Here is a 71217-nt window from a genome sequence, read left to right as displayed (position 1 = left end):
AACAGGACAGATTTCTTTCCAAAGACCAGCACCCACCTTCCCCGGGGCTGCACAGAGTCATGCAGGCAGTGGTAAAGGTCCTCTGCCTTCAGTGAGAAGGTAGCTATTCTATATGGCCCCTCTCACAGTGACAGCAACCCCATGGCCATACGTCACAGTAGCCTCCAGAACACAGTTCATGGATTTTCATCTTGACTTCGGTACGAAAAATAATAAAGCAGGGAGGCAAGTTCCCGATGACTTCCCAGAGCACTTACAAAAGAAACATCCATGCCCCTTCCTTGCATGTGGCAGAAACCATCTCAGTGAGTCCTCAGGGGCCTAGCAAAATGCTGGGCAAGAAAGAATCCAACAGAGTCCCCAGCTCTTTCTAACAAAGATGTCCAAGACCTCAGGCGAGGGCTTCATTTACTGCAAGCAATATCACTGAACCAGTGTTCTCCAAAACCAAAGAGTTTAGAGCTTACTTTGGAGTTGCTCATTAAAGAAACTTGCCCTCCAAAATCTTGCTGAGTCTCTAAGCTCTTTTCTGTCCTGGGGTTCCCCTGGCTTCAGTGCTGCTAATTGGAGTTAAGGCTTGAATATCAGATGCTGCCCTGATAATGTAAGAGTCTGGGGTTCAGGACATATTTGCAGCTATTCAGGGACTTAAGGCACCCAGTCATGCTATAAGCAGATCCTTGTCATTGGCTCAGTAAACCCCCAGGCTCTTTTTGTTTGTTCTGCAATCTTGGGAGGAAAAGGCAATGGCAACCCACTGCAGTACTCTTGCCTGGAGAATCCATGGACGGAGGAGCCTGGAAGGCTACGGTCCATGGGGTCGCTAAGAGTCGGACACGAGTGACGCGACTTAGCAGCAGCAGCAGCAGCAGTCTCGGGAGGGGCAGCTTTGGGCCACTCTCTCATCCACTTCTCCAAGGCAGCTTGAATGCACCACCAATTTCACCAGTTCCCAATGATCCAACCTATGTGGGTGCCCAGATGCGGGAAACAGTGGACTTGTGACTGTAATACAGACACCAGAAACCACTCCTAGAAAGAGTAGCCATAGGGATTCACCTGGGAAAACTAGAAAACCGGGTTTTATCAAGGTTTAAACCACGCCCAACTTGAGTGACATCAATACGTGGTTTGGCTGACAGTAGATTCCTTCCAAAAGCTTGAGCAAGCTCCGGGAGATGAAGAACACAGAAGCCTGACATGCTGCAGTCCATGGGGTCGCAAAGAGTTGAACATGACTGAGAGACTGAACAACAACAGATTCCTTTTATTACTTGGTTTCAGGATCTGCAACTCCTTCACATCTCAAAATCAGAAAGTACACTAGAGTCAACATCCAGAGCCCTGGTGAAGCCGCAGATTTTGAAGTCTGTCTATGGTATCTCCTTTTTGCTATTTTCTAATTTATCCAAAATTTCTATTTTCTGGCTAAAACCCACGGCTTCCTTGGAGCATTTTGTATCCTTTTCATTTTCAAAATTCGTGTACTTAATGGTCTCTCTTTATGAACACTTTCCCACAACAGAACACTTTCTGTTACTAGCAACTCACAAGAGGTACTGAGCAGAGAAACAGCAAAACCTGATTGAAATGTGGACGCTAAGCCATAAGCAAAGCTCATTCACCAGCTACATGGCTCGCTCTCACGCCGTACTCTGCTCTCCTGCTAATTCCACTCTGGGCCTCTGCAGAACAAGTGATCATATGACAGGCTCTGGGGGTTGTTCACAAATAGTCAGACCAGGACGGTCCTAGCTTCAAATACCCGGCAGCCAACGTCCTGGCTCAGGTGCTGTTGCTGACACAGCCTGCAGACGGAAAAATGCTTCCTTCTCAAAGCTTCTAAGCTGTTTCAAGGACCCTGGGCTGTGTGCTCAGCAGGCAAGTTTCTGACTGGGATGTTGTCCTTGAGATCATCGAGGGGCTCCTTCCCCCAAACTTGGTGAGCTAGGACCTGCTGGCCTGCTGGCTCCTGTTTAAATGGATAGTGGAGGTGGGTTGGCTGGGATGACTTTTGCTTTTTTTTTTTTAATTGGAGGATAATCGCTTTACAATGTTGTGTTAGTTTCTGCTGTACAACAATGTAAATCAGCTATAGGAATACATATATCCCCTCCCACCAACCCCTTTCTGCATCCCACCCCTCTGTGTCATCACAGAGCAGCCAGCTGAGCTCTGTGTGCTATACAGCAACTTCCTGCTAGCTATTTATTTTACACATGGTAGTGTCTGTCGGAGAAGGCAATGGCACCCCACTCCAGTACTCTTGCCTGGAAAATCCCATGGGCGGAGGAGCCTGATGGGCTGCAGTCCATGGGGTCACTGAGTGTCAGACACGACTGAGTGACTTCACTTTCACTTTTCACTTTCATGCATTGGAGGAGGAAATGGCAACCCACTCCAGTGTTCTTGCCTGGAGAATCCCAGGGAAGGGGGAGCCTGGTGGGCTGCCGTCTACAGGGTTGCACAGAGTCGGACACAACTGAAGCGACTTAGCAGCAGCAGCAGCAGCAGCAGCAGCAGTGTCTGTATGCCAAAGCTACTCTCTCAATTTGGCTGGGATGGTTTTGACAACTGTAAACCCCTAGTATTCTTCATGGCCTGTGCCCATATGCCAGGAGCTACCATGCAAATACGTGTCTCCCTGCTGCTACAGTTCTACTTGCACCCCCCCAAGACACCACCCAGGAACTCAATCCCCTGGCCCACCCCACCTCCCATTCCCATTCTCCACTCTTCTTTCTTTCTCTAGAGGATCCCTATTATGTCATAGAAAACATATTTTTGGTTTTATGCCTAAAGTAGATTGACATTAAAGAATTTGAATAGAGTTTAAAATATAGTTATTGCCACCCCGAGGAAACTCAAACAGCTGATAAAGTCATCTTCTCCCATCTCCCCCTTTCCTAACTCCCACGCCCCTCCGAGAAAATCTGACGTCAGTCACCATGTGTTCCTGCTGCCAACTTTAACCACCCTCTCCACCCTGCTTCTGACAGGAACTTCTTTTACAGATAAATTTAAACCAAGAGTCCATTATGCCATTAGAATCTCATCCAGAATCACATCTATTTTTGAGGAGTTTTTTCTTAGCTCTGTTAAGCGATTTTTTAATTATGCCAAACGACTTGTCAGAAATCATGTTGCAGACAGAGCTTCTCACCAACAGACCCGTCAGTCGCAGTTAACTTGGGGTCTGAATGGGTTTATTTAGCCGTGAGGATAAGGACAGAGGCCTGGGCGCCTGTGGGCAGAAGATCAGGCCCGGAAGGAAAAGTCAGACCCGGAAGGAGAAGTCAGATCCAGGAGATTAGTGCACGCGCGGCAGGGAGAGGTGGTGAGGGGTTGGCTGTGAGACCAGTGCTCACCGTTTCCGAGGCTGGGTCTGCATCTGGCTGTCGTTTCTAATCTTGCCATGGGGTCGGTTCCCCTCCGCTCCCTCGACCCGATAAATCAATAACCTGTGAATTAGAGCAGAAGTCACCCAACGGTGAGCTGACAGGGCCCAGGCCACTGCCGTGTGACGGCAGCCCTGCCCAGAGGCCGAAATGTTCCACCATTCCTGAGCTGCCTCCACCTTGATTTTCAGTTTCTAGGTTCCTGCTGCTCCTGGTTTCCATACTGGGGAGCTTTGGCTGAGTATGGAAAGGGGTTTAGGAATAGGCAATGGAAAGATCTAGAAGGTTCACATTTTTCTCCTCTTTATCACCTCTTTTACTCATCCCCCCATCCCAACTCCCCACCGCTGTGACTACTTATCACCTGTGCAAATTTTTCTCTTAAACAGAGACTCAAGACATCAGCAAGGAAGTAGGTGGTATCTATGATGAGTCTGGGACCTTGATGTACTCAGAGGATCTTTAGTCAAATTAGCTCTGGATACAAAGAACTGTGTAGAACACCATTATCCCATGGCTGGGCTCTGCAGCTTTCTGGGTGATAACCCTGCATCAGCGGTCCCAACTTTTTTGTCACCAATGACTGGTTTTGTGGAAGATAATTTTTCCAGGGGTGGTTTCAGGATGATTCAAGTGCATTACAGTTATTGTGCACTTTATTTCTATTATTATTACATTAGCTTGACCTCAGATCACCAGGCATTAGATCCTAAAGGTTGGGGACCCCTGTCCTACATGAAAGATGCTAACAGATCAGCACCATTAGGTTGAGAAGGTGAGAGTAACCAGGTCATTGAAGTTCACTAGTGGGACATAAGGACCATTTTGGACTATTTTCATGACCATAATTGGGAACAAAACACATTTTGAACTCATTTTGGCACAATCACATTTTCATGAATTGCAAATAGCTTTTATACTTAGGGGCTTCCCTGGTGGCTCAGATGGTAAACAATCTGCCTGCAATGCAGGAGACCTGGGTTGGATTTTTCCTGTGTGGGGAAGATCCTCTAGAGAAGGGAATGGCTGCACACTCCAGTATTTTTGCCTGGAGAATTCCATGGACAGAGCAGCCTAGCAGGCTACAGCCCATGGGGTTGTAAGAGTCAGACATGACTGAGTGACTAACACTTTATACATACAGCAGAGTTGATGGGAGTGTGTGTGTGTGTGTGTGTGTGTGTGTGCACACTTTAAAAGCCTCAAAATACAATAAAGCCTTGCTGTTCACTAGACAGCTGACATCAGCTGTTCTCTTCCGAGTGATTAACTCCCCTACGTGATTCCTCACCACCCTGGATAAATCAGCGTCACTGGCTACAAAAATGGCGGTGGCCATCCCATATCCTAGGAAACAACTGTCCAGTGAGCACCAGGTCCAAAAGGGTCTCCCAACATTTCTGTCCCTAGAAAGCCATTAGCGACAAATAAAAAATCTGGAAGGCACATCCACGTTTCACAGCCCACATCCCCGATGTTCCTCGGAGATTCCCCAGATGGAGGCACAGCAGTCGTTTTGTGAGTGACTGCCAAATGGGGCAGGCAGACAGGCAGGGGAGCAAGAGATTCTGGGAGACAGATGCTGGTCTCTGAGCCTTGCTCACTCTCAGGTAGCCATGCTCCCATCGACACCTCCGCAGTTCAGTTCCTCCTCCGCCAGGCGGAGGCAGCTGGAGGCAGAAGTCCCGCCCTCACCAGCGATGGCTTCTCAAAATTTACCCCAAAGAGGGAAAATAAAAATCTCCATTTTGATTCATGAACATTACTGTTTGTACATCATCATCCTTCTTGGGATCGAGATCAATGGTCCATGTCATGTCTTTTCTTCCCACATCAAGGCTTGGAAACCAAATGGACTTCGTCCAGCTCCTGCTTTAGGGTCACTGTGTTCCTGACCCTTATTATTTTTAAAAGAGAAAGAAACTGAAATGCAATCAGGCCCTTTATCTTGCTATCGCCTCAACTCTTTGATTTAAAACCTGAACCCTGAGCTGGCAAACATCTCCCTTTGTTCTAAGTCAACACATAAATCTTGGAGTTGGGGCGGGGGGACTTCTTTGAGTTCCTCCAGCGTTGGCTGAGACCCCAGACTCAGAAAGGTCGTGTGTTCTGGAAGTCCTAAGGGTGACCATTCTCTCCTGAACGTGAACGTCCCACGAGGAGAAAGACTGCTGTTTGCTCTTAGAATGCTAATGATTTATCTTTGGGAGTTGGAAGTCACATCAAGTACTTCCAACCACCTGTGTATAATCTTCACGCTCAACCTGCTTGGTTTTTTTTCCTACCAGATCCACTCTCTCTACTTTCATTCATTTTAAGCCAAATTGACAACTCCAGCGGGGTTCCAGAGTCCATGCTAGGTCTTTTTGACTAGAGACAGAGAAACAACCTCCCCTACTAACCTTCCCCTCCCACACTGGGAACTGGTTAAGCCAGGCAATTGTATTACTGACAAAATGATGTTGGACAATGTTTCTCCCCAACTTGACAATCAGATACTAAGTTGGCTTCCTGCCTGGGGTAGAGAATGTGCAGTTGTGAGAGGCTGATAGGGGGAACAGGTCTGCCTCCACCACACAGCTATTCCTAACTCAGAAGAACCGGGACTCCCACCCTTGGCTCCAGCCCCCAATCTGGAGTTCATCTTCTATGTCTATCCTGCTATTCTTTTTTATTTTTTTTATTTTTTGCTGCCCTGGGTTTTCCTTGCTGCGAGCAGGCTTCCTCTAGTTGTGGTGAGCAGGGGCTACTCTCTAGTTACAGTACTCTGGCTTCTCATTGCGATGACTTCTCTTGTTGCAGAGCAAGGGCTCTAGGGTGAGCAGTCTCAGTAGTCGCGGTGTGCAGGCTTAGCTGCCTCATGGAATGTGGGATTTTCCCAGACCAGGTCTTGAACCCACCTCCTCTCCATTGACAGATGGATTCTTAACCACTGGACCACCAGGGAAGTCCTATTCTGCTGTTCTGACAGGTAACATTGGAACTTCTTTAGCAAGAGATAAAAATCTCCCAAAACTAAGATGTGCATTCCATACTTTCCAAATATGAGAGACATTTATCAGTGTACCCTTTAGAAAGACTACTTCTGACTTATCAGGAAGACCTAGCTTCTTTGTATATAAGAAGTAGGTGAACATATTCAGATCATATGCCTCAGATTGGCAAGAATTCATATCTGCTGGCTGGAAAAAGCTAGATGGACATTGCCCATCTCTTGATCCAGAGTATAAGCTGCGAGAAGGCCCAGGGTGACAAAAGTGAGGAGACCTTTGTCTGTTGGGACAAAACACTGAATGACTCTTTCCAATAGTGGAATTGGATTTCCACCCAACCTACATAGTATTAATGATCTAGATTTGCAACATGTCTCTCAGTATGAAGAATTCACTGTTGAAAGTTCAGCACTAAGACAATTGCTAAGGTTGAAATACAGACAGAACGTTCTACCTTGGGCCTACTGACACCATCCTGCAGGCAAAGAAAAACAAGTGAGCTCTTCATTGCGTTGTTGAAGGCAGCTCATTTCAAACTGGGGAGCAGACTCTGTTTTTTGCCCTGTCAGTAAAAAGCACAACAGACTTGTCTGCCAAAGGGACAAACCAGGCCTTTGTGGAGGGAAAAAGTTTAATATCCAAAAAGAAGCAGACAATAAGTAAGCTTTGTTTTCCTGGGCAGTTAATCTTTACTGTGCTTCGTACATGTTCATTTTTCCATGAGAAAAATCCCTTTTTATAAAATTTCATGTACAGTTTTATTTTTTTGGTGACAGTTTAATGCTAAAAATAATTCTAAATTGCCCATTTTTCAAGAGTTGGTAGAGATACAGAGTTTTGTCATTTTTGTCTATAAAATTTGTCATGTAATTTCAATTTTGAACATTTTACTGGAGTTCATTTAAACAAGTAGACTTTTCAGAGGAAGGACTAGATTGATGTTAGAATCTGGTTAAACAAAATTCTCTCTGATGCCATAGATTTCTGCTGTGCTGATGAGAAGGGCAGGCAGTTAGAACCCCATGGATTGGACATCACCCTGAGTCCATGGGACTCTTAAACAGAACAAGTAAACTGAGGCATGGATGATGCTAGAGATGAGTTCTTGGCACAGTTGCAAAACAACTGAAGAGCATCTTAGGGGTTAGCTCATCATTCCTCACTCACACACACACTTTCCAACACACCCCTGTGGTTCTTGAAACTGCTCACATCTTTGGCTTATAACTCCTATTGTCCATTACTTGGGAGCCCTTCCTTCTTCCTATCCTGTAAGTTATCTCATCTCCTTCAAGTACCCTTCTGTGAATGCATAGCTCTGACTGGCCTGCCTTCTCAGATTTTCCACAAAATCTGTGTTCCACATTGTAGTCCAGCACAGTTATTTCTTTTTTAATTATTAAACTTTTTATTTTATATTGGAGTAGAGCCAATTATCAATCTTGTGATAGTTTCAGGTGGACAGTGAAGGGACTCAGCCATAAGTATACATGTATCTGTACTCTCCCAAACTCCTTTCCCATACAGGCTGCCATTTAACATTGAGCAGAGTTCCCTGTGCTATATGGTAGGTCCTTATTGGTTATCCATTTTAAATACAGCGGTATACACATGTCAATCTCAAACTCCCTAACTATCACTTCTCACCTTTGGTCTAACTTGACATTAAATTTATTGAAAGCAAAATTATGACTTTGATTCATTACAGAATTCTTGAGCTAGAGGGAATCTTACAGTAAAGACTAAAGGACAAATATAGAGATAGTGAAAGTGAAAGCAAAGTCACTTAGTCGTGTCCGACTCTTTGTGACCCCATGGACTGTAGCCTATGAGGTTCCTCCATCCATGGAATTTTCCAGGCAAGAGTACTGGAGTGGGTTGCCATTTCCTTCTCCAGGGGATCTTCCCAACCCAGGGACTGAACCTGGGTCTCCAGCATTGCAAGCAGGCAATTTTACCATCTGAGCCACCAGGAAGCTCTGGAAAGTAAAGACCAATGCAAGGTCACATAAAAAGAGTGGCAAATAAGCACTATTCACAATAGCCAAGACATGGAAACTACCTAAATGTCCACAACAGACGAATGCATAAAGAATATGTGGTACATGTATACAATGGAGTAGTACTCTGTTATTGGAATGAAATAATGCCATTTGAAGCAACATGGGTGGGCCTAGAGATCATACAAAGTGAAGTCAAACAGAGAACTCATGTGTATTTGAAAACTCTGGAAATGTGCACTTTTAGTCTGGAATCAATGGCATCACTTTGATTTAGGTTTCACATCATTTGATCAAAGAAGCCTTTTTTTTCTTCCAGTTTGTGACCTTCATTAACAGTGAGCTGTCATGGTCTTCCCAAGGCAATTTTTTTACAAAAGAATTCACATCCTAAGGTATCAGAAAAAGTGAAAGCTTTTCTTAGCACTATCTGAGAACTGACTCTATTTTTCTTCCCATGGGAAGCTGAATTTGACAGCTAATGGGTCTGTTTTGTACTAAAACTACTATCTGTTCCAAGGCACTTTAAAAGGTTCCATCATCACCATTATGTGTGAGATATATAAATATATATTCAAAATTATTCATTTATAAGAAAGAGATAAAAACAGTTACACTTAGGCTTCAGAGTATATAACATTTATACAAATGCTGCTAAGTTTAAACTGCAGCAAATAAATGAAATTGATGTACCTGTAGACCTCCTACTTATATACACATTTGATTGATAGCCCTAAAAACGAACAGAACATCTTTTTGCACCAGAATTTCAGGCAGTGCTGGAGGTGATAGTATTATGGTGGTGGTGGTGGTGGTTTCGTCACTAAGTCATATCCGACTCTTTTGCAACCCCGTGGACTGTAGCCTGCCAGGCTCCTCTGTCCATGGGATTCCCCAGGCAAGAATACTGCAGTGGGTTGCCGTTTCCTTCTCAGGGGATCTTCCAGACCCAGGGATCGAACCTGCATCTCCTGCTTTGTCAGGCAGATTCTTTAGCACTGAGCCACCAGGGAAGCCCATGTAGAAATTAGAACCATCATTCGTTGTTAGTGGGATGTGAAATGGCACAGTTAGTGTAGGAAATTGTTTGAAAGTGCCTCAAAAAGTTAAACATAGAGTTACTGTATGAGCTGTAATTGCACTCCCAGGTACATACTCAAAAGAACTGAAAGCAGGGACTTCAACAGACATTTCTGCACCAAAGTTCCCGAAAGTATTATTCACAATAGGCAAAAGGTGTAAACAACACAAGCATCTATTGATCTATAGACAAATGGATAAACAAGATGTGACATATACAAACAATGGAATATTATTCAGCCATAAAAAGGAAGGCCATTCCAATTGATGCTACAACATGGATGAACCTTGAGGACATAAACCAGACAGAAAATGAGAAAACATAGAACAGGTAAATTTATAGGCAGAACATAAAATTGAGGTTACTAGGGGCTGAAGGGAGGAAGAATGAGGACTTACTATTTAAGGGGGAGAACTTCTATCAGGGATGATGAAAAATTTCTGGAAATGGATATAGTGATGGCAGATGTACAACATCATGAATGTACTTGGTGTCACTGAACTATACACTTAGAAATGGTTAAAAAAAAGGTACGGAAAAGTAAATTTTTTTTGTTCAATTCCTTGCCAATGGTGTAGACACCTCAGTTCCAAGTACCACCTTCTGCCCATACCTGTGTGTCACCTCACCACAGGGAATCCTGGGAGCTCTCCCTCTGGTGTAGGTGGCACTGGACTGTTCCTGGTGCCTTGCAGCAGCATCGTTAATATTCTTTGTGATTCCAAATGTTTTTTCCCATCTTCCCCAGCTCAATCACCTACATGTCCATTTTTTCTGCCTGCCATTCTAGGCAAGTGAATTCTGCTGGGGAATGTCCCTTCTCCTCTCCCTCAAGCAACTCTCCTCTGAATAAAACATGGACCCAGGCAATTCAGCCTTTGCAGCTGGTTCTTGCAGGCATATAGTGTGGCTTTTGTTTCCTTCCATCCTCAACAAGTATTATGGCTCATGCCGATTTCGATTTCTGAGAAGTTGAGGCTGGCAGGCGTCTTTCAGTCCCATCACACCAGAGTCCAATTAATTTGTTTATTTTTCAAAAGACTTATGCATTTATTTTTTTTTATTTTTGGCCGTGCTGGGTCTTTGTTGCTGCACTCTGGTGTTCTCTGGTTGCAGCAAGTGGGGGCTACTCTTTGTTACAACGCGCAAGCTTCTCATCACAATGGCTTCTCTTGTTGCGGAGCAGAAGCACAGGGGCTTCAGTAGTTGTGCCTTGAATTGTGGTGGCTCAGTAGTTGTGGTCCATGGGTTTAGCTGCCACATAGCGAGTGGGATCTTCCCGGAGCAGGGATTGAACTTGTATCCTCTACATTGGCAGGTGGATTCTTAACCACTGGACCACCAGGGAAGCCTGAGAGTCCAATTTAGATGGACTAGCAAGGCCATGCTCCCCAGGACTACACGTGTGTACTATTGTCCTCCCCCGCCAGAGATGGCCATTCACAATCCAACCCCACAACTAGAGAAGGGATAACCTGCACACTGGGATGTGGTCCCTTGGTGAATGGGGCAGCCCCACCTCTCTATCTGGTGGAGTGAGCCCCACAGTCTTGGAGCATCCCACTTTAAAATCCAGCCCCAGCTGTGGTTCTTGCCATCAAGGACCACCTGGGCAGTGTAACTATTTTGATAAAACACTGGTGTGCAAACTCAAGAAAGGAATCCCTCTGTCAGATTTCTGAGTGGGTACCAAACGCTCAAAAAGTCCCTGCATGAACCATATTTCTAAATGAGAAGTGAAAACACGCCTGCCCCAGGAAACATCAGGCTAACTCCATTTGTCATCTCAGTGGAGAAGATTCAGAACACATGACAGAGCTGGGAAGCGCATGTTATCACGAAGTGAGGATACAGGAGTGGCAGGCTGGGCAAGCAGAGGTGTGACAGCTCTTTGGTTTTTTACTCTAAGTCTTCCAAGATGCTTTTTCCCTTTAGCAGATATTACTGAAACAAAGACAAACTGCCCTCATTTTGAGTGCATTTTCCCCTCCCCGCTTGCTCTAGGTTCTTCCACTGTGCTGCTCCATAATCTGATGGCATGGTTCTGACAGGCTGGCATCTGCCAGTGTTTGGTGTTTGGCATTTCTGATGTGGCACTGGCTTCACTGGATGCAAGGCATTTTTCTCTGGAATCAATGTAAGTTTCTAGAATGGGTTAAGGGGAAAGCCTTGTCTTGAAATCCACCCAAGTCGGAGCCAACCTTGGGCACCCTTTCTGCTTAGCACACTTGTTATATAACAATTACCCAGTGTCATTGCTGCTGACAGGAAGATTAGATCAATGAGGGCATTCCCTGGAGTTGGGATAAAGCTGTGTGAAAGTCACTAGGCTAATGGGTTTAACGAGGAGAGGACTTTATTCCTAAGGACTCCTACTGAAAGCAGATTGAAAGCAGCATGTCACAGAGTCTGTGTCATGGGCTTTTTCTTGGACTCAGAGGGAACTGTGATTATGTTGGACCCTCCATCCTTAGAGCCTGTCTATTCCCTTCAGAGAGGAGGACTTCCCTGGCCCACTACCCTCTGGATTTGCCCCAGGGAAAAAGCTGTCTATAGAGATCTGCTTGTGTAATCTGGACTGAAATAAAATAACTGAAGCTTCTCAAAACTAGTTGGATGTAGGAAATGAAAAAAAAAAGGGGGGAGGGTCCTGCCTTCCAGGACTCAGCAGGTATTGAAAGCATCATGTGATGGGATGGGTGGATACAGGACAGGCACTGGGGGGTGTGACACAGCCAACATCTGCCCCATCACCTTCCATCACAGCCCTGCTCCCTTTGTGGGTTTCTGCCCGCTGTGGGCGTCACGGCAGCTTCAGATCCCCGGAAATCACGGCCGACATGTGTCCAGATGGATGCAGAGCTGTGGCCATGAGCGCTACACCTGCCGTGACACACCCACACATGAGGAACTGAGACATGAGCCACCTGGGGACATTTAGAAGCCAGGCCAGACAGCCAGGCCGGCTCTTCAGAACGTCTAGGTCAGAGAATCTGGCTCAGGACACAGAAAGAGACTTAAGCTTGAAATCACTCAAACTTTCAGTGAATTTTTGTTTGTTTGTTTTTGGTGGTGGGCATGCCATGTGGCTTGTGGGATCTTAGTTCCCCAACTGGGGATTGACCTCGGGTCCTCGGCAGTGAGAGCATGGAGGCCTAACCACCGGACTGCTAGGGAACTTCCTCAGTGGGCTTATAACATGGTCACACTCTGTTCCTTCGGCCAGTTGCCTGTTGGGTGCCCTCCCATTCAATCTGGAAGAAAAGGGTGCAAGTCAGTGCAGTAGTGTCCTGGCGGCAGGCACACTGTGTGTGTCATCCGGAGGAAGTCCCGCGGATTTACCCACTCAGGGATGCTTCAGAGCACACCTGAGTTAGTGTCAGGTGGTTAACTCAGTCCACAGCGTTTTTGTCAAGATTGCTAACACATTTCTGCATCCTCTCATCATTGGGCTAAAACTACTCTTCTAAATCCTGAAAGCTAGCCCTTCTACTGCCCTCTTGTCAGACACACACACATACAGAGACACACACCACACACACACCCCACAGACACACACACATACACAAAGCCATGCGCTCAGATTAAGCTCTGAGCTGTCACATCTCACATTAACTGAGTCCTCTCATTAAATGTTCTCTGGGGATCTTGTGATACCTGGGATTCCTGGCGGAATGTAGGGAGCCGGAATGTAGAATTAGCATCCTGCCTTACGCGGTCTCTTATCTGAATGCATTTGACGTTTAAGTAGCTTTCAGAAGCTCTGACCCTTTGTTATAACTTGAAAATGCACATGCTCTTTGTGGTACCATTCTGTCATCTGCAGAGAAGGAAGGAAGGAAGGAAGGAAGGAAGGAAGGAAACCAGCCTTGGTTTTCAATTAAGAGGCCAAGTGGAACAGTCCTTCTTACAATCTGTTAATCACCTAATATCTCTGTAACATTTTTCCTGCAAAAAGTGAATGAATCCAAGCAGGCCTCACAGATATTATGGGTTCAGCTCCAGACCACCTTGATAAAGTGAAGACAGACACAAAGCAAGTCACACAAATGTTTTTGTTTCCTAATGCGTATAAAAGTCATGCCCATACTATGCTGTAGTCTCTAATGTGTGTAATAGCATTATGTCTAAAAAACATTTTATTGGTAAAAATACTAACCATCACCTGAGGCTTTTTAGTGAGTTGTAGTAACAATGATCACAGATCACCATAATAAATATAATCATGAAAATATTTCAAATACTGTGAGGATTATCCAAATGTGATGCAGAGACTCACAGCAAGCAAATATTATTGGAAAAATGACGCCCATAGACCTACTCAGTGCAGGGTTGCCATGAACCTTCCATTTGTCAGAAACACACTATCTGGGAGGCACATTAAAGCAAAATACACTAAAACAAAGTCTGCCCGAAGAGAAATAATTTTCTCTCTTGGTTCTCAAATGAGGGGATGGCGCTCAGAAGTTACATGTTGTACCCAGAACATGAAGACACTGGGAGCTCTTACTGGGAGAACACGTGATGGCCAGGAGTTCACATCACTCTCACTCATTCTCGTGTGGACCCCTGGAAAGGCACAACCTTTAACATTTATAACGGCTAACATTTATGGAATGTCAACTCTATTCTGAATGCTTTCATAAAAGGTCTCATTTGATCCTCGTAACCACAGTGTGGTTTGTTATCCTATAAGCAAACTGAGGTTCAGAGAACAAAGTGATTTCCCTAAAGATACACGGTCAATGAATGACACCCTGGACACCCAACCCAGACCTATCTGACTGCAGAGTCTCAGTGCTTCTTCAGGTTATGTCACTGCCTGACAAGCAGTGGGATGGGGAGGTAGGTCACACGTGAATGTTTTATTCCCCACCCTGGGCAGTCGATGGCTTTGTAGTTAACAAGGTCTACAAGGCAAATGAGGAAGCCTCACAAGGAGGACCCGCCAGTAGTAAGTTAAGACCACGATCTGTCATAAACCATGGCCCTTGAACTTTGCTGCTCATTTGAACCAGGGAACTTGTTTAAAATGGAGATTTGCGAGCCCCATCTCTGAGTTCCTAGCCGCTGACAGCTACCCATATTTTTTTTTCTCAAATGGCCCCAAAATTTAATAAAATCAGCTGACATTTCCAGCCTTAATGGTTTCTGTTGTGAATGGTAGGTTGTCATTGGGTGTCTTGTCTTTAAAAAGCTTACAATCTGTGAGATGAAAGAGGACTTTGTATGTGTAGGTCCTGCAGGAAAATACACTCTTATTTTGAAATATTAGTAAAAATAGTGGCTTTCCTGGTGGCTCAGAGAGTAAAGAATCTGCCTGCAATGCAGGAGATCTTGATTCTATCCCTGGGTTGGAGAAGGGATTGGCTACCCATTCCACTATTCTTACCTACAGAATTCCATGGACAGAGGAGCCTGGAGGGCTACAGTCCATGGAGTTGCAAAGAGTCAGACACAATTGAGTGACTAACACTTTCACATAGCATGGGACATAAAACAGAGCACATAACCCAGAGAATGGGAGTGTTCAATAAATATACTTTACTGAGTAGCAATGGAGTTAACTGTGCACTAAAGATGTTTCATGGACTTTAATTTAAATGCCAGGTATGTTTATGTGATACTAACCTCTGGTCACCCCCTTTTATGAAAAAAAGGAGAGGATTTTCTTTTCCCAAAGCAATAATGTATTGGCGTCTGTAGGGTTCTTTCTTATTGTCCTTATATGAGTATTTCAAACCTGCAGCTAAGAAAACCTACCTCTCTTTTAACTTTAAAATATATTCCCTTAAACATAGGTATTACGCCTCTAAAATCAAGAGATGATCGTATTAAGTGAAGTAAGTCAGACAAATACCATGTGCTATTACTTATATGTGGACTCTAAAAGCAAACAATACAAATACACTTATTTACAAAACAGAAGTAGAAACACAGACATACAAAACAAAATTATAGTTACCAACGGGGAAGTGGGGAAGGGATAAATTAGGAGTTTCGGGTTAAAATATATACACTACTATATATGAAATCAACAAACAACAAGGACTTACTGTATAGCACAGGGAACTGTATTCAATATCTTGTAATAGCATATAATGGAAAAGAATCTAAAAAAGATTATTTATTTGAATATATATATATATATATATATATATACACACACACACACACACATAGGCTTCCCAGGTGGCTCAGGGGTAAAGAATCTGACTGCCAACGCAGGAGACGTAGGAGACACGGGTTCTATCCCTGGGTCAGGAAGATCCCCTGGAGTGGCAAATAGCAACCCAGTATTCTTGCCTGGAAAATTCCATGGGCAGAGGAGCCTTGCGGTCTACAACTCGTGGGGTTGCAAAGAGTAGGACACGACTGAGCAGCTGAACACACACGTGCATATGTATTTATATATGAATCACTGCTGTACACCTGAAACGAACACAACATTGTAAATCAACTATACTTCAATAAAAAAGACCTTATCATTTTATATCAAATGTCTGAAAGTCAGTTTTACCATCCTGCAATTGCTTCAATATCAGAATATTTTATCCTCATATCCTCCATCTCTGCTCCCATATGGTGTCCTGTTCACACTGCAGTTCATTAGCAAAGGTGGGGAAAGTAAAAATAAAAAATAAATAATAATAATGAAACAATTTATTATGAGTTAGCAGCAGAGAAGTAGTAACTAGGAAATTTTAAATTACCCCTTCAACATATAAAATCTATCATAACCTCATATACAGATTTGCTCACTGATAAGCAGGTGGGCCCTGACCACAAATCAGGCAGTGTTCTCTGGAAAAGATATTAGTTTTGTTTATGAATAGCATCTGTTCAAGAATGTATGATATTATGGCTCCAGTGTATACCGTGTAGAGAGGGAAAAAAAATAGGGATGAACTTAATACGACATCTGTGACTAGTTAGTTATGGTAACCTCCAGGTATTTGGTGGTTTCAGCAGAAGTTCTAATATACATTCCAGGCATGAAGAACTACAGGGAAGCCTGTACAAATACTGAGACAAAGATGAATACATTCACTAGTTTGAGAACACTAGGAAATACACATGGCTCCCTGCTGACTTGAGAGCTGCACTCAATTTCTCCTCTCCCATGGGAGGTGTGTGCAGGTTCCCACGTGGGGACAGAGGCTCTGGCCACCCCAGATGCTGAGATGGGGAGTCACTGGACCTTATTAGTGGTGACCCCCCACAAATGGACTAAGTTTCCATGTATCCAGGGGACAGTGGCTGACAAAAGGAACATGCCAGGAGTCACGGAGTTATCCATGCGCTTCCTAACCAAGTGTTCCAACCAAGTGAGACACTGGGATTGGACTTTTACTGTTATTTTGTAACCACTGCTGATGAAAAGCTGACATTCACCAATGATTTATTTTCTTTTCTCAGACTTATATTTCATGTCTGTTAGTTAGCTTCTGACAAACCGTTAATTCTTCTCCTTGGCTCTCTTGTTTGCATGTTTTATATTATTTGCTTTTAGAAAATGTAATTTTGTTTGATTTAGCCAAAAAGCAAGCAATCTGATACATAGGTATATATCAGATTGACCATATACATATATATATATATATATATATATATATACACCATATATATATATGGTCAATCAAACACCAGGAACTTAAGAGGCTAATAAAGTTTGAGAACACTAAGCTGGGTTTATGATAGAATACAGAAAAAGCAGAAGTAAAACTCAAAACAGATTTAAAACAAATAGACCAAAAATTCAAGAAAACTCAGGCCTTTTCTAAATGTGTTGGTCATTTTTCCTTTGGTGACCCTCAGCCCTCTGCTTACTGTTTTCACTGTGTGCATATTGTGAGGATTTATAACTCAGGATTTGCACAATGTCAGTTTAGATGGCCATTTTTCACTTCAGATACATTCAATAATTCAGTGGAACGAGCAGTTGTTTTATCTACCTGTTCAAAGGTGTGGTTCAAGGTTGCAGTGAACAGAGGGGTTGATTTCGGTCTTAATTTATAGAGGTGGGTGACAATTTGGGCTTCCCAGCTGGCACTAGTGGTAAAGAACCTGCCTGCCAATGGAGACATAAGAGATGTGGATTCAATCCCTGAGTTGGGAAGATCCCCTGGAGGGGAGCATGGCAACCCACTCCAGTATTCTTGCCTGGAGAATCCCATAATCAGAGGAGCCTGGCGGGCTGCAGTCCATAGAGCTGGACACGACTGAGCGACCCTAAGCACACACGCACGAGTGACAATTCAGAGAGGCCAATGGTTTTGATGGAAAAGTTTAGTGTCGCTCACAATTCCCCTAGAAAGGAGAGGCACGCAGTGCCGTGGGGGAAGCATCAGTGTCCACCAGGCGCCAGAGAAGAACAAGTGGACAGCACGGGCCACAGCCTTTACTGCGGTGCCTGTGGAAAAGGGCAAGGCAGGGCTAGGGAACCAGCTTGGAACCGGCTGGTTTGAGTGGCTCTGGGGGGCTCTGGGGCATCAGGGCTTTCCCTGGTTGCCTGAGGGGAGGATTTAGGGAAGGGACAATACCGGCTTTGGGTGTGAGGGTTAGATAAGGAGGTAGTTTCCAGCCTGGGCCCCCGATCACAGAAGACTTGTAAACAACCGGGCCACTGCTCTGGCTTTGTGATTAGTGGACGCCAAAGAGATAAACATGGAGCCTAAGAAAACACAAGACAGAGACGAACAATCCAGAACTCAAAATCCAGCAGCTGAACTAAACACGCAGGCTGATACAGCAAATCCAAGATATATCATGATAAATCCAATCCTAGAAGCTTAAACCAATTGCTGTGGGTGTTTTATGAACACAAACAAGCAAAGATGTAGAAAACTCTCTTTATATGGGAGATTCATAGCCTCTCCAGCACTCAACTCAAATCACTCCTTCAAAATCATCCAACCCTGGGCTTCCCTGGTGGTTCAGACAGTAAAGAATCCTCCTGCAATGCTGGAGACCTGGGTTTGATCCCTGGGTTGGGAAGATCCCCTGGAGAAGGGTATGGCAACCTACTCCAGTATTCCTGCCTGGAGAATTCCATGGACAGAGGAGCCTGGTGCGCTACAACTGAGTGAGTAACCCTGGTAACAAAACTGTGGGAGAATTTAAGTCAAGGCCTAGCCACATGCCTGGCACACAGCAAACATGAAAGGAAGTTCTTGCCTCTCCCCTGGCCTTGGTGTCATCTTTGTATCACTTGCTATCACAGACCCAATAAAACCCTGATAATGTTATTCTCTCCCCCAGTGGAAGGTTTCCCTGGTGGCTCAGATGGTAAAGAATGCACCTCCAATACAGGAGACCAGGCTCTTTTTTTTTTTTCTAATTAATGTTGATAACCAACTTGTTTCATAGTTGTTCACATATCTCCCATTAAAAAAAAAAAGTCACACAGGGTAAGAAAATACTCAATGTTTAGGACTTCACTGGTGGTCCAGTGTTTAAGGTTACACACTCCCAATGCAGGGGGCCCGAGTTCAATCCCTGGTAAGGGAACTAGATCCCACATGCTGCAACTAAGACCTGACCCAGCCAATAAATTTTTTTTTTTTAATGAAAGAAAAAAGAAAATACTCAGCTTAATTCTGGTAGATTCTCAATGAGCTGGTGTGAGATGGCAGGAGAGGAGGCCGGAAGTGCCTGTGTGTGGACACGCCAGTGCTGGTCCACTGTCCTCTGGAAGCCACATCTGTATCTCCTTTGTCCCAGGCAATTCTAGCCAGCCACTGTCATTCCCTGGAAAACAGGAGAATTGGGTTTTCCTTATGAATCTGGCAAAGCACCACAGTCTGCAGGCAGGGGGATGCTTGGAATGAACCTCAATTCTGCTCCAGTGGGTGGTGATGGCGCTTGGTGGTGGTGGGTGGCGGGGAGGCCATGAAGGTGTCGCCTGATGGAGGAGAAAGTGGAGAAAGAGACAGCAAGTGATTTTTCTCATGCAACAACCATGCAGATCCTGTCTCCTTAGAGTGAAGGTATAGTACTGAAATGTATTTGTCATCCTTTTTCTTAATCCCCATGGTTGTAAATTTTCTGTTTGGGTTGGTGCCAAATCTCTAAGGCAACAGTTAACACACCCCTAATGCAATTTATTTCCCTGGAGTGTCTTCCAGCCTCACGGAGAGACGTTGATGGCTACCGTTCTGGGAAGGTTTATCATGTGCCAATCATTCTGTTAGGCCCTCCACACACTAGTTCTTCCTCTTGTACTCTTTCTCTGCTTCTCAAACTTGCCCATGTGTACGAATTGTCTGGGCACGTACTTAAAATAGAGATTTCAGGCTCTCGACTGTAGGAATTAGAAATTCTGATGGTATCCAATGAGGTCCAGGAATCTGGCTTTTAGTCAGACCCCCCCAAGTTGATCCTGAAGCGAGTGATCCATGGAGCACACTTGGGAAAACATGCCTAATTCCTAGTTCATGGTCAAAAGTGATTATGAAGCATAGCCTCTAAATTAATAGAAATATCTATGTCTAAAAACAGGTTTTCTTAGCACTTGTGAACATAAAACCCTTTCTAGTTTTTGTATAACTACTATTGTCTGACTTTCCAGAACAAGCCAACAAGAGGGACTTTGAGATCTTATCAAGAACATTAATCTTTTCAGAGAATAAGAACTGGTAGTGTTTTTACAGACTGAGAAAAACATCAAAGAATAATGAAGTTAAAGGAGACCTTGTGGTAGGTCATCACTGAGGCCCTAAAGCAAGGAGGGTTGTTTTTTTTTCACTGAGTCCTTGAAAAAAAGCAGCAAATCAAAGAAACAAGGGTTTTGTCTTTTTTTTTTTTTTAATTTTTATTTTTCCTGAAGAAGACCGTTAAGCATTCTTGCTCTGGTCATCTCACATCTGTCCTGATGACTCAGTAATCCAGTTCCTTCCTGAGTCTGTGAAATCCCTTCTCCAGAACCCGCAGGGAGGCGGGGTCGTGGAAGCAGCCAGGGAGGCATCCTGGCTCAGGGTCCCGGGCAGCATCACACTCAGAGTAGCTTTAAACCACATTTTCTGTTTCCTCACAATTACATAAGCAGGCGATAGATATTTTTCCTGTGTTGAAGTCTCCCAAAATCAAGTAGGTGAGAGAGAGAGGGGTGAAGTTACCTTATAATTGGGCGATTTGGAGGCGAAGTGGTGAAGGAGGGGGATTCCTTTTATGGGCAAAATAAAACCTTTGCAGGTGCTTTCTGAGTTACAGAGACCTGCCTGATGAAGAAATGCCCTTTTTTTCTAAAAATATAATAGCAAGCGTACGTATACATGTATGCTCAGTTGTGTAAAACTTTTTGCAAACCCAAGGATATAGCCCACCAGGCTCCTCTGTCTGTGGAGTTTTCCAGGCAAGAATCCTGGAGTGGGTTGCTACTTCCTCCTCCAGGGGATTTTCCTTATGCAAGAATCAAACCTGTGTCTCTTGTGTCTCCTGCACTGGCAGGTGGGTTCTTTACCACTGAGGCATCTTGGAAGCCCCATATACCCGTGTGTATGTGTACAAAAGGCAGAAGACCACAGGCATATACATGTATACACAGTTGGTTCTCATCTCTCATGCCCACCACCCCAGGTCCAAGTGCTGTAAACCAGTGTGCAACGGGTTTTTTCCTCTTCAGCTTCCACCTTCATTTGGGGAAACACCACACCCCCTCTTTGTGCTCTTTAGACATTCACCCTCTCATACTCATTGCCTTTTTCTCTTGCCCCTCTTCCTTTTCACAATTGTAGCCCCAAATCTGCAGAAAAGGCTCCCATTTTTTTCCTTGCTTCCCACCCCCTGCCCCCACTTTGCCCCATCCTCATTTTTTTCATTCTCCTTGTTCATCTGAAATGATCTTAGTCATGGCTGGAAGGCATAAGAGCTGGGCCAGGGATGTATCTGTGCTGGAGAAAGCAGAAAGGCAAACATTTTGGAATGAGCTTATCATGTTAGAGAGCCGGTGTCAGTAAACCACAACAATCTAGGAAATCATGAAGTCATCTTCTCCGGAATCTGTGATAGTGCAATCTTGTCACCTTCCTCTAAAGAAAGCTGCCTTCACCCACCTTTCTGCCCCAACAGTTTCTTATTACAGAGGCTTTATGTGGGTTGGTTTAGCTTGTTTCTCCCTTTGCTTCAGTGTTGTCTTCTGTGTCAAATACACAGCAGTTCAGCTGCATTAGGACACTTCTGCGGGGTTGACCCAGAAACCCAACAATATAACTTTGTTCTGTGGGAAACCGTGTCCTGATCTCAACATGCTGGTTGATAAATGATCTCGTGGGAACATTTGGCTCCATGTGTGTGCATACTGCTGGGCACATAGATGCTCCACAGCAAAAAAAAAAAAAAAAATTATTTCATTGAGTTGACAAATTGAGGACAGATGGGAATGGTGTGTCACTGAAGCAGTCTATCCCTGATACATGCTTTCATAACAAGAAGTCATGTCACTGTTGTATATAACTGTGATTTTCCAGGAAAACTTCTGCATATAATTTTCTTTGCTTTTTTCTTATTTTCCCAGCCTTCCTCTGCCTAAGTGCAACCTAAGCCTTCCTGCCAACAGAGCACCATTAGAAAGGTGTTAGTGGTAGGAGCTGATACTTCTGCCTGCTTACCTTGTGCCAGCGCTATGCTGGTTGCTAAAGAGGCCTTATCTCACTTAATGCTCAGGGCTTCCCTACAAGGTGAACACTGTTGTTGTCCTCACAGTATTAGGCAAGAAACTGAGGCTCACAGAAGTCACACATCTAGAAAGCAGCATGTGCTCAGTTGTATCTGACTCTTTGTGATCCCATGGACTGTAGCCCACCAGGCTTCTCTGTCCATGGAATTATCCAGGCAAGAATACTGGAGTGGGTTGCCATTTCCTCCTCCAAGGTATCTTCTGGACCCAGGGATCGAACCTGCATCTCTTGCATCTTATGCACTAGCAGGTGGTTTCTTTCCTACTGTGACATCTGGGAAGCCCCTAGAAAGTGGCAGGAATACCCAAGATCAAGTACACAAGCCATCTGCCCCTTGAGCTCCAGAGCAAGCTGTCTGCTCCCATCTTCCCCTCCTGGTTTCCTGGGATACAAGAAAGATGATTTCACCACATGACCCTTGACCATATCGCCTTTCTTTTCCAGCACAAGTGTGTTTGGCTTTCTATGCTCTCTTAGACTGCACACGCCTTGTGGTTAGGGTTCAGAATGAGAGTCTTAGGCCAGATTCTGCAATTGCCTACCAGCAGGGCCTCTCAGAGCCCCAGTTCCCAGTGGCACCATCTCAGAGGACAATGGTGAGGACTGAAACAAAATCATGCACTTGAAGGGCTCATCCTGGGACTCCCTGCAGTACCAATGCAATGACTTTAGCGAGTGTTGGTGTGACGGCAAAGAGCACAGCCAGAAATCGGTAATGTGACTGAACGGTTTTCTTCTTCTTTTTTAAAATATTTGTTTATTTGGCATATCAGGTCTTAGTTGTGGCTCCCCAGATCTTCGCTGCAGCACATGGACTCTCTAGTTGTGGCACACAGGCTCCGTAGGGATAGCTTACAGTGAATGATGTCAGATTTGTGATCTCCAAAGAAGATTTTGCTTCAGGACCAGGGACCAGGCTTCAGATACTCAGAACTTCATGCGGCAGAAGTTCTATTACAGCGAAAAAGGACAGAGAAAGCTTCTGACATAGACATGAGAAGGGGGACAGAGACTGCCTCAGTCACTAGTCTTATCAAGGCCTTATATACTTTACCAGATCCACTGCCAGAACATACATCTTAAATTAACAAGATTAGAACTAGCAATAGAAAGGTCTTACCAGACCCACTCCCAAAACTTGATATAACAAGATTAGTCAGAAGGTTCTTGTTAAGAAGGAGAAACATGTCCTCAAGCAAGATACATTGTTGTTATATAATCATTCAGTTCAGTTCAGTTCATTCGCTCTTTGCCACTCCACGGACTGCAGCACGCCAGGCTTCCCTGTCCATTACCAACTCCTGGAGCTTGCTCAAACTCATGTCAATCGAGTCAGTGATGTCATACAACCATCTCATCCTCTGTCGTCCCCTTCTCCTCCTGCCTTCAATCTTTCCCAGGATCAGGGTCTTTTCCTGATCCTGAGTCAGTTCTTCACATCAGGTAGCCAAAGCATTGGAGTTTCAGCTTCAGCATCAATCCTTCCAATGAATATTCAGGGCTGATTTCCTTTAGGACTGACTGGTTGGATCTCTTTGCAGTCCAAGGGACTCTCAAGAGTCTTCTCCAACACCACAGTTCAAAAGCATCAATTCTTTGGCACTCAGCTTTCTTTATAGTCCAACTCTCACATTCACACATGACTACTGGGAAAACAATAGCTTTGACTAGATGGACCTTTGTTGGCAAAGTAATGTCTCTGCTTTTTAATTGCTATCTAGGTTAGTCGTAGCTTTTCTTCTAAGGAGCAAGCATTTTTTAATTTCATAGCTGCAGTCACCATCTACAGTGATTTGGAGCCCTCCAAAATAAAGTCTGTCACTGTTTCCATTGTTTCCCCATCTATTTGCCATGAAGTGATGGGACCAGATGCCATGATCTTCATTTTCTGAATGTTGACCTTTAAGCCAACTTTTTCACTCTCCTCTTTCACTTTCATCAAGAGGCTCTTTAGTTCTTCTTCGCTTTTTGCCATAAGGGTGGTGTCATCTGCATATCTGAGGTTATTGAGATTTCTCCGGGCAATCTTGATTCCAGCTTGTGTTCATCCAGCCCGGCATTTTGCATGGTGTACTCTGCATGTAAGTTAAATAGGCAGGGTGACAATATACAGCCTTGACGCACTCCTTTCCCAACTTGGAACCAGTCCATTGTCCCATGTCCAGTTCTAACTGTTGCTTCTTGACCTGCATACAGATTTCTCAGGAGGCAGGTAAGTGGTCTGGTATTCCCATCTCTTGAATTTTCCACAGTTTGTTGTGATCCACACAAAGGCTTTGGTGTAGTCAATCAAGCAGAAGTAGATGTTTTTCCGAAACTCTCTTTGCTTTTTCTATGATCCAACAGATATTGGCAATTTGATCTCTTGTTCCTTGGCCTTTTCTAAATCCAGCTTGAACATCTGAAAGTTCTTGGTTCATGTACTGTTATAGCCTGGCTTGGAGAATTTTGAGCATTACTTTGCTAGTGCGTGAGATGAGTGCAATTATGTGGTAGTCTGAACATTCTTTGGCATTGCCTTTCTTTGGATTGGAATGAAAACTGACCTTTTCCAGTCCTGTGGCCACTGCTGAGTTTTCCAAATTTGCTGGTCTATTGAGTGCAGCACTTTAACAGCATCATCTTTTAGGATTTGAAATAGCTCAACTGGAATTCCATCACTTCCACTAGCTTTGTTCATAGTGATGGGCCAAGGTCCTAAGGCCCACTTTACTTCACATTCTGGGATGTCTGGCTCTAGGTGAGAGATCACACCATCGTGTTTATCTGGATATATAATCATTAGTATAGAGCTTAAGGAAAAACATACCCTTGACCAAGATGAGTTGTTTTGTTGTGTAATCATTAGCTCTGGGCTTAAAGAAAGTTATTCTTAAAAATTGTTGCCACAATAACTCAGAGTTTAAGAAAAAACGTCTTATGTCACTAAGACAAAGTGATGTAGAAAAAATGTTTGTCCCTTTCTCCCCCTCGAGAGCCCCAGACCCCTTTCTCCTCCTTGGGGACTCCGGGTTTCTTATCAACCTACCTAAGAATTCACTCTCTCAGTAGTTACGAGGCATGTAGGGTCTTAGTTCCCCAAGGAGAACTCAAACCCAAATCCTCTGCCTTGCAAGGCAGATTTTTAACCGCTGGGCCGTCAGGGAAGTCCAACTGAAAGGTTATCCTTCTGCATTGACCGGGGGCTGACTTAGCCAATACCATCGCCCTCTCCATGACTCATCAGCAGTTGAACATTTTGTCTTTTCTCTGCCCTCCAAAGTGCAAGGACTTTTGCCCTTGAGCAGACCTGGCAGCAGTCTGATCGCGGCTGTGAGGGAGGTGGAGAGGCCGGGAGCAGTATGTGTTCAATCTGTCTGACCTCTGCCTTCTCCTGGCTTCCCGTTTCCTCATCTACCAAGAGACAGGATTGAGCAGCCTTTACAAGGCCCTCTAGCTAAGATACTCAGCCGTCTGCTTTTAAAGGAGATTCCAAGCACTAAGCTGTTGTCACTGTCTTCTGCTCTTTACACCTTCCCTGCGTGTATGTTTTTGTGAAAGTGTGTGTGTGTGTGTGTGTGTGTGTGGCTGTATGCATCTCTGTGTGGCAGTGTACGTATGCATACGTGTGTGTGGACATTCGTACAGCGTTGAAGCTGCCCAAACCCAAGTGACTGGAAAGAGGAAAAGATGACCAATTCACCTGTGCCGTAGGCGGGGCCGGAGTAGGCCTGTGCCTTTGGCTACCGGTCCGCCCCCTCCCCGGGTGCCGCCCTCCGGCCAGAGTGCAGAGCCTGGAGGCCGCTCGTCGGTCGGGGCGGGGCGGAGTGCGCGGGGTGGAGCGATGGGCGGGGCCGGGGATCGCGAGGCCGCGGGGGCGGGGCTATGGGCGGGATGCTGGGTCGCGGTGGGCGGGGTGATGGGCGGGGCCACGGAGAGCGGGGCGGTGGCGGCGGCGGCTCCGGGCATGCTCGGCCGCAGAGGCTGCGAGCGGGGCGGGTCGCGCTGTTCCCCGGCCGGCCGGAGCGGCGGCGGCAGCGCAGGGCAGCATGAGGGAGCCGCTCGGTAAGTCCCGGCGTCTGTCGCCCCTCCTGACTCCCGTCGTCCATCTGGTCCGCTCCCTCGGCGCCCCGTGGGCCTCGCCCCAGCCTCTCGCGTTCGCCCCCCAACTTCTCCAGCCCGGACGTGGGTCGGGTCGGCGCCCTCCCCAGCTTTGGTGGGGATGTCCGCACCCTGTCCGGAGCCCCCGGCGTGGCGCCCAGCCCCGCAGCCTCGGGCGGGGGGCGCCCCTCTGCTGGGGTGGGGGGATGAGTCCCTGCCCTCAGGTACCCGGCCCCGGGCTCGCGTTAACCTGTCGGCGCCGAGGGCCGCGGCGGGCGTTGGCGCTCGCCTTGCCCTTCCACGCTGGGTCGGGGCGGCGGGGGGTCGGGAGGCGGGGGTCGCTGCCCAGCTCCCGGAGTCCGGGCCACCCCCTGGGTCCAGCCCACCCGCTTCTTCGCCTGCGCCCTCCGACTTCGCGGGCATCTCCACCGCGGGGAACTGACAGCCGCCGCCCCCAGTTCCCACTGGCGCCCCTCCTGCCTGCCCCCACCCGCGGCTGCTGGGACCTGCCCGCGGGACGTTGGGAGCCGGCGGCCGCGCCCCCGCCCCGCCCCGTCTCCGCCCGGCCCGCGCGCCCACCGCCTTGGGGTCAGGGCCGGGATTAGGGTGCTAATCGCCGCTGCCTCCTAGCCTTGTGCGCGGCGGCCCGGCCCTCCCCCAGGCGGCTGGCGCTGAAGCCAAAGAGAGAAAAAGGAAAACAGGGTGGGAGAAAGGAAAGAGCCCCGCCTGAGAGCGCTGTAAATCCGTTAATAAGCCCACTTCTGGGATCCGGAGCCCGCCCGCCGGTCCTGGGTCTCCGCGCTTACCCTGCGTGTCCACACCCCCAGTCGCCATCAGTTCACCCCGAAAACCAGGGATTTCCTAGAAGACCCGACCGCAATGACCTCACAGCACTTACAACTGAGAGAGCCGCTTTGGCCCCCTGTCACTGGCGCCCCGGATTCTTTTAGGGGTTTGAAAAAGAAGCTGTGATTCCACTACTGAAGAAAAAAAAAAAAAAAAACCGGGAACTTTATGCCCGCGCCACCTGGTTACGCCCTAGCTCTTGCTCATCCTCACTCTCTAGGAGCGAGGACTTTGGGGAATTAGCTTAGGCAGGTCCCCACCCCCAGCCGCCCACACCCACACCCTGCCATCCAGTCTCCCATCCCCTGCGTCCCCGTCCCACCCCCATCAGCATCTCCCTCCCCAGATTTGGTCGCCTGGCCTGTCTTAGGGAGAGGGTGGAGCGGTGAGGACCACACAACTGGGAGGTTTTCTGCCTTCCCTGGCTGTTTTGTCTTTTCAGATTTGCAAGTAGAAACGGGGTGGGGGTGGGGAGGGTAGGGGGGTTTGAGTGGAGGGTTGGAAGATGGGAGGGGGAGTGGAACGGGGATTCAGGCAGCCAGAAATTCGTGGACAAAAATTGCAGACTCAGTAGTTTGAGTGGGCAAAACTTCAGGGAAGTGTCGTCCTAGGTCAGGTAGGTTTAGAATTTAGGATAACTGGACTAAGACCGTCCAGCAAGGCAGAGGCGAGTGAGAAGTTTTTTTTGAAGTTTCACGCAGATTCTATTTCCAGGAACTTGTGTTGGCTTTGATGTGACCTGGGAAGTGTGGTAAATTCGTTTGGTTTTCCATAATGTTCTGTGGGTTTGGACTTTATGTTTACCTTGATATTAGGTGTCTAATTCTAGGCCACCAGCTGAACAAGCCTCCTGAAGGGCTCCAAGTGTTACTCAAGGCAGGCAGCTTATAGAAAATGGTTCCCCTCCCACTGTAGGGGTGAGCAAATATTTGTTGAACAGAGGCCTTCATCTACTGGGCCTTCCTCCCACCAAACTTCACCCTCTGCTGCAGAGATCCGAAGGTCAGGCCCTTGGCAGGCCCAAGAGATTTAGGGGGATTGGGTGGGTGGAGGAAGCCTGTGCCAGAAAGAAAAAAACATTCTTTCTACCTCCTTAGAACATAGCTTAAGATCCCAGGGTGTCCACAAGCTCTGGAGGTCTTGACAGCTAATCACAGTTATCTAATAAGGCATCTGAGTAAATCACAGATTCCAGAAACATTTGGCTGTAAAATTTTAGCTATAAAAGGTAACTGGAGATTGGAGGTACACAGGAGAATAAATAAGGACCAGTTTTTCAATTAAAAAAAAAAAAAAACTTTGAAAAGATGCTTGGAGTCTAATTTTTTTAATGCAGTTTAAAAATAAGTTCTAGAAATGGCTATCAGCAAAGAGAACCCAAGGAGTCTGCGCCCCCATCAAGTCCTCATTGTCCTTGCTGCAGAGCTCTGGAGTTTGGAGGACAGTTAACACCATGGGGCTGTAGGAGCCCAGAGTTTCTCTAATAATGAGCTTGGCGGGACTTCATGCTAATTGATCTAAAGAGAGTTTAGAACACAGAGCGTGGGATTGAGACAGTTGTTCTGTTGTGGTTTTTCTTTCCAGAGGCAAAGACCATGTCTCTGAAATCCTCCAGGCCAATCGCTGAACCCATCACTGAAGTTCATTTGGTTTTTCAGCAGATGTTTTTCACCTTTTGGATGGCAAGGGTTATCTCATTCACTGAAACTTTGCTATTGGTCTTTGTTATGAGGGCTGGCCGACTTCAGGAATGCTGAGGGACACTCAGTTGTTAAAGCCAGGAGGCTGAAAACAGTCTCCAATGCTTTGATACAGCCTTTAAACCTTTCATGTCATTGAATACAGGAACCGCCCAGATGCTAAAACCTCAATTACCTTGATTGAAGTTTGCAGTATGTTGTTTAAAATTTGACTTTTTACCTTAACTTTCTTTGACCAAATATATTTCCCAGAAACTGTCTATAGATAATATAGTTGAGAACAGCCTGGCCGAAATGACAAAACCTTATTATCAGACCACTAAATAGCCTTGTGGTTTGTTGCTTTCTGGTTATCTCTCTGGAGTTGCCTATTCAGCTTGCGTTTTTTCTGTATAGAAATATAAGAATTTAGATACTATTATGAAGACACCAAGATAAATATTTCAAAGAGGAGAGGGGGAAAAAGGGAGTGAGAGAAAGCAACTATACATCGTAAGACTAGTTGGAGAAATAGAAACCAGATGGTTATTTCTTGACACAGTGGAGTTTGAGGCAACTTTTACTTTCTAGTTAAACACTGAATTTTTCAGTGTTTACTTCTGGAATAATATTATATGACTTTCATAATTAGAAAATGAATAATGTAAGAATTATACAGGTTTGCTTAAACTTTGACATTTTTATAAAACCTTGGGTGTTCTATTCTAAAGATATTTAAAAGCAAAACTAGTGTGTTGTAAGTGTAAGAGATTATTTTAGGAATCTTTATGTGTGGAATTTGACATCTGTGATGATAGTGGAATTTAATTCTAACCTATTATAAGTTTTACAGTTGTTTTTGCAGATAGTCAACAATTCCAGAAGATTTAGAAAATGTTACCCAATTTCAGTCCTCTTTTCTTAATGACTGCTAATCTTTCAGAAACGTTAATGAGATACTTAGAGTCTCTTAAAAATGGTTGAGGTCTCCAAAACAGTAATTGTGTGATAGAATTGTGTGATAGAGGTGAAAGAAGGCAGGAGAGCGTGAGTGTGTTTGAGTGTATATATGTGAAATGTGTGTGTGTGTTCATACAGGTGGTAGGGGAAGAGATAAAGAAGTTTAAAAAGGTAATATTTACCAAAAAAAAAAAAAATGAGGTCCATGGTGTTTGGCTCTGTACTTTCTTCTCTTTTTGAATCAGTGCCTTAATACCAACCCAACCCAGCAAGGTTAGCTTTCCAGGAAACTCTTGATCTTAGACCCAAGATTTCCTTCTCTTTTTTTGTTTCGTTTGTTTGTTTGTTTTGTTTTTGCCACCGTAAAGAAACTTAACTCCAAGATGGCTGCCCCACTAAAACCACAACTTCACAGATTCAATATGCTTTTTATGTCTTAGGAGATTGTGACCACTTGAGGGCCCTGGCAGAAGTGGTCATCCCTCTGTGGTGTGGTGACGACACTGTCTTTATTTAATTATTAAGACTGGAAAGGGAAATGGCAATCCTATTGCTCATAATAAAATCCATGACTCTGCCATCCAAGAAAACAAAAAAAGCTGTAGAGAGTATTAAAAATCTGTGCATCAATTAGCAGCCTGCCTCAGTCTGGTTTGTTTTGTATCTTGGCTATTTACCTCTTGTTTAAAGAAAGTACTTTGTTGTATGTTAATCACAACTTTAGACCGAAAAATTGTCAGTTGGAGAAATATTTATAGTCAACTGCCAACAATTTGAAGGACTAATTACATCTTAAGGGTGGAATGTCAATGAATACAAGAGAGAAGCCTTAGGTTTTCTAGTACCAACGTCTCATCAGGACCTTTAGAATGCTACTTGGGATCTTGTATTCAATTTTATCAGCAGGTTGGGATTTTAAGCCTGCTAGATTCAAGTTAAGTATCTCTTGGTAGCAGATAAGACATAAATACCATATCCTAAACTCTTCAAACCTTATGTAATTTACTTTTCATTTATTCTTCTCTCCTGTGTCTCTCTTATTCTCATTGAGTCTTGAAATATGCAATATGTTTTTGAAGATATTTTCTCTTAATCTTTCCTATATGTAGCTTTTTGTTAAGTTCTTTTTCCCCCTGATGAAATAGTAAGTATAAGAAAATGCCACTACTTGACCATTTTTTACCTGTAAAATGGCAGCTTCATATGGTTCGATCTAATGTATTTCATGACTGAATATTATAAATACAGGAAAGTATAAATAAGGGCATTAAAAAAAAAAAGCTTAGAATCCAGTATCACTGTTGCTATTTTGGTATGTTTCCTCTTGGTGTTTCTCCCCGTACTGTATTTGTATGTATTTACATGGAATTGGTATTATATACACTGAATCTAGGCTTTTGTATCCTGTCTTTATTATTTAACATGGTGCCATGAGCATTTTCTCCCTGTACCATTCAATATCTAAAAACATCATTTTATACACATGTGTGCACATTATAATCTTCCACATGGAGGTACCAGAATTTTTTAGCCATCCCTTAAATGACTGTTTAATCTAGCTTTTTAAAAAATTATTATCATAATTAAAACTTGGGTAAGTATCCTTATATAAAGCTTAGTATGTATCTCTGATTATTTCATTAGGATGGATCCCAAGAAGTGAGATTATTAGTCTATAGGGTTTCAGATTTTTAAAGATTTTATAGCATTAATCATTTTTAAGAAAGGAAATAGCCGTTTACATACAGACCTATTCCCCCCACCAACCCCACTCATACACTCACGAATGGGAGAACCCTGACAGCTCATTCACCATGCCCTCAACAAAAGCTATTGCTTTCTAGAAACTTCAGTAATGTGAGAAGTGAATAGTGGCTTTTGGGTTTAATTTGCATATCTTTTATCTCAGGTGAGGGTGAACATTTGTTTGATATTTTTAATTGAGTATTTGTCTCTTTCTTAGTTTGTAGTTCTAGGCAGATGTTTAAAAGGAAGAAAAGTGCTGGTTGATTTCGTGAGTTTATTAATATTTTGTTTCATTTCCCTGTCTTGAGGAGCCTGAGAAGCGCCAATATGAAAAGAAAACATATTTTTACAGATGGGAAGGGAGCGGGCAGTGGAGCCCGTGTAGATAACGTTCATTTGCGAGGCTCGACCTCTAGTGATGAGGGCGCCTGTGACTTCAGTAACGCCTCCCAGCTTAGAAGGCTCACAGGGGAGGGTGTTGATGGAGGCCTCTTCTGTATCTCCATGTCTTCAGAGCCCAGGGCCTGCAAACCTGGTGCAAAGCAAGTTGCAGTCAGTGGGTGTGGCTGCGCTCCGGGTCTCCTGGGGTGGGCGATGCTGGGTGTTGGACTCCCCTGGCCCTCGCCACCTCCCCCTCCTCTCACTGTGTGGCCTCTTAGCTCTGCTTTCTGGGCTGGCCTCTGTATGGGTGCTGCTAACCAGGCCAAGGTCAGAGGGTCTATCTTCCTGTGACCCAGTTAGCTTTGTTCTGTGTCACAGCCACAAGCTGTATTCTCTCCACCGGCTAACTGACTGAGAAATGCATGCTGCTCATCACAGGGGAGAAGAGGCCAGAGAGGGGGGCCATCTCTAGAGCTGGAAGGACCCAGAAGATCCTCTAGTTCAGCCTTTTTAATGCACTTTTTGGGAAGAAGACCGAACCCCATAGGTTCTCCTAGGCATCGTCTTAGGCTCAGTTCCTACAGCAGTTGTGTATTAAGCCACTGTGGCGGGATGGAAATTCATCCCTACCGCGAGGGGGTGGACAATTCCAGTCCATGCCCAAATGCTATGAGCTGTTATCAGCATCCTTTCAACTTGAATAGAAAGGATACAGCTGATAAGGACAGAACTTAGAAGCCCACCACACAGGAAGATGGCTTACTGTGGTCTCATTTGGGTTCTCTGGAAAGGACAAGAATTCTGATGAAAAGCCATTGGAGAATGATCTGGGTACAAGAAAAATTTGCAGGAATAAGTTGGCGAAATCAAAATCAAATGACCCGTCATCATCTCCAACTGAGTGTTGTTTCCGATTTCTGTGTTTCTCATAACAAGAGGACGATTACTTTAGTCACCAAGACCAAACTTCACTGTACTTCTTCTCTGGGAAGTTACACTCATTAGTTTTCTTTTTTCTTATCTCCCGCCCTCCCATCCACCCATGCACATTACAACAGAAGGGACTTGTGACTATTTGTCCACACATCTGTCCTGTTCTGCCCGCGTTACTCCTTCGCTCTCCTGCCAGAGTCACTGTAAAACGCCTTTCCTTTACCTGCCCAGACCCCCCGGTGGTTTCCCACAGTCTACTCATTCAAGTCCAGATCGTATTAACACTGCAGAGAACAGTGGCTATTACTATGTAGATAATTTTTTTCTCTGAGAACTTAGTTTTTTACAAAAGTTACAAGCTCCCCTCCCATTTCTCATAGTGTAGTTTGTCTGCTTTTCAGCTTCACACAGCAGGTTTCATGAGAACTCCAGGTCCCTGATGGAGAGCCTGGAACTCCAGATAATTGAAGAGGTCTGCTGAAGGTCACAGAGCATCACGTGGTGTATTTGTGAATGAATCATGTTATTTGCATGTTTAGAAGTCAGTGTTAGTATCGCCATCAAGACATTGCAGTGAAGTGAAGCATCAACCTTGTGCGTGTACGTGTACGTGTGTGTGTGCACATGCTGTGTGTGTGCTTAGTGTGTACAAGGCAAGGGTCACCTCATAGAGCCATCCTAGCCCAAGAGAATAAAGGAGTTCTCTCATTTTTATTATTGTATTTCATCTTCATGCCACCACGCCTTCTATCCTTTCTTATTTATATTTTATGCATTATTTGGTAAACTGGGAAACTTTTGTTGCTATTAAGGAAGGAAATTTAGAGCCTAAAATAGTAGCATGAGCTTTGAAACTAGACAGACCTTGGTTTGACCCTTGAATCTGCGCCTACACACTGTAACCTTGGACTCTCAGCCTCAGTTTTCTTGTCTGTAAAATGGAGACGTTCATATCTACAGCAGGACGGTTCCTGGGAGTGGAAACTAAAGAGTGCCAGGCAGCCAGCAGAGTGGCTGGCACATCACAGATGCTCGGGGAATGGATGATGTTGTTATCTCTCGTGTGCTGCTATTCTGAGCTTAGAGAACAGGCTCTTCCTTCTCTGTGTATAGGGAGAGTTAATGAGGGTAGTGGCTGGGTGGGGGGTATAAATTAACCACGATTTGGAAGATGTTCTTGGTGAATTCATTACGCATCTCCTGGAGGGCATTTGAGCATCTTACCACTTATCCCAAGCATCCTCAAGGGGGAAAAAAGTGATTGACTATAAATCTAGTGATGTAATGAATCAATAGAAAAAAACCCAGCCTAGGAAGCACGGCTGTTCAGCATTCGTGATTCCTCTCCCTGGGTTCCCCTTTAAACCACCTAACTTAGAGCCTGCATGCCATAAGCATTTCTCTTTGGGTCTCCTCTCGTGACTTTAATCTAATTTAAACCAGTCCTGTCGAGGTGAACAAGAGAACTGTAGGCTGAACGCAGACTTCTCACCCAGCTCCGTGTTCCTCGTGTTTGTTTCCGTGACTGTTTCTTCTGTTATGTTAGTTTTGACACTTGTAAGCATGCATTTTCATAACAGAACAGAGGGGAAAAAGCTAAAGTTTGCATTTCGCTTAACTGTCTTTTGGAGTGTTGTTATACACTGAGCACAAAAGTTTTCTCCTATAAAAAGAGACTTGTTGTAAATCCAGTTTGCCTTCTTTCTGTACGCTGTCTACAGAATTTGCTTTCATCGAATGACTGAGTCGCTCAACTCAAGTTGTATAACCAGGTGAGACATTCTCTGAGCCGGGGGTCCTGATCTGTTGTTGTTTAGTCGCTAAGTTGTATCCAACTCTTTGCGACCCCATGGACTGTGTCCCACCAGGCTCCTCTGTCCAGAGGATTTCCCAGACAAGAATATTGGAGTGGGTTGCCATTTCCTTCTCTGGGGGATCTTCCCAACCCAGAGATTGAACCCACGTCTCTTGTGTCTCCTGCATTAATTAGCAGGCAGGTTCTTTATCACTGAGCCACTTGGGAAGCCCAGGTCGGGCCTGGGTTTCTCTTTGGTATCATCGAGCAATGCCACCAAGTCCAGTAGGAATTACCAGCCTGAGATCCTAATAGCTACTAGATACCACATACTTGTCTTTGGAATAAGTGACCGATCCATTTAGAAAACTGAGGCTTCGAAGTTAAGCCCCTTGGTAACAGCCATCTTCCAAGCAGAAGCTTGATAGAAGGAAGCCTTTCTATCAAGAAAGCACACTGATCTGCTCCGTTTTCACTCAGATCAGGTGGGAGAAAGTCTGCAGGCAGGTTCCACCTGAGATGAGAAGAAATAGCTGAACACACGCCACCCAGGGAAGGAGACCCACCAGGACACATGTCCCTTCTGCCAGACGGTCAGGCTTTTTATTAGGGTGGTAGGGTTTTTAAACTGCTTTCTCTGTTTTGTCTTTGAAATGATGGGCTTACTCCAGGAATATATGGGGCAGAGAACAGTCTAGGAAAAGATGAAAAGAGCCGTAGTGGACTCAAAAGAGACAAAAGTCTGCTTCCTGGCTCTTTCAAACCAAAAAGAGAATAAAGGCGGCAGTACTATAGGTACTGTTCATCCTCAGGGTTCCTTGGCACCTTCCACGATGCTGGCTTTATCTGTCAACCAGTGGTGCTGTGTTCTGAGGCCTCGGGTCTCAAGCCCCAGGTGGATCACAGGTAGAGGAAGGAAGAAGGAGCCAGGACTTTCCCTTCCGGAGAGTTCTTTCTTTTCATCTTATGCTCTTAAGAATAGGAAAGCAGCTTCACTTAGTTGCTGTGACTTTTCTTGGAAAGGAAATTTTTGATCAGATAGAACAGCTGTATTTTGCTGTTGAGAACAAAGCAAGGAACTTGTTAAGGAATTTCTCATCGATTGATGAGATCGTTGAACTGGACAGAATTTCAGGGGTCATCTAGTCCAGCGTCCTGACCAGCACAGGATTGATTTCTCCATTAATGCTTTCCAAATGCTGGGTTCTGATCAATTACTGTGACATCAAATTTAGTGTGTAGTAACCAGCATTTTTCAAAAGTGAAATAGAATAGAAAATATTACAGTGCCCCTCAGGATGTGAGGGTAAATATGTGTGCACACCTTCAGTGGGTTGCTGTAAAAACAAAAGAATTTGCAAATGCATTGCCTTGACCTCCACTTAAGACTCTCCCATCCAGGAATTCCTCACTACAGGCCTTGATGGACTGTTCTGTTAACATGAGTATTTTTTTTTTTTAATAATTTTATTTATTTTTGGCTCTGCTGGTCTTCACTGCCGTGAGGGCTTTTCTCTAATTATAGCGAGTGGGGGCTACTCTCCATTGTGGTGTGCAGGCTTTTCATTGCGGTGGCTTCTCTTGTTGCAGAGCACAGGCTCCAGGGTGTGTGGGCTTCAGTAGTCGCGGCTCCCAGCCTCTAACCACAGGCTCAATAGATGTGGCGCACAGGCTTAATTGTTCCAAGGCACGTGGGATCTTCCTAGACCAGGGATCGATCGCGTGTCTCCTGCGTTGGCAGACAGATTCTTTACTGCCGAGCCACTAGGACAGCCCAACATGTGTATCCTTATCTTAATTGTCTGCCCTGCATTTAGTCATAGAATGAATGAGTTACTGTAAGTGGGCTCCTTAGTCTCTGGTCCTTGTGTTCTCAGGATTCTGTCTCTGAGAACATATCTGGGCACGAGCACTGCCTGGACCACTCTTCTTAGATGTTCCACTCTGAGTATTTGATGTAAGGTGACAAAGTAGCAAAGGAAGACATTTCTTATGTGAACTGGCTGGAGAAGCATCCTTACAGGGTGACCTCACAGCACAGCTTCACCCTGAAGGGTTTGTTTGGCTCTGACACGCTCTTCCAGAGGCCGTCCTGACTCCCTGAGACTGGGTGAGGGCCCCGTGTTCTCCTCCTGTCCTTGTCCCCATCGCAGTGCTGACACTGTGGGGAGCAGGCACGCTCCCGTCACTCACACACGCCTGTGCCGTGTTTCCTTGGCCTGCTCTCCTGCTGTCGCTGCAGTAAACTTCTCAAGAGCAAAGAATAGGTCTCGTTCATCATCACAGTGTAAGTGCCCCGTGTGTCCCAAGCCCTCGGAACGTGCGTGTGTACGTTCTGGACTCTGTGAAATAACATTTGCTGTCCTCGGTGACTCAGATGGTGACAGAAGTACCCCTTCCTGGAAGACAGGTATCTGGGAGATAGAAAGTGGGCTTGATTTTGGGAATCAAGTCACAGGCCAAGTGATCCACGAGGAATCAGGGAACGGTCCAGTGGTCACAGCGAGTAACTACGGTGAAAGCTTTCCATGAGGACAGGCAGCCCTTCAGAGATGGACCCGCCATTGCTGCGTGATAAATGCTATCTCAGATTGTGTGTGATTTATGCTTTTACATGTACTTACATAGCCCTTGGGAAGCCTGGCATGCTTCAGTCCCTGGGGTTGCAAAGAGTCGGACACCACTTGGCAACTGAACAACACCGTGTGGCCCTTGGAACAGTCTGGGAAGACAGATGTGAGTGCCCCTGCCGTTTTGCAGATTGGAAAACTGAGGTTTGGTGCAGCCAATGACTTGCTCCCAGGACCACAGCCGGGGCTGGTGTCAGCACCACCTGGGGATGAAAGGGCTCACGCCAAGCCCGTGCTGTTTTAACTCGAGTGGCCCTTGAACAACTCGGGTTTGATTTGCACGGGGCCAGATTCTTTTCAGTAAGCACCTGCTTACAGGGTATGAGCCAGCCTGGCCGAGGCTTGGTTGAACCTGTGGCCGAGGAACCTCAGATATGCATTCGGAGGGACCCCGTATACAGAGGCCTGACTGAAAAGTTTACCCTCAGATTTATGATGACCCGGGTGTCAGTGCCACGAGGGCCCATCATACACACACACCTTTCCAAGTTGTGAAATACCATGTTCTAATAATTTACACTTAGGTCCAATTTTGTTGTGTGCTTCTCTGAACAGCAGCCCTTTGGGTGGTGGAGGGGGGGTGGCCTCCAATACCTTTGATTTGGAAGGCTGCTGCCTCAGGGCTGGGCGGGGACTTTGAAAGGACTCCCCTCCTCCTCAGCTCCTTGGCATGACCTCCTGGTGCCCGTGGGACTGATGTGTTAGAGATGCACTCGTCCATCCATGGTAGGGAAGGATATTACAGGAAGGATGCTGAATACAAAAAGGACTGGATGGGCCACGAGGCTGTTGAGAAGTCTGTCTGCTGGGAGCGACGATGTTTGACATGGGGCTGGAAATGAGGTAGAAGCCAGGCTCTGAGCTTGGGTCCACGAGGTGGTGGGTGTCAGCCAAAGGAAGGAGTCCTCTGGGGATTGGGGGCACCCCTCATCTGGGTCATGGGGCCTGTGCTGTGGGGCATCGCCTCTTGTGGGGGCTGCACCCCAAGTGCTGGAGCTGGTGTGCTTCATCCTCCTGCCCCCCACAGGCTGCTGGCCTCTGTGAGACCAAGTTAAGAGTCCCCCTACATCAATATACGTTTGACCTCAGACCTGTAGGGTCAAGAACAGTTCTTACGAGTTTGTACAAAAGATATTCATGGCTGGGCCTGATCTGTTGTACCGTTTAAGGATTTGCAAAGTGTACTTACCTTGCAGACAGAGGCAGCATGGACCAGCTCGCCTATCCCCAGGAGGACAGTGACCCTCTGGCGTTTTTCTGGAACGTCATTGCTTCTTACCACCCTCATAGTGGATTCTGTCATTGATGCTGGCCTGCTCCTCTGTGTAATGGGTGGCCAGCTAGGGTGCTGTGAACTTAGCTTTGCTTTTAAAGAGCCTGCTGTAGTAACAGAAAGGGGCTGAGTGTCCTCAGACCTGAACTCTGACCATGGTGCCAACTGTATGTGTGACACTGAGTCTGGGAAACCACAGTCTCACCTGCAGGATTCTGTTGCCGTGTCATTTCTTTCCCCCGGGATGATTGTACCCTGAATCTATTTTAAATGTTAATTCCCCATCTCATACACATGTGCACATGCAGTTTATTCAGTGAGCTCCTAATCATTCTTCAAAACCTAGCTCAAACATCACTTTCTCCCACTGTGCCTTCATTCGACAGTGATTTATTGAGCACGTACTATGTGCCGGATGCTGGGGGCGTAGCATTGAACGAAGCAGACCTTGCCTCGATGTTCCCGCAGATGTCTCGATGTTTCCACAAACACATCCTGGGTTTGTGATGGGGTCCCTGTCCTCTGCAGGCCCAGCCTGGGGATCAGAACAGTGGACTCAGAACAAATGCTCGCCCCTCTGGTCCTGCCATTTCTCTGTCTGTCTTGTGCCAGCCCCTAGAAGACGTGGAGCTGGAGCACAGCATCGCGACTAGCCGAGGTGCTGCGGAGATGCTTCTCCTACTACAGTTCCTGCAGGAGCATGTGGATTTTCCATAACGTGGGGACCTGATGGAGAACCATAGGCTTCCAGAGCCTGATCCTTCCTGCCCTCTCCATGCCGGCAGCAACTTGGCTGCTGCTGGAGCCCAGTGTGTGCCGAGGACCGGCACAGTCAGCAGGATCCTGTGATGAGCCCTGGGGAGAGGCCCCACTGGAAGGAAGCACAGGGGCCCCCCTTTCACCTGCACGCGGGGGCAGGCATTTCCTGGCTATTGTTTGCAGGGGCTGCCGCTGCTGATAGTTGCTATTTCCGTCCAGCAGCCAAGAGGGGCTGGAGCAGCTGTGTTCTTCCAGGCCCGCCTCTCCTGTGCTGCTCACCCAGGCCCGCCTCGCGGCCTCTGGGGAGGCAGCGGCAGGACTGACCAAACTGCCTACCACCCCGTTAGCAACAGGAGGTCTTGGGAGAGGAGATGCTCCCTTGTGAAAATAAATGCAGCAGCCCCACCTCTGCGCACACAGGCGCTTTCATGTAGGTTCCCTGTTCACTTTCATTCTTGGCTGGCGCCATTGTCTTAGGACCGAGTGTTTTTGAATCGTTGCTGCTGTTGAATTCATGCACCCTGGCAGGACTCGGATGTGGACACCCTGGGCTCAGAGATGCAGACTGTCTCCCCAAGATAAACTGGAGAGAAATCTGATTCTTCAGAGTTCGGTGTGGGAAGAAGTTTGGAATTGTGTAGTGCACGGGCTGTGTAGGCTTGGTTAGCGTTTCTCATTATGAGCTGAAAGTCTTAAGATCTATTTTCGGTGGCTCATTACCCACCCAGATTGCTTCCGCCGAAGTGCATCATAACCCTGGGTTGATTAAAGATCTTGCCTTGCCCTTTTGGACCAAAAGGTGTGTCTGCGAGATGAAAGCAGGGAAGATAATAAGATGGAGCTGGCCGCTGGGGGTTTCTCTTTTTAGCAGCGTGGAATAGTAATTGCGGCTTCCGAGTCTCTTTATTTTTACCTTTCTCCTGTGTGTGTTGTCTTTAGAGGTCTGGGGCAGGGGACACTGGTCATCATTCCGTAGCTTAAATGCTGTTCTGGACTCTCCTGCAAGTGGTGGCCATCTGGGGAGGGGTCCCCAGAGTCAGTGCCCCATCCTGGCTCTGTGGAATCCAAGATCAAATGCTCCCTCTCTGGTCCAGAAGGGACCATCTCACCCAACCCCGGGAAGGCAGCCCTCCTGCCTCCACCCTGTGTCTGAGTGAGATGAAGAAGCCCCCTCCTCTTCTCTTTCTCTGCAGGCACCGTGACCAGGGTGCCGTATGGTCAGGGTCTGGGAGGAAGGAGGTACAGGAGCCCTGGGGGCATCGTCCACAGCTCACAAGACACTCTCCTTATCCCCACAGCGTGGGCCCTGCCACCACGACGGTCCCCGCGGTGGTGCTTTGATGCGACCAGAGCACTATGTACAGTGTCGAAGACCTGCTGATCTCCCACGGCTACAAGCTGTCGAGGAAGCTGCCAGCCCCGCACGAGGATGATGGCGAGCGGCGCCAGCCTGCGAGGACCACGGCGCCCGCGGGCCCCGGCCTGCTGAACGGTTGCCACGATGGCCCCGCCGCCCTCCCCCGGGGCAAGGCCTCTCCGGGGACGGGCCTCCTGAGCGACCCTGAGAGCCGCCGCCTCGGGCCAAGGGGCCACGGGGAGCGCCCCAGCACTGCCGCAGCTGCCAGGATCTCTGAGGCCGGGTAAGCTCCACCAGGACCCGCCAGCTTCCTTGGCCCCGGGGGTCTGGTAGCAGGTGTACGCGTGCATCCTGGCCACCACCTCTGTGTGGACAGGGCCTGGGAGGGAGGGGAACTGAGTGGCAAGGCTGCATCTTCCCTGGAGCATCCGGGATGCTCGGTGGCACCCAGTGCAGGGTCGGGTGTGTGAAGCCTTCAGCACACAGTGACGAGTGAGTGGATTCTCTCCTGCCAACGCAGCATTTTAATCCTCAGCCTCCTTGTTCCCTCATAGTCTCATCCTGTCTCCTCAGCCAGGAATCATTTAAAAACTCTAGAAAGGCCAGTTCGTGTCAGGCACACACTCCATGCACATCCAAGCTCCTTGTTGACACGTTCCAATACCTTACAGAGTTGAAACACCTGTACGTACCTGAAATACAGATGCGTTCCAATATCTTGTACATTACAGCATTGCGAGATGCTTGTGCTCCCCTCCACTTGGGCAAAAGCAAATCCTCTCTTCTCTCATATTCATGTCATTCCACTGGCCTCTAACCCGTCTTTTCCCAACACTCATGGGCCCTGAGGTGAGCATCTCGTCTCAATACAGCTGCATCTGTGGGTGTTTTTTTACAACTGAAAAAGAGGGTGGACTGGCCAGGGGATGGGGAGGGAGGTAAATAGGAGGGAATTTGGGCAGCTCACTACAAACCCTGCAGCCTGCAGCCAGCAGTTTTAACCTGGAGGAACGTTTGTCATCGCTTCCTAAAGCTGTGTTTGTCTTTAATGCTACGTGGACACTAGGCTTAGGCAGGAGGGCAGCCTCGGTCTACAAGTGGAAGCAGAGGCCTGTGTTTAAGGCAACAAACCAATACGCAAACAGGACAGTGAGTCAAGTCCAAAGGGGATGAATGGCCTCCTATGGTTTCAAGTCACCTGTCTGCCCACAGGGAGAATCTTTCTTGTTGGTTGACAGCCTTCAGGCAAAAAGGGGAGGGGTCCTGCTTTTCCAGGTCAGAGCAGTCAACCCCTTGGTCATGGAGTACTCCCCAAGGGGAGGGCGCCTCTTCATGCCCCATGGAGCAGACACAGGTTGCATTACTACCCAGACCCACCTCTTCAGGGAGGGCTAGTGTTGTCAGCGATGGGGCAGGTTCAGGAGGGATGGAGAAGGACTTGAAGCTGCTCCGTTTAACCGTGTCCTTCAGAACTTGCAGTTGTGTCTACTGCTGCCTTGGGCCCTGGTCTTGGCAGCCACAGTCCCTGAAAAGCCTGCCCACCATGGACTTTGGAAGAGGGGGCTTGTGGGTGCATGGGCCGAGGGTCAGGACAGCCTTCGCTTCTACCGCACAAACGCTGGGTGTTACTCTGCCTCCTAGGCTTCCGGTTCTCTGCAGAGTGTACCTGTACCTCCCACCCTGGATTTCGGGGCACCGAGGTTGCACCCTACCCCCCTGCCCCATGTGTCCCACAGAGCTCACTCCAGTGCTGCACACACAGGGTGCTCAGGATAAGCCCCGAGATTCAGTTCACCCTTCTGGCCTCATGACAGCCATCGAGGAGCCGAAGGCTCAGTTTCTAATGAGGTGAAAAGATGGTGGCCATGGAATCCCCATGAATGTGCCATATGTGGGGTCCTCTCAGTCCGGAAGGGCTGAATCAGAGATCAGGGTTGGGTCCTGGGTGGTGGGGGAAACAGAATCCCCTTTATGATTCTCTGAGGGCAGTGAGGCCCCCGCCCTGTCCACAGCCTGCCCAGGACTCCCCAGGCCCCTGTAATCATGGGGCCTGAGCACTGCAAGGCCCTGCAGCCCAGCCTCTGTCCAACCCTCGGGTGCCTTTCCTCCTGTCTCGAATGAGGGGCTCAGCTGGTTTGAGAGCATCGCTGGCACGGCTTTGTCTGTCCACAGAGTTCTGACAGATCTGGCCATTCGCTTCCAGTTCTGAGGTCGGCTGGTTAACTTGGGAGGTGTTGAGCTTTGGGGTTGAAGGTTGTCTTGTAGGGTAGAGAGAGACAGTGTACACATGTTGACAAAGACCCACGCCAGCGCCCAGCACCTCGGAAACCTGCTGCTGGGCTTCCTGGGCTGAAATGAAAAGACATTTTCCTTTTCAGTGGCCATTAGAGAGCTGGAAACGAGGCAAACGGAAAGGTAGGTGGGAGGAGAGTTATTTTTCCCTTTCAGGAGAAATGTGCTCTGAGGGGAAATAAATAAATAGGAAATAAATAGTTAAGGCTTCAACCTGTGAAGCCAAATTCTCTGGCTCCTGGGAATTCTGAATCTGGATGGATCAGTGGTGCTTGGCCACATCCCAGCCTTCAGTCACTGGTCCTCACAGTGACCCCGCTGGCCTGGCCTCTGGGTCTGGTCGGGGAGGGGTCAGGCGATGGGGCCCAGGAGGTGCTACCCAACTCCTGGGCATCAGGGTGACCTGAAGGCATCATGAGGACTCCCCACCTGCGGTTTCTCGTGAGGTCCTGCACTGTGTCCCTCAGCACCCCGTGGACCTCCCAGGGGTGGCTTGGAAGGCCACAGGGGCCAGAAGGGGACTGGGCTGTTTTATTTTATTCTGGCAGGCTGGCAGAGAGGCAGGCACATTAGCAATGTCATTATAGCCAAGAGCGCGGAGCCCAGGGAATGTCAGTGACTCTGTAAGGGCCACTCGCTCAGTGCTTCCGTGGAGGGAAGCCAGGCTCTGGCTCCAGAGACAGTGGACCTGGCCGCACCCTCGCTAGTGGGGCCGTCCCCGGGCTGGACCACCCTCACTTCCTCATCCTCTCCCGCTGCTCGCAGGTGGGGGATCAGCTCCCCAGCACGGCCGCGCCCCTTCCTGTCTAGGGAGCTGCACAAGGACCACATCTGTGCTCCCAGACTAGAGCCGGGCAGTGATGCCAGGCCACGCGGGTGGGGGCACCATCGCTGTCGTCTGGGATGTGGCTGGAACTTCAGAATTCCTGAGGGAGGAGGATGATAAGACTGATAAGTACCATCGCCTTAGAGTTTCTCACGTATGAGCTGGTTGTATCAGGAAAATGCTTAAGGAAAATAAAAGCGGGGACACAGAGCAGCTTGCTCCTGTGAAACTTGTAAAGCACTGTTATCAGGCATTCTCTGTTTCCTTACTGTGTTCCCTTTCAAATGTTATAATTGAAGGAAGCTGTAAAATAACGTAACATAGCAGAGGTTTGAATCTGAACGTTGTAGCATAATACGCTCTTCTCTGCTTACCCCAGAAATCCCGGCTGAAGTTTGTGCTGGTTTAACCGTGAGACTCGCTTGTAATTATCTGCTGTCATCAGCACAGTTGTGACTGATTAGAGACTCCGCAGTCTGGGAGGGTCTCTGATGTGGGGTCTGGGGAGGCTTCCATCTGCTCAGCGAACATCGTTCTAGGTGGTGCTACTGGACTCAGTAAACAGTTCCTTTTTGGAGGCTTTTTAAGCTTCTCTCAAATCCCATCTTGCTTATAATGGCTTTCCTAAAAAGGGATGTCTCGAGTTTAACATCTGGTTCCATGTATCTCTTTCTCTGTACGGAATAACACTTTCACAAACATCACTGGTCTTGTTCCATCTCCTTGCTTCATTTCCTAAGTGTTAGGCCTTGTTAATTTGACCTCTTCACCGAGCAAAGTATGAGTTGTGTGAGCTGGTGTCTCAGCCACACACGTGAGGATTCAGACCTTCTGTGTCCCCACCGCCTTGTTGTAAACTCTTCTCCTGGGGCACTTTGTTCTTGTTCGTCGGCAGTGTAAGCTTCCAGAAGCCTGGACGCTGGTCCTCTCTGCACACATTGCCGTGTTGCCCTTCTGTCACCGTGTTTTCCCAAGAAGAAGCAGGTTGGACTGTTTGAACATGAGATTTCAGGAAGAACAGTGTGAACGGGTGTTTCAGAATTACCAGGAAGACTTCAGAGAAAACAGTGATGGGAGGGTGGAGCGCTTCCAGAATTAGTGGGAAGACAACAGAAGTGCAGCCTGGAGCTCCATTTGTCTAAGAGCCATGTTACCACCAAGAGGAGACTTGTTGGTGATGAGTTTCTTCTTTAACTAGAGAACTAGTTTAGTTAACAAGCTAAGAAACACCCATATATATCCATAAGTGTGTTAATCGCTCAGCTGTGTCCAACTCTTTGCGACCCCATGGACTGTAGCTCACCAGGATCCTCTGTCCATGGAATTCTCTAATAAGGAATACTGGAGTGGGTAGCCATTCCCTTCTCTAGGGGATCTTCCCAACCCATGAATCAAAACCAGGTCTCCTGCATTGCAGGCAGATTCTTTTCCCATATGGATATGGGAAGCCCATATCCATAAGGATACATGCTTATTACAGAGAAAATAGGAAACCTCTGGAGTAATCTGCCTTACTTACTGGTTTACTGGGTCCCAGCTTGCTCTTCCTGCTTTGTTTGAAAAAACTAAACACTGGGTGACTGGACATCATCGTTATGGATCCTCCCTTAGAGACCGGCTGGAGGGGCAGGGTCTTGTTATGACAGTCAGGACATCGTGGCTTCCTGGTATTGTGAAGGCGCATTGATCACAGCTGAGGAGGGGACGATCCCAGTCTAAAATAAGCCTGCACAAAGACAAACACTCACTCTTTCTCTTTTCCTGCGTGGCCCTCACCCTCTTCCTTGGACGATGTGAGGCAAGAGCTTTGAAATGGATCCTACTCCACTGAGAATTGATATTAATTGGGTTCAGATAGTACTAATAGCTGAAAACAAGGGATTAGTATATTAGACTCTCTGCCAATCAGGTAACATGTATTATCTCATAAATCCCTCCCAACACACTTGAGAAGGAAGACGTTAGGAACACCCACTCGGTAGTGATGAGGAGTCTGAGGCCAGTGGGGGTGAAGCGTGTTGCTGAGGATACTGGTGACAAAGCCAGGTCCCCCTCGTCAAGATGCATACACACTCCTGGCAGGTTGGCCACCTTGCTGTCTGGTGGCATCATCGTGGGTGGTCCCCTTGGCCCTGGGCAGCTGCCCTGTGGTTCACAGCGCTGTTGCCGGTGGGCAGCACTCTCTGGGGACTGGCTGCAAGTTTCCCGGTAGCCTGACCATAGGCACCATCTTCTCATCCCACTCTTCTCTGTTTTGAGCCCTTTCTCCCTGAAGCCTGGAAACCCATCAGAAGGTGCCAGATCACCTGGAGTAAGTGTGGGGGCAGCTGCCCAGTCACTGGGGACGGGGTGGGCTCCACATCTGGGAGGGGAGGGGGGCTCTCATGGATCCCAGAACTACAGCTCTGGGCAGTGATTTATAAAAAGCAAGTAATGACCCCAAACACCCCTCCCTTCTGGGGCATGGCCTCTGACTTAGGTCTTTGCTGCTGCTGCTGCTGCTGCTGCTGCTAAGTCGCTTCAGTCGTGTCCGACTCTGTGTGACCCCATGGATGGCAGCCCACCAGGCTCCCCCGTCCTTGGGATTCTCCAGGCAAGAACACTGGAGTGGGTTGCCAGACCTCAAAGCATCAAAAGGCTCTTGAAGTCCTACCCCAGCGATGATGTGGAAAGCTGCCGGCCCCCACAGGAGGAATCTGTGTCCACTTCCAGCAACGTCTGATTTCATGGTTGTGCAGCAGAGCAGGCTGGCCCCTGGCACCATCACCTCCTCAGGAGGCTGCCCATTCTGAACCCATCTCTGTAGAACTGGACTCAGGCTCAGTTATTCAGACCCCCACATGGGGGACCCAGACTCAGAGCCTTCCATCTCCAGTGTCAGCAGGCAGGTTTCCCAGGTGGATCTGCTTGGTCACCTGTGTGCAGTGAGTGCTCTAGACTGTCTTGCTACCCTACCCCCACCCCCCATATGCTAAAGTTAGCATCATTCATCAGTCCAGTCATTCATTATGCTTCCTATTCCCATTGTTCAGTGTGTGTATTTAAAAAAAGATAATCAAACAGTAACCTCCTGAAATAGTCTCCCTGCTCCTTAATCTCAGCTGGAATCATTTGCACTTACTTAGCATGACATAGCGGCTTCCCTCATGGCTCAGATGGTAAGAATCCGCCTGCAATGCAGGAGACCTGGGTTTGATCCCTGGGTTGGGGAGATCCCCTGGAGAAGGGAACGGCTACCCACCCCAGTATTCTGGCCTGGAGAATTCCATGGACAGAGGAGCCTGGTGGGCTACAGTCCATGGAGTGGCAAAGAGTCAGACAGGACTGAGCGACTTTCACTTTCACTTTTCACTTCATCAGGATTGTGAAAAGCAGGCCTAACGGTTTGCTAGTCATGTGGCCCAGCAGCTGTGTGTCTTCTAGTTATATCTATGCCAGGGCAACTAGCAATTCTTGTTCAAATTGAACTTGGCTGCATAGTGATCTTCGTGCAATATGTTCTCAGACCAGCTTTATCCTTTCTGATGGATTTTAATTTGTGCTATCCTCTTAACCTGTGTCATGATCTCCTCTTGACCTTATAGCTCCCTTTTCCAAAATTAGTCTATTACTCTGAGTCAGAGGGCCATTCACCCAGTTGTAATATGTTGAATATACCACAATTGGCTGAAAAGTAAAGTTTCAGGCTTCCAGGCCAGAGAGCATTAAGAGCAAGTTCTGTAGCATGAGATGGCTGACCCCACCCCAGAAACACCTAACACTGGACTGATAACTCCGAGTCACTCAAAAGAGATGCCCTAGTGCCCCTGCCAATCCAGAAGTAGAGAGCTTCTCCTTTAAGGGGTGGGGGTTTCTTTAAGTGAGACACGCTACATTTATGCTCAGACTCCACCCACCTGGAGGAGGGTGTGGCTTCTGAAGGACATGGCCCCGGTTTCAAGGTGATGATGGGTGGTGCTGGCAGCTGCTGGATTGGCGGGCCTGCTGATGGGAAGAAGTCACTGGACCGGAAACCTCTTCAGTGGGGCCTTCTCCCTCCACCCTGATCTTTACAGGGAAGACGAGACTCCAGAGGCCCCCTGGGGACCCACTTCAGGATTTTGTTGGTGGAGGAAGGAGGGCGTCTCCCCTGACCCATGGGGTAGCGGGCACCCAGCTGGGCTGTGTCATGCCCGGGTGACACTGCCTGTGCTGTGTCAATTCCGTGGTCTAGGGACCATGGAAGGGATAGTCCTGCCACGGGTGGAACCGTGTTTAAAAGTCATGGCGTTGCTGCCCTTCTAAGTAGGCTTTTCCTTTCTAAAAGGATGGTGGGATTTTCTGTTGCCATGGCAAATGTCATGTGAACAGACAGGTCTCATGTTTTTCATCACCAGCTTTTATACCTTCAGCAAGTAGATTTGCCTTTTTTCCAGTAGACATGTTGTTTGCCGCATGTTCCTGTTCCAAAGGTTTTCTAAACACCCTGTATCAGTGGTTTTGTCATCAGCGTGACACTGCTGATAGATCAGGGAGCTGCTCGCAAGTGTGGCTTCTGTCTTCTCTCGGACCTCTTCTCCCAGGAATTCTGCACAAAGACCCTGCTTGTCTCCCTGACCTTGCTGACACTATTTATTTGGGCTCACACATTCGACTTGGCTTCCTTATCTTTTCCCCATCCTGTTTGAATGTGTTCAGCATGTTTTTGTGGATTGCCCCATTGTTAACGTTTTGTGAATGTAAATTTGGGGCTTCCCTGGTGGCTCAGACTGTAAAGAATCTGCCTGCAATGCAGAAGACCCAGGTTCAATCCTTGCGTGGAGAAGATCCCCTGGAGGAGGGCATAGCAACCCGCTCCAGTATTCTTGTGTGGAGAATCCCATGGACAGAGGAACCTGGCAGGCTACAGTTCACAGGGTCGGAAAAGAGTCGGACATGACTGAATGACTAACAAACTAGGTGCACACTAGATGTTAGTGAACTAATCGCTTTATAGTTTTCTATGTCATATATACTTGTTAAAATAGGTTATTTAAAGTTCTCCAAGTGGCCCTGTGTTTTCCTTAAACTGGGATTTTGGTGTATGGTGCAAATGGAAAAAAAAAGTTTAGCCCAGAATGCTTGGCCATCTTGATTAATTACACATGGCAGCTTGGATGAAGTTAAGGTGATGTCACAATTTTCAGCAGGAAGGAAACTGGCCCCCTTCCTGGTGCAGGTGGCTGCAGCCTGTTTACGTGCTTGTCCTGTTTCTGTCGTCCTTTGTTAGTCTCCAGTTGTGTTCATGGCCCAAACGTGGGAAGACCGCACCTTGGGATTTCAGCCCCTCTTGGTATTTAACAGATCACGCATTTACAGGGAAACCGGAATGTCTGTTGAGCAAGTGAGCAAAAGCCAGACAGTAAGCCCTTGGATTTCTTTGGAAGGAATGATGCTAAAGCTGAAACTCCAGTACTTTGGCCACCTCATGCGAAGAGTTGACTCATTGGAAAAGACTCTGATGCTGGGAGGGATTGGGGGCAGGAGGAGAAGGGGACGACAGAGGATGAGATGGCTGGATGGTATCACTGACTCGATGGACGTGAGTCTCAGTGAACTCCGGGGATTGGTGATGGACAGGGAGGCCTGGCATGCTGCGATTCATGGGGTCGCAAAGAGTCGGACATGACTGAGCGACTGATCTGATCTGATCTGAAGGTCTCTTCTGTGAAGCCAGGGGCCGCAGACGTTCAGGGGTCTGAAAGGAGCCAGTCAGTTGGTGTGGAGGGTGAAGCCCGCTCACCGTCAGCTATAGACCAGGCGAGAAAGGAGATTCCCACACTAGGCATCGACCACACACTCTGGATGGTTTGTTTTACTCCCTTAATTAGGTTTGCAATGATTGTAGCATCTTATGAAGCTGCACTTTTGAGTCTTGCCCTTGGGCTTGGCACAGAGTCTAAGACCCTGAAGCCAGTAGGTGCACCATGGTTCACGGTCAGTATCAGACTCGGGATAGGCAGCCAGAGGGTGTCCTTAAGGACAGGAATGTTAGCTTCTGAGCTCTGGATGCCCTGTGCTGGCTCAGCTGAGGGTGAGGGTGGGGGCGATGCACGTGGAGGCCAGTGAGGCGGCTTTCACAGGGACCAGTCCTCATAGAACCCGACCCGAGGAAGGCTCTGTCAGTCTTCAAAACCTAAATGCCCCCAAACACCCTGTGATGACGACAAAGGCAACAAAGAACTTGACCTTCAGCTGTGGGCAGGGTTAAGACAGCTTGCGCTGTGTGTGTGCAGTAAATGCAGAAGCAGTTAGGTGGTTCTGGCAAACGCTTTACCTCCAATCCATTTCAGGCATTTTCTGCTTTTTCAATCCATGACTCAGCTTTACTAAGTGGCTGCTGAAGTTATTGGGGGGCAGGGGGCGGGATGCAGGATGCGAGAAGCTGCCTTCACTTTTTAAGGCAAAGAAGTGAATTCCAAAATAATAATGACAGTATTTTAATACTGTCATTAATAATGATAGCTTTTTACCATTTATTTACCATCTAGCTCCTGTAGAACAGCCCTTCTTTCTGCCTGTGTGTTGCAGGAGTGGGGGTGGGGGTCCCACCTTCAGCCATAGCCCACAGTGCCTTGTCCCCAGGCCGTCACCTGCTGTGGCTGCAGGGGGTAGGCATCCTTCCTGCTTTCTGTACCATCCTGTCAACTGGAAAGTGGACTGTGGCATAGAAATCATTCCAAACCACAAAATGTGGTCTAATGGCACCTAAACGCATAAAACAGTAATCCTCACTAGTAATCACAGAAATGCAAATGGAGACCAATGAAAGATTACTTTCATTTCTCTAGTGCAGAAACAAATGAGCCCTGATGATCAGATGCGGGCACAGTCCAGCAGGACCAGCTGTGCTCCAACCTGCGGGCAGATCGTACAGCAGGGAGAACCTGATCCCCTGACCTGCTGATGCCTTCTCTCAGGATTGATTCTCCAGAGGCTGAGACACGATTAGTGATGGCGAATAGCATTTCTCCTAAGTGTTTTAGAACTAAGCGACACAGATATCCACGTCTTCCTGGTGGCTCAGTGGTAAAAAAAAAAAATCCACCTGCCAATGCAGGAGGCGTGGGTTTGAACTCTGGTCCAGGAAGATTCCAAGGAGAAGGAAACGGCAACCCACACTAGTATTCCTGCCTGGGAAGTCCCATGGACAGAGGAGCCTGGTGGGCTACTGTCCTTAGGGTTGCAAAAGAGTCGGACACAACTTAGCAACTGAACAACAAGAGCACGAATGTCCAACAGCAGGGTGACGGTTAAATAAAGCATGACTCATGAGAGACTGTTCTCCCACTAAAACTGTGCAGCTGAGGAATCTGTCATTATGCTGGTAGAAGTAGAACGCGGTGGCTGATGGGCTTTATGGTCACCTTCATTGGGTTTGAACTCTTCTCCCACCACTTACAAGCTGTGTGACTTGAGAGAGTCATTGAACCTCTCTGCACCTATTTGCTCCTACCTCAGAGGGGTGCTGGCGGAGCTTAGAGGAGTTAGGAGGGCACTTAGTGAGGATCTGGAGGGCTGTCACCGCTGTGTGAGCGTCAGCTGGCGTTTGTGACACAATTGTTGGGAAACATTCACGTAAAGCCAGATCCTAGTAGAGTGACACTAAGGCTGTTTGAAAAGCCCACGTCGTCACACAAACACTAGAAGCTGTAAATCACAGTGACTACCTCTGGGTAGAAGGACTGCCAGTGACTTTTGATTTCTACTCTTTCCTGTATTTTTCTAAATCTTCAGCAATAAATTACATATTACTTTTATTTTTATTTATTTACTTATTTTTAACGGAAGGATAATTGCTTTATGCGTTGATAGGTGGCAGAAAATGACAGAATGCATATTTCTTCTATAATGTGAAAAGCAAGTAGCACTGTTAGCTGCTTGAAACCTTTTCTGGTTTCAAGAAAAGTTGAACCCTTTCTGGATTAGCCCATGGCCAATCAAGCTCATGGAGTGCCCCAGGCTTCCCTCTGCCCAGTGGGTTTTCTGGGTTACAGCCCTAGTCTCTGCTCCCTGTGGTCAGTAGCTTAACATTTCTGTACAGTGTGCCAGGGTTCTTCAGGCTGTTTCTTCGGCTCCATTACAAGGGTGATTCTCAACTCAGGGTGTGTGTTAGAGTCATTCAAGGAGGTACCAGGCTCCTGGCTAGACAGATTAAATCCCCCATCTGGGGTGGGAGGGACCTGGGTCGTAGTATTATTTAATGGCTCACAAGGAAATCTCAATGCACAGTCAGGCAGCGGGCGGCAGCCTGAGGTCGGCAATCCTCGGGTGTTGCCGGTGCTGCCCTTCCTTGCCTGGCAGAGAGCTCTGCCCTCGAGTGAGACCCTGCTTCCTCTGTCAGTCTCAAAAGTCAGTCCAAGCGGTGTTTCCCCCATCGCCCTAAAGAAAAGATTCCCCTGACAGCTTGCTTAAAATAGACGTGTTAGTCTCTCAGTCATGTCCAACTCTTTGCGACCCCATAAACTGTAGCCCACCAGGCTTTACTGTCCTTGGGATTCTCCAGGCAAGAATGCTGGAGTGGGTTGCCATTTCTCCTCTAGGGGACCTTCCCGAACCAGCGATCAAACCTGGATCTCCTGCGTGGCAGGAGGATTCTTTACCATCTGAGCCACCAGGGAAACACCCAGACCCTAACCCAGACCTACTGAATCAGAACTTTGGGGGCAGGGACTTGGTAATGTGTGTAGTTAACGAGCCCCCTGGGTGGCTCCCACCATCACAGAGGTGTGGGAACTCTGCTCTGCTAGAGCCAAGGGGCCGTCCCAGTCACACGCTGGGAAGCGCTGGGGGCCCACCTGGCTCTCCACCTGCTCCTGAGACTGACAGGTCAGAGCCAAGATACTGCCTAGGCATCGGGAGGGGCGGGGTCCCCGGATGGCTGCGCAGTCGTGCTTGATGCCTGCTGGCCGTGATGTCCTCAGGGGTCGCTGGGATCAGCAGCAGCCACAGCACCCGGGACCTGTTAGGAGCGCCCTTTACAGAGTCCCCCCAGGCCTCAGAGTCAGCATCAGGGGTGGGATTCCTGCACCTGCTGGAAGCAGGTACCCGGACTTGCTCCCAGAAAGCAAGGTCTTCTGTTCTGAGCTGGGGGTGGTGGACCCCAGAGGCCCAGGATCACACTTGTGAAGCCCTGCTCTGGGCTCACCCATGTCTCTTGGGCATTTCAGGTGCCACTCAGGTACAAGTCTAGTCCTAATGCTCTTGTGGGCAGCATGTTGCTGCCACTCGTAAGTCCGTGATGGCAAAACATGTGGCTGCCTTCCAGCTGTAATTCCTGGGCCATGGTTTCTTTCAAGTGAATGAGTACTGTGGCTAGAAATATGTCTTTCAAAGATTCTGACCTAAGTTTGACTCAGAACACCGTCCCATAGGCAGAGAGGTGCGCGCTGCTCCCGTGGGCTTCCTCCAGGTGTAACCTGTGGCCCTCTGTCTCGCAGGTTCTACCATCAGCCGGTGCTCGCGTGGTCCTCGCAGCCCCTGACTGGCCGCAGCCACGCCTACTGGAGGAGAAGAGAGCAGGAGGCCCGGGAGGACCCAGGGGGCCGAGGCCCAGTCCCCAGCCTGCCCGCGCATCCGAGGGAGGGTCCCTGGGAAGTTGGAGGAAGGTCTGAGCACGTGATGAAGAAGGCTGTTTGGGAAGACGAGCTGGGAATGGCGGGTCCCGCCAGATGGCAGGACGTCAGCGTTAGAAGCTGGAACCAGCCCCTGAGACTAGGCAGGCAGATGTCAGACGGTGTTGGCGAGAAGTTGTTTCAGGACCTGTACCCGTTCATGCTTGGGGAGCACGGGCTGACCTCCCAGAGCAAAGGGAAGTCCCAATCACTGCCTCGAGTCCTTTCCCCTGAGAGCCTGAGTTGCGTGGAGGTCCCCATCCCTTTGAGCGATGGCCATTTACCAGGTGTCCCTAAAGTGCCACTTCAGCCTCCAAATTGTGCTTCCAATTTGGAATCCACCAGGAACCCCAAGAAGGCTGGCACCTCGGCCCCCTTGCCCCAGCCCAGGTTTGGGAGACCCCTCAAGCCCCCGTCTTATGGCTCCCAGCCACACTCCAGGGCCGGAGCAGAAAATGGCAGCTACACAGATAGCCGGCAGCTGGACCCGGGTGCTGCCCACTCAGCCAGGACGAACAGTGCCAGGCAGGACCTCTACGGGCCTGACCCCGGCCTGGAGCCCCCAGTGTACGTGCCCCCACCCTCGTACAAGTCACCACCGCAGCCCGCCGCACACCCCTGCCCCGAGGAGGCGGTGCCCAGGCCCGAGGGCAGAGGCCACCGTGTACCACAGCATCCAATGGAGAGGCCTGCTGCTGGCGGTCAGCCTCATTCTGGCTCCCGGGGAGCTGGGAGTGAGTGGGGGGCAAGCCCATGCTCTCCTGTTAGTGTCCCCCCACAGCCCCACCACACCACGGCTTACGACGGCTCCATCCTGATAATTCCCTTCGACGACCCACGGATAAGACACATTAAACTACCCCGACCCCATGGATTCTGGGAAGATGTGAAGCTGGATGGTGCGGTTCCTGCCCCTGACCCAAGAAGCCTGCAGCAGGAGGGGGCCGTGTGGGGCCCATCAGGGAAGGAGAGGGGTCCTGCCCCTGCTGATCCCAGCCCCCCGTGGCTGTGGGGCCAGCCCCCCAGGAATGGAGAAAACGGCAGCTCTCCTGACCAAAGAGACCCCTGCATTGTCACACCGAGAAAGCAGCCTGACATGAGCGGCAGCCCACAGGAATATCCAGAAAGCCTGGTGTCCTCCCCGAGCCCCCAGGGCGAGAGTTCCTGCAAGACGCAGACCCAGCTCAGAAAGTTCGAGACAGGGTTGCAGCCCAAGAGAAGCTCAAAGAAAAAAACGAGCGAGACCATCTTTTGTTTAGTTTCCATCCCGGTGAAATCGGAGTCCCAGCTGCCAGGTACGGACACGAACAACAATGACCTGAAGCAGAGCGCAGCGTTACAGGAGCAGAGTGTGCTCAGCTTGTCCTCCACCGACCTGGAGCTCCAGGCGCTCACAGGCAGCATGGCTACGAGGACAGAGCTGCCAAGACCAGACCCAGGGGGCCCGGAACGGGGCCGGCAAGCAGACGACCTCAGATTCCCCAACCCCGCAAAGCACCGTGCGCTCGCATGGCCTGGTCCGTGGCCTGGGCACCACTTCCGAGACCAGCAAACACAAACCAGCTTCACTCACGAACCTCAGAGCCTTCAGCCCCTCCCAGGGGAGAGGCCAGGGGGCTCCCCCGACCCCATGCTGCCTCCCAGGTGTTTAGACCCCGCACCCTTCGAGGTTCAGATGCACATGGCGTTGGCGTCCAGTGACCCGAACCAGAGGCCCGGGGCTCATTCCCCGAAAAGTCAAGGGTCCCTCAGCCCATCCAGCAACAGCGCCTTCTCCGGGTCTTCCTGGCCCCAGAACCAGGGCCCCGCGCCAAGGGCCAGCCTGGGTCAGCAGGGCTCTGATGGTCCTGACCGCCGAGCCAGCCCCATATCCAGGGGCGAGGTGATCAAGGGGGAGACCACAGGCCCCTGCAACAGCAGACAGCTGTTCGGGCAGTTCCTCCTGAAGCCGGTGAGCCGCCGCCCCTGGGACTTGATCAGCCAGTTAGAGAGTTTCAACAAGGAGCTTCAGGAGGAGGAAGGAAGCAGTGGCAGCAGCAGTGATGGTAGTGGCAGCGAGGACAGTGACACAGAGCTGCCCTGGGGGAGCTGTGCCCGCCCGGCACCCCAGCCGCCGGGCCCCCTGAAGGACATAGTGCCCGAGGACCCCAGGACCAGGCCGGGCAGAGTCAAGAGCAAGTCCGAGAGCTGGAGTGAGGAGGGGAGGCCTCGGTCCCCCAGGCCCTGGCAGGCAGAAGGCAGAGGTTCTGTGTGGTTGTCGCCCCCCAGGAGCTGGATTGCTGAAGACGGGGACCGAGAGGTTGAGGACAGGGTGGCCCAGCTGGCAGTCAGCCCAAGGCCTGTGAAACAAGCAATATCTTCTGGGTTGAATGATGCAAAACCTGAGCCCCCACCCGATCCAGCAGAACGGAGGGAGCCCCTGCCCAGCCAGGAGCTCCCTGGCAGTCGCGGAGCTGTGGAACTGAGTGCAGCCGGCCCTCCGAGGGCGGGCGGTGGAGAGCAAGGGAGCACAAGGGCGCCCCTCTCTCTTGCCGGCAAATCCCGAGGCCTGTCTGCACCAGACTTGAGGTCTGTGGGGCTGTCGCTGGTGCAGGAGCACAGTACCAGCCAGCTAGCGGGGTCTCCGGGTGATGCCAATGCAATGGAAATCCCCCCAAATGAGTCCCTCGAAGCCAGGGCCGCCAGGATCCTGGGCATCGAGGTGGCTGTGGAGTCCCTGATGCCAGGTGCCCAGAGGGCAGGGCAGAGACGGCACCCCGAGCCAGATGGAAGTGCCCTCAGGCCCGAGTCCCCCAGACAGGAGGCAGCGGCCAGCTTGGCCCAGCCCAATGAGTCCACCGCACCCGCCGATGCCTTCTATGGCAGGAGGAAGTGCGGCTGGACCAAGAGCCCTCTGTTCGTAGGCGAGAGGGACAGCACCCGGCAGGCTCCCAGGGCCTCTGAGCCCGAAGGTGTGGATGGGGCCATCCCCACCAAGGCCCCCGAAACTCCGCCAAGCCCCCTGGAGTCCCAGCCTTTCCTTCCCAAGGACGTGGAGACAAAGCCACCCTTCAGGTCCACCTTGTTCCACTTTATAGAAAGGACCCCAAACTTGGCATTTTCAGAAAAGAAGCTCCGAAACACTTCCAGAGTGATCGAAAGTTTACAGGAGAAGCTGATCTCCCCGCCCAGGAAGGCGGACCCCGACCGCCTGACGAGGATGAAGGAGGTGAGCTCTGTGTCTCGGATGAGGCTCCTGACTTCCCGGGGCGCGGACTCCGCGGAGGAGCCCAAGGCCGAGAGGGGCCCCGGGGCGTGGCCGGGAGGCCTGGTGGCTCCTGGTGCCGGGCACAAGCTCTCCGACCCTCAAGGTGCTCTGTCGCTGGAAGCAGATGGGCATCCAGCAGCACGAAGGGAGAACGGCGGCCGGGACTTCTGGTGCCCAGGTGAGGAGTCAGGCAGAGGGGCGGGTGTTCAGGTTGCATTTGACGTCCTGAGAGCATCTAAATGCCTAGTGGGTAGATGATGAAACCTGCAGATTCAGAAAAGATCAGATCGACTCTGAATTATGGTGCTCAAAGAGTCTTTATTCTACCCAAGAATTATCCAGAAGCTTCTCTTAATAGTAAGACCTTGCAGTGTATTTTAAATGATCCAGTCTTCATAGATATTGTCTATGTAAGTGACTAGATAAAATTACCTATATAAACACCCATGGGACCCTTAACTCTGAAGAGGTACATCAGTAAGCTATGCCAGCCAGGGTGTAGGCACCTTGATCAGTCTCCTAGGAGACTAGGGCGTTTGTATTCTGTTCTCTCCCCAGATAATAGACATTGCCCCAGATAACCCTCGGACTTCCCTGGTGGCTCTAGTGGTAAAGAACCCGCCTGCAAATGCAGGAGACACGAGAGGTGTGAGTTTGATCCCTGAGTCAGGAAGATCCTCTGGAGGAGGACATGATAACCCACACCAGTATTCTTGCCTGGAGAATCGCATGGACAGAGGAGCCTGGAGGTTACAGTCCATGGGGTTGCAGAGTCGGACACGACTGAAGCGAATGAAGCAAGAAGCGGATAACCTGCATTGCTTGGTTAGCCTAATGAGAAAAGACATACCCAAGTGATTCAATAAACTTCCTGCCCTGGGATTCTTAGCGAATCCTTTGTCCTCCATTGTTATCTGTCTTCGCCACCATACCATTCATGAAAGACTTGAGAGGTTTAGACAGAATTAGCAGTTTGCACTTTCTCAGCACCAGCCCGCATGCCCCTCGAAACTCACGGGCCCACCCTGTTTCTTCCAGCTCCTCAGCTCTGATCACTTGGCCCAGGGGAGCCGGTTCTGGCAACAGCCTCCCTCAGACCTGAAGCCCCATGTGTTCTCATCTTCCCGGGTCTCTCCAGTCTTCATTGTATAGACCACGGGGCAGGTTCTCACAGCAGGGACATGGTGCCCCCAAACACCAGTTCTCTCTCCCAGCTCTGACAAGAGCAGGTGAGAGAGCCCTGGGAATTTCTGGTCCAGGCCTGGGGGTTATCAACAATATTACCAGTTATGTTCCCTAGACGTGGTTCAAGGAGGGGAGGCGTCCATCTTGAACTACCGACTGGAAGGGGCCTTTTTTCCGGGAGGGGCAAGGGTGCCCTGTCCTCAGTGGTCTGGCGCTGCCCCTACCCCAGCCCGTCCTGGCAGCCAGGCCCTTCCATCTGCCTAGCTGCCCCAACCGGGTTGGTCCTCCCTACCCCTGCCGCTCTGCTTTCTGTTTTGAAATCAGGTTTATAAGGAGATGGAAAAGATCACTTGTTTCAGCTGGAAGAATCCCGAAATTTTTGTTCAATTAAAAAAAAAAATCTTCACATTTTTTCAGTTTTCTCCCAAATGCAGAGGGATCCTTAATGCTCCCACCCTCTCACAGAATCCAGGATCAACGGAAGCCATCTGTCAGGGCCCTCCTGGGTCATCTGAGTGACCACGTTGGTCTTTGCTGTGGGAGAGAACAGCAGGGGTGTGGAGCCTCGGCCGTTCGTGGAAAGAGCTCCATGGCCCATCTGTGAGCCGTTGTGAGGCGGCAGCAGGAGACCTCCCCCGACCCCCACCAAAAATAGACCCCCTGGCTATTCGAGAGCCATCATAGGCTTTCGAATGCTGGTTCGAAAGCCATCATAGGCTTTTTCTTTTAATTGAAGGATAATTACTTTACAGAATTGTGTTGTTTTCTGTCAGACTATCAACGTGAATCAGCCATAGATGTACATATGTCCCCTGTGCCGCAAGCTTTTATATTGAGTTTCTTATCTGTAAAGTAAATCAGGCTGAGAGTGTTAGTCCTCCTGAGAATTAGAAGAATTTTAAAGGAAGATACATCCTGTTATAAGAAAAACATATTTGTAAAGATTTCTATGCCTCCGTCCATGGCCACGTATTTTGGGGAATGTGTTATAAAATTCCTAGTTCCATTCAGCTCTCCCTCAATTCTCAGCCTGAGCATCCGGCATGTGAATGGGGTCAAAAGGGTGTCTGAAATCCCCCAGATAATGTCAGTTTCCATTTTAACCAGCCATTCAGACACCCTCACCTGTGACTTTACTATCTATCTTGTAGCTGTAGTTTCCAACCATTAGAAACTTTTAATTACTTTTTTGCCATTCTGTTTGGTGCATTTGCTATTTAATACACAATAAGATGACCAAAAATCTCAAGGCAGAGAGCTCCTTGTGGTGACGGCTTCCTGAAGTGGCCACATAGCGAGACCCATGAGGGCAATTGCTCACGTGTGCAGCCGCTCATGTACGCCCTTCAGCCTTCCACGTGCTGGTCACCAGGTCTCACTGTGCAAAGCCAGTCCTTCTGAGAGGCCTTAATCGAGGTAGGAAAGCCTTGTTGCTCATAAGCTTTTGGACTCTCCTTTTGATGTATTTTTATCATTTTAAACACACAAGTCATCATCTCCATCCTCGCCCAACCCCTGCCTCTGTCACCTCAGGGTGTGGGACCCGCTTCACTGCTCCAGACTCACAACCCACTTAAATTCAAATTTTGTTCTGGAATTTTCAAACAATATCGTACCTCATATATCTGTAAACCGCACCCCCCCACACACACATCCTTCTAGAACTTTATTATCTGTGTTATGTACCCATCATATCATAAAGACTTGCCTTCAGCTTAAAGACAGTCATTTCAGCTAACATTGTTTTAGTGGTTTTCGGTCAGGGGAGCTCTGGCTAAGAAATCAGCAGCTCAAAACTAATTCAGGTCACAGCATTCCCATCTCCACTGGATGGATTATGTCAGAAGCCTAATCCAGGCGCTTCAATGTCTGAGCCTGCTGGTCTGGTCCCGTCCACCTCCGCTGGCCGCTCTCCTGGTACACGTTCAGGAGGAGAGTGGGGACAGCCTGTCCTGTTCGGGCCTGGGGTGAGGATAACCGGGGCAAGCTTGAGGGGAGCCACATGATGCCATTAGAAGGCTGGGCGTCAGCACATCCTCACAGGCGGTAGCCTTCAAGGGTGTTCATACGTGAAATACCCACCAGGGTGGGCCTTAGTGATCTGTCTTCCCCCAACACAGTGCCCACAGGAACCAGGAGGGGCATGACTTCCCTGTACACTGGCGCCTCTGCCGGCCAGTGTGGTGGCCCCTGGTCACATGTAGCTCCTGAGCACTTGAAACATGGCTCGTCCCAATTGAGATGGGCTGTAAATGTGTGATACGCATGCCAGAGTTCAAAGACATCACCAAAAAAAAAAACAAAACTAAGATGTCCCAATAATTTTTTTTGGTTACCTGTTGATAACATTTTGGATATATTTGGTGACATGAAATGCACCATTGAAACTATTTTCACCTGCTTCCTTTTGTTTGCCCTAACATGGCTACTAAAAACTTACCATACTGCGGCTCACATTGTATTTTTATTGAACCCAACCCTCCATGGTCTAAAGAAGGAGTCCTTGGTCATACTGATTTCTCTCTGTGGTTCTGTCTCTGGGCCCTCAGCTTCAGCAGTGGGGGTCGGGCTGCAGGCATGTCCTATAGGGCAGTCTCCACGTACCTGCCCTCAGGTGGGCTGCTGAGGGCCGGGCTCTGTGTCCCTGGAGGCTCAGCCCCTCGAGGCCTCTCCCTGCCGCCAGCGCGCCCTTTCATCCATTCATGACCACCCACCTCCATCTCATCTTCGCTCATGGGGGTCCCCCAGAATCAGCACTGAATGAGGCCAGCTGAGCTCAGAGAGGGGCTCAGCTACTAAGACCCATGTTGTCACGGTGGGTGTTAAGTGTAGACCCGCAGAAGGCAGCTTGTTCATGGGATCTCTGCCTGCTTTCAATGAGACGGGCACGTGGTGAGCAGCAGACTCCGTCCAAAAAGTGGAGCCTGTCCCAAGTGCGACAAACTTCGCTTGTGTCTTAGTTGTTGCAGTTGTGGTGTCTCCTCACGTACATCCCAAGGAGTCAAGAAGGTGTGTGGTGTGTTAGTCGTTCAGTCGTGTCCGACTCTTTGCAACCCCATGGACTATAACCCACCAGGCTCCTCTGTCCAGGGCATTCTCCAGGCCAGAATACTGGAGTGGGTTGCCATGCCCTCCTCCAGGGGATTGTCCCAACCCAGGAATCTAAGCTAGGTCTTCTGCTTTGCAGGCAGATTCTTTACCATCTGAGCCACCAAGGAAGCTCAAGAATACTGGAGTGGGTAACCTATCCCTTCTCCAGGGGATCTTCCCGACCCAGGAATCGAACCGGGTTCTCCTGCATTGCAGGTGGATTCTTTACCAGCTGAGCTACCAGGGAAGCCCAAAGTCCCTCAGTCGTGTCCGACTCTTTGTGACCCCATGGATGGTAACCCTCCAGGCTCCTCTGTCCAGGGGGTACTCCAGGCAAGAATACTGGAGTGGGTTGCCATTTCCTCCTCCATTGTCAAGATGTGCAGAGGACACAAGATATCTTGCTGCCAGAGAAGTGGGACTCTGCATGGCCTTCAGAATGCACTGTCGTCCAGATGGGTTGAGGAAGAGATGGCTCTGTGATAGTTTTGATACCTGTTGAATTGTACCATCCTTCCAGACTTCTTACGTGTTTGCTCTTAAGAACTTAGGAGCCCTTTGACCTGCCATGGGAGGAGATTCTGACCATGGGAGGTACACATGTGAGCCTCAGGTTTGCCTGGACCCCGGAGATCTGTGATGCCCGAGGGGCCCAGCCACAGCCCAAGTGATAATCTAGGACCATTGTTCTATTGTATGGTGTCCCTTTTTGGAAACCGAGACCACTTGGGCCCCGTGTGTGTAGAGTGGATCAGCATGGCAACTCAGACTCACACGCACTGCTGTGTGTGGAAGGCTGGTGGGTGAGCCTGCAGCCTGGGGCCTGCATGCTGGCTGTGGGGTCAGAGATAGGAGGCCTGCCATCACCAGGCCCAGTTCTCAGGGTTTCAGCCCCACCCTGGGACATCACTGGTCCCACGGCAAGCTTTCCTTAGAGTTGCCGTTAACATACATGCACACAATATCCTGCTTAGCGTCAGCTGAGAGAGTCGCTACTGCTTTACAAGAGTTGCACTAAGTGAATTATGTTCCCTGTGAACAACAGGAAGGGACGGTCAAAATACTAAGCTGCCCCCATTTCCCATCTGTGATTAGGCATGGGTCATACCCGTTCCTTCAAAACAGCCTTTAGATGGTAGCCGTTTACTCCTAGATAAAAAATACGGTCGGTGGGCCTTGCTCCCCACACTTTTATTTCTGGCCTGAGGATTAAATAGAAAGCACACCAGTGGAATATACTACTCATTTTCCTTTGTTTCCTTTTTTTTGCAGATTCCTATGACCCCAGCAGGGTGGAGAGGGTGTGATGGCACGCCTCTGGAGTGTGGGGCCGCGTCTTTTGCTGACGGGTGACCCCCCAAGCTGGCCTCAGCCCCGCCACCTGAGAGGAACCTCACTGGGCCATCCTTCCCCGTGGCCAGGACACCCATCGACTCCACAGAGTCACTCTGTGGAAATAAAGCAGTAGTCTGTTGAAAGCATCTGTTTTTATAGCACGAAGGGTTAATACCTATGTTTAGAAAAGAGTCACAAGGACCCTCCTTAATGATGGATTTAGCCCAGCTGATAGAGCGTTTGGTGTTAATCTGGCTATATGTGAAAACTCAAATGTGGGTGGTTTAATGAGTGATTTTGAAAGGACCAAGAATGTCATAAATCCCCCTTCGCATCCCTGTGGGCTGCTGTCCACGCTCCCCTTCGGGAGTTTGGGGGACGTAGCCCATTGCTAGTGTTTTAGCACTTTGAGTTTCCGGGAAATGTGAACACGTATGTATGATCCATTTCTCATCAATTTGGCCTTCTGCTGCTGAAGTCACTTTACCTATTAAGTAACTTGCCATCAGCAAATGAAAGTGGTAGCTTGTAAGTTTCCAAAAGATGAAACCTTGTACCATGATGGATAAGAGTTATTTATCGGCAATGAGACGCTCTGATCTTTTGCAAACATGCCATCGTCTGCTTTGCACTCAGTATTATCTATTTTTATTTCCTGTATGGATGTCTAGAAATTCTTTATATGAGAAATAATTGCTGGTAAAATAGACCATTTTAACAAAGTAACTATATTTCTTTTTACCAAAAAATGCTATTTTTCTATGATGTAAACAATTGTTAGGTGGCAGATTTTTAAGGAAGTTTATTGTATTTAAGAGTCTGTATCCCTTTGTGTGAGAGGAACCCAGAGAGGGTTCACATTTGCTTTAAAGCATAAACCCCTCACCCATTCACAACTCTTGCTACTCTTAGTTTATCTTAGAAAGAGATGTCAATAGAGACATTTTTCAGGGTTAATAAAATTAACTTTTCACAAAGTTTTTTTTTTTTTTTTTTTTTTTAACAAATGCAGCTATAAGGTTATATTTGAAAATAACCCTCTTAAAACCAGCCAACATCCTTACAACAAATTTTTGCTGCCATATTCACTAGAATTACCAAAAAACCCCATAGTTTCATCTTTGTTCGTCTGCAGGGATGTGCCCTGAGACCAGATCCCCCCTCCCCTCACCCCCACTGTCCCTTTAAAGAAATGTGTATTTTTATCTAGAATGATCTTTAATTAGCGTCTGCATATTTTCCAAAAGTGCTAGAGACATTATATGTACGCCGTTACAGAAGTATTATGAGGCCTATGTATTCTGCTGTTTACTATTGCATTAATCTGCACAAAGTTTATGCATTTTTTTTATGCGTTTGTCACTTCTTTCTAAGTCAGGCTTTCTCGTGAACTAACATTTCCTCAATGGTTTCTGTCTCCTCCCTCCCTCCCTCCTTTTCGTCTTTTTTTCCTTCTCTTTCTCTTTGTTTTTCAGAAATCACCTTATCAATTTCTAAGCATTTTGAATTCCTAAAATGTGAACTGTTGAGTGGTCTGCCATTTGGCCCTAAAACAACTCTGGGCTCTCATGGCCTGTTTTTATCTGTACCATATGATTTTATTTCATCAGAACTTCATGTATTTGGACAGTAATAAACAACACAGAATCTAAGCAGTTCTGAGAAGTCTTTTCAAATCCACTTCGCAGCTTTGCTTCTTCCCTGTTTCTCATGGTCACTCCTTTCCAGATTTTAGTTCGTGTGATATTAGAAGCTTTGCTTCTCACAACCCGTGGGGATGACGGGCCAGGCCCCTGCCGGGAAAATCACTGGAGCCATCTGGTACCACTGGGAGCAGCCACCTGGGGGTCCTCGTGATGGGGTGTACATCCCTCTTAGGTGCAGATGAGAGAGGGTATATGTATATACACGTACGCATATACACACGTGTCATTGTGTGTACATAAACATGCATATAGACACATGCATGTGTCATGTATGTACACATACAGACACAAATATACTTGTGTGTGTCATGTGTGTGCATACATATTACCAGTTCTGACTTTCCCCTTACAGTCTTTGATTCCATCTAAAACATCTTTTAATCAAAAGAGTTCAATCAGAGCTTATTCCTCGAGAGAAAGAGAAGGATCCTAAAGGGAAGAAATCACAAACAAACCAGAATATGATACTCTGTTTTCTTCTAAATCCTTGTATCATATCACTCTGAAACTATTCTAAAAATTTAGGGGAAATTATCAGTATTTATCCCTTTAACCTTAATTTCTAGATTCTAGCCTGTACATAAGTTTTTGGGAGGAGAGGTAACTGAAAATGTGACTTTTAAACTTGCATTTTCTGAGGTAAATAACGATTTCTAATCCTATAAAGTAGCTTTTCCAGAGGTTTTGAACTTTTGCTAATTATTCTTTTATTATTTCTATTTCTCATACATGTACAGCTCTCTTATCATTTGTGGCTGGAAAGGAAGTATTCATATTTTGTATTTGTCATTCTTTTTCTCATTCATATGATTTACTGTTGGTGTTTAATATTTGGGGGCTTATAAGATTAAAAGTTCTAACTTTGACTATTTGGACTTAAAAAATGTGAGGAATCACATTTGAAATGTATTTGTATCTCTTGTTTTGCAAAAGAAGGGGGAAAATATTGGCAATATAGCTCTAATTACCTTTCTTTGAAGAAAATTCCTGGGCCATTGAAAACCAAACATCTTTATTATTGTTTTGAACCTTCAGTTTCTGCAAACTACAGAAAACTCCCTCTGAAGGATGCACCGTCCCTGACTGCATCTTTAGAATCCTTTTCCATGTTTGTACTTAACTACTTGGGTCCCTTTTTTTTAAACATCCCTTAAAAATGTATGTACTGTGAGATCCTGATTTCCTTCTGAGAGTTGTAGGTTGAGGTTTCATTCTTGTGGAAATTCTAAGTAGATCCTTGTCTGTTTCACATGACGGTTTGTGAAGGGCTGTCCGTTGTTCACAGAAGTCCAAGTGTCTAAACCCAAATGACCCTGTTGAGCTTAAACTCAAATGACTGCTTTTTGCAACAGCAAAATGACTTTCTCTGATAAGCACCTTGGTTGTGGGTTTCTGGGGAAAAGATGAATTTGATTCTCAGTTGACACAACTACTTCCCAGAGCAGAAAGGGCTGATGGAAGATAAGGTGAACCCACCATCTCATCCGTGACCTTCCAAGATTACACTTGTGCGTCTTTTGTTTTGTTTAAAATGACTAAATGATACACAGTTAAATGTCGGGTTAGCATCCCCTGGAAACGGGCCCGCACTGCAGATCCCTTTAAATATCTGGGCTCAGACCTGGACGCGGTGTCATCACTCTTTGGATGGTCATTGTTCTGCTAGGTCCACCTGCGCACAGAGATGGAGTGAAGGATGCAAGTGTGTTTCTTAAGCCGAAGCTGTTGCAGGCCTGGAGGACTTCTGCATTTTCTTTCTGTTTTGTTTTGAACTCCTGATTCTGCACATCTGTTTGTGGGAGGAGGGTTGCTACTCAGGACAGGATTTAAGAGACTGATTCCAAGTGACCTTTAAGAGTCTGCCTGGTGGGAGGTCCTTTTCCAGGAGTGTGGGTTTGTCCTCTCAGGGACCCCTCAAGCCAAGAAGGAGGAGATGATAAAATAACACGAAAGATAGAATGGTCCCCAGCCTGCACGTCTTTTTTTTTTTTTTTTTTAAATAAAAGGTGGGGAGGCGTGGTAAAGACTATAATTCAGCCTCTGGGAAACGTTGATGGGGTCTAATTCACAGCCCCCCACAACAGTCTCAGGTTCATGGGCAGCCGGGGGAGGGACAGGGTGCCTGTGGAATTGTGTGTTAGTTGCTCAATGGTGTCCAACTCTGTGACCCCAGGGACTGTAGCCCGCCAGGCTCCTCTGTCCGTGGGATTTCCCAGGCAAGAGTACTGGCGTGGGCTGCCATTTCCTTCTCCAGGGGATCTTCCTGACCCGGGGACTGAGCTTGTGTCTCTCGTGTCTCCTGCTTGACAGGCAGTTTCTTTCCACCACGCTACCTGATGGTTTCCGAGTTGTATAAAAAAAAAAGGTCCTCTTTACCTCTTTCCCATCAGCTTTTGCAGACTTGCCCTTATCCTTTCCTGGCTCCATGTGTGTGGAGCTCAAAGCTCAACAGTTCCAGGGCCCTCTCCCTTGTCTGAAATTTCAGATCATGTCAAGATGCAGGCCTTAAAATGAAGAGCTATTCCCTGCCAGTTGGTAATTCAATGCACATTAGAATATAACTGGAAAAGAAGTCCCTTGACCAAATTAATGCTGTAGGATGAAGCACTTGGGCCAGGAATTGGCTTTAAGCTCTACCTAAACTCTCTGTGACCATGGCCACCTCTGCTACCCACTTGGAAACATTGCATAAGTGGGGGAAAGGGATTGAACTAAATTAGCTGGTTTCTTCCAACTCTAAGATGAAATAACTATTGTTTGGTGAAATTGAAAGTCCATAGGGTCTTTTGCCCTGACAGAACAGTCCAAGAGTAAAATAATTTGAAATCTGCGGCTGTACATGATGGAGGACCGGGTCATTCCCAGGGTAGGGAATCTTGCCATGACTTAATCTTTCACCCGGGTGGTCCACGTCCCCCTTCCCCCTTCCAACAACTTATCATGCTTTTGTTCCCCACCCCCCGCCCCCCACCATAGTACAGACCAGCCAAGAGACTGACAACGTTGAATTCTCCCAAACATTTTTCTTAGGTTAGAACAGGGTACCGGGGTGTTTATGAGCCTGGCAGTCAGTCCAAGGCATTAATCTGCACTGTCCGTATAGACTGCTTTTCTCACAATTTAAATGCACTCAGGTTCGGAGAGTTCGTCTCTCCCCAGCTAAGTCGGCCTTTCTGCTTCTACCCGAGCATAAATCTCCCCCAAGATAGTCAGTTTGTACTTCACAGACTGGAAATGCTGTCGATCAACCCATTACTCAGCACTGGGGACAACAGCCCTGTGGGAAGCATCGTTCCTCCAGGCCCAGGCGGTGTCTGGTCTGAACTCAGTGGCAGAACCCAGCTCTTGAGGTAGAGGTTTGTGCCTGATCACACAGAGGCTGTATCTGCTGTCTTGCCTCATGGCTACTTCTGTCCTGTGCTTCCTGCTTTACTACCTATGGCTGTTTTTACCTTGCCTAACCCCACTGGCATTTCAGAGGTCATCATGGCAGGGCCAACCTGTATAGAAACAAACCTAAATGTGTGTTTACCTGAAATTTCCTCTGAGTATTTAAAATCAGGGAACTCTTCTACACTGTTGGTGGGAATATAAATTGGTACAGCCACTCTGGAGACTAGTATGGAGGTTCTTTAAAAAACAGAGCTACCATCTGATCCTGCAGTCCCATTCTTGGATATATACCCAGAGAAAAACATAGTCTGAAAGGATACATGTACCCCAGTGTTCATGCAGCACTGTTTACAGTAGCCAAGACATGGAAGCAACCTAAATGTCCATCAACAGAGGAATGGATAAAGAAGATTGGTACATATATGCAATGGAATATAACACAGTCATTAAAAAGAATGAAATAATGCCTTTAGTAGCAACATGGATGGACCTAGAGATTGTCATTCTGAGTGAAGTCAGAGAAGGAGAAATACTGTATGACATCCCTTATATATGGAATATAAAAATAAATGGGTACAAATGAACTTCTTTACAAAACAGACTCACAGACTTAGAGAATGAACTTATGGTTGCTGGGGAGAGGGGAAGAAGGGAGAGTTAGGAAGTTTGGTATCACAGCATTGTTAATCAGCTGTGTGTGTGTGTTACTAGCTCGGTCGTGTCCAACTCTTTGCAAGTCCATGGAAGAAAACAAGGAAACCAACATTGTTGGGTTCCTACTGTGTGCCAGGTATGTTATAGCATAAATTCAATGTACAACACTTTACAAAAGACACATGAGTATAGAGAAGATAAATAATTGCTTACAGATGCAGCTCACAGCTGGTGAAAGGGCAGGGGTTCAAACCTATTTCTATACCCCAAAGGCATGCTGCTCATTTTAGCTTGCTGCATCCCGGAGGACAAGAGAATGATCCTCTAGTTAGTCAACAAATTCAGAGGTAACATCTTACAACACTATGTGCATCTGTTAGAATAAGTTTCAACTGCTTATCCAAAAATTGGAAAAACCAGTAGCTTAAGTGAAATGCAAGCTTATGTCTCTCACACTTGCAAGGAACTCAGAGGCAGGCAGTCCAGGGCTAGCATGTCTGCTCCAGGGTAACTGGGGAGCCTGGGCTCCTTGTATCTTTCTGTTCTAGCATCCTTTCATGGTGGCCTCCATCCTCAAGGTAACCTCCTGGCCCAGGATGGCTGCCAAAGTGCCAGTCATCTTGGACACTTTCCAGGTAGCTGACAAGAGGAAGAATTCTCCTCCCACATGAGTTAGCTTACTTTAAAGAGATGTCCAGGAAGTCCTAAACTCTTCTGCTTATATTCCATTTGCTGGAACTTAGTCACAGAGCCAAACTAACTGCAAGGGAGGTTGGGAAATGTAGTCCTTTAAATTGGGCACCATTATAGACCTGAATATAATCAGAATTCTGTTGCCAGTGAAAGCAAAAGGGAAACTTGTGATGGCTAGTGGGGAAAGAATAAGAAATGTAAGATAGGGCCTGGGAGGATTCATTTTGAGAGCTTTGTAATTTTACCATAGGATCCGCCTTTTTTCATACACAAGCTGTCAGGAGAGTCATTTTTGCCTTTGGGAAGCACTGCATGCATGAACTTGGACAGAAGTCTGCATTTGAGTCACACCGATATTAAGCCACACAGTTTATACCAATATTTTTTAAATGACTGTCTTTATTATAAATGTCTGTTACTCTTGGAGGATTCCCCTATCAGAGGTATAATCATGCCCATATTATATCTGGTTCAGACACAATTCATGTACATAAGATTGTACCATGAAGAAAAAGAAGCTAAAGTTTTCAGACTTTATTTCACTCACAGTAGATTTTCTTTTTCAAGTTTGAGCACCTCCAATGGATGGTGTCTATGAAGGGGGTTGTTTTTTTCTTTGTTCAGAGAAGTTTCAAGTCCCAGGGGCTTCCCTGATAGCTCAGTTGGTAAAGAAGCCACCTGCAATGCAGGAGACTTTGGTTCGATTCCTGGGTCAGGAAGATCCCCAGGAGAAGGGAAAGGCTACCCACACCAGTATTCTGGCCTAGAGAATTCCATGGACATCCATGGGATCAAAAAGGGTCAGACACAATTAAGCGACTTTCACTTTTAACTTTTCAAGTCACAGAAGCATTGCCTAGATCCTGCCATCACCCACAATAGAAAACCTCTTCTTATGAAAATAAAAGGTGGTTTCTTGAATAAGACTTGCTCATAGTGTAGCGAAGAATCTCTGCAGGACAACCCAGAGTGAGCTTCAAGTGAGCTCTGGGATCACCATCTGAGTTCCCACCGAATGGTCCTGTCCACGGGGAACCCCACGATGACACAAAGGGTGGAGACCGGGTGGAAACTCTCACTCCCACTCCTCAGTCTTTGCCAGGTTGGCTGCACAGTTTTGTTTGTCCTTGAGTGATATTTAAGAAACGTGGCACTTGGTCATTTTTTCTGAGGCTGCACATAAATCCTCCAGTTTGAAGCTGGTGAGTCTCAGTACATCACTGGCCAGGGAGCCAGCCCAGCATGTGCCTCCATGTGTTCCACCCACTGATTAGTTCAGAGGTACATTGGGGTCCACAGGGTATGATGTTTGGACTACTCCCATTGCCTTGAAAATATGCTCCAGCAGCCCCTCATTCTGGAAAAATGGATGACACATGTATCCCAGTCAACCTGAAGACCTGTAGGCTGAAGAGGAGTCGCCCTAGCTGACCACAGATGTGTGAGAAACCAATACTTACTGTGTATGTTCTTGAAATGTTTGAGGTTGCTTGTTACACAGCATTACACAGTAACAAAGCTGCTGACTGAGATATGGGCTAAGTCCATTGTTCATTATATGCTGTTGTGTTTATGGGGAGATTTGTGTGCTCTCAAGGCATCCATGAATTTTTTTTTAAGCCTTTGTTGAATTTTTTTTTAATTTATTTTATTTTTAAACTTTACATAACTGTATTAGTTTTGCCGAATTTTTTGCAATATTGCTTCTGTTTATGTTCTGGTTTTTTGACCATGAAGCATGTGGGATCCTAGCTCCCCAGCCAGGAATTGAACCGGCACCCCCTGCATTGGAAGGTGAAGTCCCAACCACTGGATAGCCAGGGAGGACTCCATGAATCTTTATAATTTGCAAATGCCTGAGGTCAGGGCCTTTGGGGATATCAAGAACCACCCAGAGGGAGGTGTGTGTTCAAGAGATTAGCTCTCTGCCCTTTGATCCCATGCCTACCTCCGCAAACACGGCTAGATTGACCTGGGCTGGTTGCCTTGGGAAATCTCACCTCTCACCCACCTGGTTTATACCTGAGGGCCAAGTTGACCTCAGATCCTTCCTCTGATGCTTCTTCAAAGGCTAAAAATCATTAGAGGCATCTCTGCTTTTTGGACATTCAAGCACTTCTCCAAAATCCTCGGAGATGCTGTGTTTCTTAGTGCTCAGATTCATGTCTTTGGAAATATCGTTGGCTTCCCTGGTAGCTCAAATGGTAAAAAAAAAAAAAAAAAAAAAAAAAAAAAAAAGTCTGCCTGCAATGCAGGAGACCCAGGTTTGATCCCTGGATCAGAAAGATCCATGGAGAAAGGAATGGCAACCCACTCCTTGGGCAAGTATTCTTGCCCTAAGAATCCCATAGACAGAGGAGCCTGGTGGGCTACAGTCTATGGGGTTGCAAAGAGTCAGATATGACTGAGCAACTAACACTCTCATTCTTGGTTTCTAAAGGGACAGTCACTTGAGAGAAACAAGGAAATACCTCTGAGCTTCGTGGAATTCGAGTTGGCATTCCTGCCAAATAGCAACACTGGCTCCTAGCCGTTGGAATAAACAGCTCAGGTATGAGCGACTGTGGCAAAGGGTG

General features: G+C 47.8%; 1 protein-coding gene across 3 annotated transcripts; it reads left to right on the top strand.

The window, feature by feature from the left end:
• Positions 1–18380: 18380 nt before the first annotated feature.
• On the top strand, positions 18381–63847 carry JCAD (junctional cadherin 5 associated). 3 transcript variants are annotated; one of them, XM_055544005.1, is made up of 4 exons: positions 18381–18557; positions 40530–40871; positions 53165–56763; positions 62133–63847. In XM_055544005.1, the coding sequence occupies exons 2-4, from the start codon at positions 40588–40590 to the stop codon at positions 62165–62167; spliced, it is 3918 nt and encodes a 1305-aa protein (XP_055399980.1). In that variant the 5' UTR covers positions 18381–18557; positions 40530–40587; the 3' UTR covers positions 62168–63847. The 3 variants fall into 3 exon arrangements, with proteins under 3 accessions (XP_055399980.1, XP_055399979.1, XP_055399981.1); XM_055544004.1 differs by lacking the exon at positions 18381–18557 and adding an exon at positions 26063–26193; XM_055544006.1 differs by lacking the exons at positions 18381–18557; positions 62133–63847 and adding exons at positions 26063–26193; positions 57144–57475.
• Positions 63848–71217: the final 7370 nt, after the last annotated feature.

This window comes from Bubalus kerabau, chromosome 13 (assembly GCF_029407905.1).
Source record: "Bubalus kerabau isolate K-KA32 ecotype Philippines breed swamp buffalo chromosome 13, PCC_UOA_SB_1v2, whole genome shotgun sequence".
NCBI lineage: Eukaryota > Metazoa > Chordata > Mammalia > Artiodactyla > Bovidae > Bubalus > Bubalus kerabau.
This window is presented reverse-complemented; position numbering and strand designations above follow the sequence as displayed.

Bases quoted from the DNA above. Each gene is read 5' to 3' on its own strand.
- JCAD (XM_055544005.1), top strand. From the start codon at position 40,588: ATGTACAGTGTCGAAGACCTGCTGATCTCCCACGGCTACAAGCTGTCG. The intron at 40,872-53,164 runs GTAAGCTCCACC...TCTGTCTCGCAG, and splicing joins GCCAGGATCTCTGAGGCCGG to GTTCTACCATCAGCCGGTGC. The intron at 56,764-62,132 runs GTGAGGAGTCAG...TTTTTTTTGCAG, and splicing joins CCGGGACTTCTGGTGCCCAG to ATTCCTATGACCCCAGCAGG.